The sequence below is a fragment of the Hibiscus syriacus genome, unplaced genomic scaffold (genome assembly GCF_006381635.1).
Source record: "Hibiscus syriacus cultivar Baekdansim isolate YM2019G1 unplaced genomic scaffold, ASM638163v2 tig00110013_pilon, whole genome shotgun sequence".
Taxonomy (NCBI): Eukaryota; Viridiplantae; Streptophyta; class Magnoliopsida; order Malvales; family Malvaceae; genus Hibiscus; species Hibiscus syriacus.
Genome location: NW_024062563.1, coordinates 2,099,698 through 2,171,786, shown reverse-complemented (window position 1 = coordinate 2,171,786; position 72,089 = coordinate 2,099,698). Strand labels below are relative to the sequence as shown.

At 34.5% G+C, this 72,089-nt stretch overlaps 3 protein-coding genes and 1 pseudogene across 4 annotated transcripts; 1 reads left to right on the top strand and 3 right to left on the bottom strand.

The window, feature by feature from the left end:
• Nucleotides 1-812: 812 nt before the first annotated feature.
• LOC120212401 lies at nucleotides 813-1,087 on the bottom strand (annotated as a pseudogene).
• A 25,043-nt stretch (nucleotides 1,088-26,130) lies between these two features.
• On the top strand, nucleotides 26,131-35,378 carry LOC120212510 (probable metal-nicotianamine transporter YSL6). Its single transcript, XM_039210789.1, is given in 8 exon segments — nucleotides 26,131-26,552; nucleotides 26,898-27,070; nucleotides 32,497-32,594; nucleotides 32,922-33,024; nucleotides 33,026-33,060; nucleotides 33,518-33,707; nucleotides 33,860-33,992; nucleotides 34,301-35,378. Coding segments are annotated over 8 exon segments (2,013 nt in total). The 5' UTR covers nucleotides 26,131-26,206; the 3' UTR covers nucleotides 35,236-35,378.
• Nucleotides 35,379-43,025: 7,647 nt separating this feature from the next.
• LOC120212509 (translocon-associated protein subunit beta-like) lies at nucleotides 43,026-44,972 on the bottom strand. Its single transcript, XM_039210788.1, has 6 exons — nucleotides 44,716-44,972; nucleotides 44,095-44,193; nucleotides 43,897-44,005; nucleotides 43,719-43,790; nucleotides 43,583-43,588; nucleotides 43,026-43,383 (listed from the first exon to the last, which is right to left on the bottom strand). Exons 1-6 carry the CDS (start codon nucleotides 44,895-44,897, stop codon nucleotides 43,264-43,266), a joined length of 588 nt encoding a protein of 195 aa, XP_039066719.1. The 5' UTR covers nucleotides 44,898-44,972; the 3' UTR covers nucleotides 43,026-43,263.
• A 19,984-nt stretch (nucleotides 44,973-64,956) lies between these two features.
• LOC120212507 (uncharacterized protein At2g33490-like) lies at nucleotides 64,957-70,611 on the bottom strand. Of its 2 annotated transcripts, XM_039210786.1 has the most exons (11): nucleotides 70,330-70,611; nucleotides 69,335-69,407; nucleotides 68,841-68,915; nucleotides 68,626-68,687; nucleotides 67,957-68,025; nucleotides 67,784-67,812; nucleotides 67,497-67,704; nucleotides 67,162-67,386; nucleotides 66,530-66,583; nucleotides 65,378-66,395; nucleotides 64,957-65,276 (listed from the first exon to the last, which is right to left on the bottom strand). In XM_039210786.1, the coding sequence occupies exons 1-11, from the start codon at nucleotides 70,441-70,443 to the stop codon at nucleotides 65,266-65,268; spliced, it is 1,938 nt and encodes a 645-aa protein (XP_039066717.1). In that variant the 5' UTR covers nucleotides 70,444-70,611; the 3' UTR covers nucleotides 64,957-65,265. The 2 variants fall into 2 exon arrangements, with proteins under 2 accessions (XP_039066717.1, XP_039066718.1); XM_039210787.1 differs by lacking the exon at nucleotides 68,841-68,915.
• Nucleotides 70,612-72,089: the final 1,478 nt, after the last annotated feature.

Sequence of the window (72,089 nt, the reverse complement as noted above, 5' to 3'; positions counted from 1 at the left end):
ATTTCAAATTCATCATTTTCACTAAAAATTGACGATATTCTGAGTCGGATGTTAATAAAATAATTATGAAGATTCAAAAATTCAAATGATTGATCGAAATAGAATCAATTTTATAAAACTTTTAATTTATAATCGATCTTTTTTGCTGTATTCATATTCGATTTATGCTATCAGTTGCCACTTGAATCGGAACATATGATAGGGTGTGTGAACTAATTAACAATTTGAAGCATTAAAAAACATATAAAAATGAACACCATAAAATTTGATTATGCAATTTGATAATATCACATTTGTAGTGTCTTACGTAAAGAGTAAATCTATTGTATAATTTTTTAATTATCTCAAATAATAATTATTTATTTTATTTTATTAACAATCTGGACAATTCATAATCTTATTCATATAACAATTATATATTTATATAAACTCGCCCTCTATACTAAAATTATCTCAGGACGATAAAATACTCAAAATTACAAGAGAATAACAAATATAGCCCAAATCATGGCTTAATATAACAAAAAAATGAATAAAACACTAAAGAAAGATAAGAGTTAAAAGAAACAAAAATGCAAAACCCTTTTAGTGACGAGAAAGTCTGTTCAAAATATTCTAGGGGCTAATAATAATTATTTCTAACAAAACTATTACGTTCGTCGGTAAAAAATTTTATCGACTACATTTTCCATCAGAAAATACTTTTGTTAGAGATGAGAAAATCCGTCGGGAAAAGTTATTAGACACAAGGTAGGATTCTAAAAAAACAAATCGGAGATAAATAAGAAGAGGATGAACAACAATTGCAATGATCACTCGAGATGTACGTGAATACCAATTGCAATGATCAAGACTGTGATTATGCATAAGTATATTATGGAATGAATTAGGATGGCTATCCCACTCGTGCACATGTTTCCGAACTCTATCACTCGAGTCCTCGACAGCAGCTAGAACAACAACCCCGGCGACAAGAGGATGAACAAACCTACTGCCACGAACACCGGTCCCCAATCTGCACTCATGATTTCTCTCCTTTTTCTTCCTCGAATTCGCCTCGAAGCAAAGGGTTCAAAGATATATTTTTCGAGAGCTTCGATGATCGTCCTATACAAATTGGAAACATAAGAGGTGTTTGGAATACATTATATTAAGTAGGGATGAATTTTTCTTGGGGGATATGATGCTAAACTTAGTGACAAAGAAAAGAATTGAGTTTAAAGGGGGAAGTAAGGTATTGTGAATGTTGCTCTTATGGAGAATGAACCAAAATACTTCTTTTCTTATTAACATGTTAGCATTGCAATCTCATTTCTCATAACAAGTCTAAGTTGATCAAGTCGTTACAATGTAAATTAAAAATATTAACTTATGATAAAATTTATCAAACAGGTAAAATTTAAGGATTAAATATTAAATTAAGATCAAACCGATATAATGTAAATTTTCTTAAGACTAAACTGATAAATGTGTAAAGTTTGAGAATAAAATACTAAATAAGATCAAATCGATATAATATATAAATTGTAAGAATTAAATATGTTATTCTACTAATTTAAGAGACTATCACTTGACAGAATTAACATTTTATGTATTAATTTTTAAGATGATATTTGGATGAAATCCCAACAAAATTAACATTTACGTATTTTATTTTTAATGAAACACAAGAAAAAATATGAAAAAATATATTAAAAAAAGGGAAACTAATGAAGACACTGTTTGGTTCAAAGAAAATATCATAACAAAGTGTAATAATATTTTTAAAAAAATTATATTCACATGTTTGGTTTGAAGTAATTCTCATAAAAATCATTCCCATTATTTTCTTAGGTATTTATCAATTTTGTTCAAATTGGATAATATTACACATAAACTAATAATTTTTTTTCATTGGATCATTTGTTTAAAAGAAAATATTTTCCCAAAAATACTTGTTAAAAATTATAAAATTTGTTTCAAAACAATCTTTTATTCTCCCAACCAAACATTATAACTATAAATTCCTACCAAATAAGTCAAATACACTAATATAAGATTTCTAATATATATTAGATAATATTACATTACAAAATTTTATTTCATAAATAATCTTATAATTCCCATACATAAAAGGATAATTCAAATCACAATTTTCAACAGTAAACACATCACCTGATATATTTTTTCATCAATCATTTTAATATATAAGTGTTATTTAACAAAAAAAAGAAAAAAATTAACAAAAAAAATATTCATGACTAGTGCATTAAATGAGTCCAGCAACTCAATAAAAATATAAATTTTTTAAAATCATATTTAATATTTAATATTAGTTTCATTATAGTCATCTTTATAAAATAATTAATGATAATTGTAACAACCCGAATATTTACAAAATAATATTTAATTGAAATTGGAGGTTAATTGTGAAAATTGGTAAATTGTTGGTGACTAAATCAAAATTTATGAGAGTTTATAGGCCATTTTAGAAGTGAAGGAAATCCAAGGACCAAGCCTTGAATTTACCCTAAAACTGTCGACAACTTTGATTATAAGCGTGCATTTGGTTCTGATTTTCAGAACCAAAATGCTCCCAATTTTCCTTTCCCATACGCAGTTTCCAACTCCGATTCCGACGCCGTCCAAATTCCGATCATCGTTTTAAAATCACCGTTGTGTTCATCATCGAGCGTGGAACAAATCCTTCAATTTAATTGAAGCGAAACGCTGCCAAACGTCGGGAATTTACAGTCAAAGTCTCGACGTTTTTGTTAGCTCTATCGCCGGAAAAATCTTAAATTCACCGCCGATCGTTGCTCCGTTTACGACACCTCCTGCACCATCGTGTTCCTTGTGTCGTTTCGAGTCCGCCGGTGCCAACCTTGTTCGTCGTCGACGGCGGCGCGTGAGGAGGTGGAGCAGTCAGAGATTCGGCCGAGTTGAAATCGAGCTCTCCGCCATTCAAAAATTTGAACCCATCTTTGTAAGTATCTCGAAATCGCTTAAAATAATTTTTAGAAATTTTTCCAGAATTTTTAGACCCCCGCAGGAGGCCTCACGCGCCGCACGCGCCGCCGCAGGGAGAGTGGAGGGCTGGAAACCGGTTTGACCGATTTTCAACCAGTTCTGATCGGTTTGACCGGTTTCAACAGGTTCAAACCGGTCTGAACCGGTTTGACCGGTCTGAACCGACCCGACTGACCCGACCGTTGACCGTTGACCGTTGACTTCCTTTGACCAAAACTTAAAATGGCTTTGACCGACCCTTAAACGACCGTAAATCTTTTCCGAGTATACCTATTCTGATAGTTTTCGATGTCCCGAATCCGTTTCTGAAGTCCGTTTCGTCAAATTCGAACCCGAAGGCCTCCAAATTGACGGTCAAAGTGGTTGGCTTTGACTTTGACCAAGAATCTGAATTTTTGAAAATTCATACTTTATGTTTTTCGACGTCCTGATTCCGATTCCGTAATCCGTTTGGCCAAATTCAGACTCGAAATACCCCAAAATGATAGTCAAACCCGAAAAATGCTTATATACTTAAGAATTTTAGCTTTGAACAATTAAGTAAGATTTGGGGTTGATTAATTATTATTGTTTGAAGGTACAAGAGACTCTCTGGATTGTTCGACAGCTCGACCCAGCTCTTCTAGATCAGTTAAACCACGTATACCAGTATTCACCCGTTCGAAAACTGTAACAGAGCGTGGTGAAACCAACAATCAGTAGATCTACTATCTGAACCCATTATCGAGGTGTGTTCATGTTTACTACATAATGGTTTTATATGTTTTGAAATATGGTATATTGAAATCTATGAATTATTATTGTTGGTACACCGATTTATTGTTGATGATTTATGGACTTTGATGACTGGTATATGGATATTGATTTTGGGATTGATTAAACTACAATTGTATAGCCCTGATCAAGCTAATAAACGGGCCTAATGTGACTCTTGAGGGCCCCAAGATGTTTCATTAGGTCGGCTTTCCTTTGCTGTGTGCTTAGGGTAAGCTATATGGACTTATTGACTTGGGCTTAAGGATACAAGCTTCATAGCCTATCCTTAAGTCGTCTTTCTTTTTGCTATGTGCATAAAGTAAGCTATATGGAAAATAATTTTGGGAACTACTGATGGTGTACCAGAAAAGGGTTTAAACTATGATTTTCAAAGTTAAACTTTTACGAATTTGTGAGATTTACTGGACTATGATTTGTTTAAAGTACCTATTGTGATTTTATGGTAATGTTGGGACACACTGAGCCTAGCTCACCTTTCGAAAATGTTTTTCCCCTTTCAGATACTGTTGGTTAGATACTTCGGTTCGAGCACTTGGATGATCAACATATCTCTTGAAGTATATCTGATTGTAATATTTTAAACTTGCAAGTTGACTTTATTCTGGTGACATGAACTTATTTTAAAGTATTGGATTTTATAATGATGATACTTTTTCTATTACTATTCAGTTTATCGTGGTTTTAATTTTTAAGATATGTTTTAAATTAATTTATTACTGATTGGTTTTATATTTAAGAGTTGAGTTTTAAATAGTATAATTTATTATAATTTCATGTCATGAATAATGTGGTTTTACATTGATTGGATAACGGTTTTGGAAAATGTCTTTGTGATCCACTAGACTTAGTCGAAACGCATAGGCAGGGTCTAGGGGGTTACATTATTGGTATCAGAGCTTTTGGTTTTTAACCCTCGGACCGTGTATGAGTCCATATTGAAAATACGGTTTTGAAATATTTTACAAAATAAGTTACAAAGGCCATGTCACAAAATTATTAAGATTTTTAAATTTTGTTCGAGACTCCAAGTGCTTATCTAACCCTAAGTTTTATCTTCTGTAGTAAACTTGAGATCCATCAAAATGAGTGCTAGACGTGGTCGTCGAACTAGCCGTGGACGAGGTCGAGTGGCTAGATTTGCAGATCCGATTGATGAGATACGGGTAGATCCCCCACCTCCGATAGGTGATCCTGCTCCTACGACCCCAACGAATCTGCCTCATGCCGCTGGTATTGGCATGACTACACCGATCATAGGAGCGACCGATATTGAGTCAGAGTCTACCAGAGTTGCTTTGGATGAGAATTTTGGTAGACAATTTCTGCAGTTGCTACAGGGAGCAGTCAGAGCTACTGGTGTTGTATCAGAGGTTCCTATTTCGCAGACTTTGATTGCCAATAGAGTTAGAACTTTTGGGGGACAGATTGGTGGAGCTCTTACTGAAGCTAAGGATTGGCTCCAGGATACAGAGAGACGCATGGATCAGTTGGGTTTAGACTCAACTAAGAGATATCAGGGTGATGTGGCGATGTTAGATGGCAATGCCTACACTTGGTGGGAGTCAGTGACCAGTAGTGTTCTTACCGATCGTTTAACCAGGAATTTCTTTAAGGATCGCTTTCGGAGTCGTTTTCTGGGAGAGCGCTACTTAGCTCAGAGACGTCAGCAGTTTCAAGACCTGGTTCAGGGAGACATGACTGTTTCTGAGTACGAGATCGAGTTCTTGAAGTTGCTGAAGTATGGATTCAGTATGGTACCTACTGAGAGAGATCGATGTCGTAAATTTGCCCTTGGACTCAGATACGAGCTGCGTAGGCAAGTTGTAACCCATCAGGATGAGATATTTGATGTACTGGTGGGCAGAGCCAAAGATGCTGAAGAGGTGGAGGTTTTAGCTTCTGGTAGAGAGCGTGTTGAACATGAACGATCTAAGAAATTTTCAGGCCCGATGGAGTCATCAGCACAGTCCGGGAAAAAAACTCGTACTTCAGTCCCTCAGAGAAGCAATACACGTTTCAGGCCTACAGCATCCTCACCGTTAGTTGGCAGTCGAGGTGGTTCCTCGTTGTATTATCATGGGTTCCTTTGTGAGTTTTGTGGTAAACAACACATAGGAGAGTGTCGTAAGAAGATGGGTGTTTGCTATCAGTGTAGATCTAGTGGTCATTTTCGGAGGGATTGTCCTCAGCTAGCTTCGTTTGAGCAGACCGCTACTCAGACTCCTGTACGTTCTCAGACTACAGTACAGACTCCAATTAGAGATCGTAGCCAAGTAAAGGCTCGTGGTTCAGCGTCCAGGACTGACAGTAGAGCTCGACCTCAGCAAAATAGAGGGCCAACAGTTTCTGAGGCTAGATAACCAGCTTTCGTTTATGCCACTAGACGTCGGGATGACAGAGATGAGCCTGAGGTTATAGCAGGTACATTTAATATTTATTCTATCCCATACTTTGCATTACTGGACAATGGCTCCACTCACTCCTATGTATCGAGCTCGGTATCTCGAAACCTTCATATTCCGATCGAGAACACTGAAAATACTGTTATAGTTACGAGTCCAGTAGGACAAGTGGTATTAGTGAATAAAGTATTTCGGCGTTATCATCTCGAGGTTCAGGGAGAAATTTTTCTCGCTGATCTTATGGAACTTCTTTTAGAGGAGTTCGATCTAATTCTTAGGATGGATTGGTTGAATAAACACAAGGTAAATCTGGATTACGAATACAAGCGGGCTACTCTAAAGACTTTAGATGGTCGGACCGTGGTGTTAATTGGTGAACGGCGTGGCTATCTCTCCAATATAGTTTCAGCTATGGAAATTGATCGTATGATCCAGAAGGGGTATGAGACTTTCATTGCTTGTATTTTGAACACTAAAGGTTCATTGTCCACGATCGAAGAGATCCGTATAGTTAGCGAGTTTCCTGATGTCTTTCCAGAGGAGTTGCCTGGTTTACCTCCTGATAGAGAGGTAGAGTTCGAGATAGAGACTTATCCGGGATCTACACCTATTTCTATGGCACCTTATTGCATGGCTCCAAAAGAACTTAAGGATTTGAAGGTCCAATTGCAAGAATTATTCGATCGAGGATTTATTCGGCATAATACTTTACCATGGGGAGCTCCAGTTCTGTTCGTGAAAAAGAAGGATGGGTCGCTAAGATTATGTATTGACTATCGGAAGTTGAATCAGATGACGGTCAAGAATAAATATCCACTACCCAGGATTGATGACTTATTTGATTAGTTGCGAGGAGCTACTGTATTCTCTAAGATTGATCTTCGTTCGGGTTATTATCAATTGAAAGTTAAAGGATCTGATGTTGCCAAGACGGCCATTCGCACTAGATATGGTCATTATGAATTCTTAGTGATGCCTTTTGGTTTGATGAATGCTCTTGCAACTTTCATGGATTTGATGAATCGGGTGTTCCGACCATATTTGGATCAATTTGTGGTGGTCTTTATTGATGATATTCTAATCTATTCTCGTACTGAGGTAGAGCATGACGAGCATTTAAAAATCGTTCTGCGGACTTTGAGAGAGCATCGTCTATATGCCAAACTAAGCAAGTGTGAATTTTGGCTTCAAGAAGTGTCGTTTCTGGGGCATATTATTTCTGCGCGAGGTATTCAGGTCGATCCAAGCAAGATCGAGGCTATTGTGAATTGGAAACGACCCAAGAATATCTCTGAAATCTGCAGTTTCTTGGGCTTGGCTGGTTATTATCGACGTTTTGTTGAGGGCTTCTCGATCATTGCTTCTCCTTTGACAAAGTTGTTAAGGAAGAATGTGCCGTTTGACTGGGGTGAGGCACAATAGGAGAGCTTTGAGAAATTATAGGCAGTATTGACTCAAGCACCAGTGTTGATTCAACCACAGTCCGAGAAGGATTTTACAGTGTATAATGATTCGTCACACTCAGGACTCGGCTGTGTTCTAATGCAGGAAGGTAAGTTGGTGGCTTATGCATCCCGTCAGCTGCGACCGCATGAGTGTAATTATCCTACTCATGATTTGGAGTTAACAGCAGTGATTTTTGCCTTGAAGATTTGGAGACACTATCTTTATGGAGAAAAGTGTTACATTTTCACGGATCATAAGAGTTTAAAGTATCTTCTAACCCAGAAGGAGCTTAATTTGAGACAGCGACGCTGGCTAGAGCTTCTAAAGGATTATGATTGCGTGATTGATTATCACCCTGGTAAAGCTAATATTGTAGCGGATGCTTTGAGTCGAAAGACGGTAACAGAGTTGAGATCTTTAATGGCCAGGATGAATTTATATGACGATGACACTATTTTAGCAGAATTACAAGTAAAGCCAACCTTGGTTGATGAGATCAAAGCTAAGCAGCCCCTTGATAGCTCATTGCTTTCCATCTTTGAGCTAGTAGAGCAAGGGACAAGCTCAGATTACGCCCTTGATCAGGTTGAAGTTTTATGCTTTAAAGGTCGGTATTGTGTGCCGGATGATGCTGAGTTGAGGCAGACTATCCTCACGGAGGCTCATAGTAGTCCATATGCTATGCACCCCGGTGGAGATAAGATGTATCGAAATTTGAGAGAGAGGTATCATTGGGTCGGCATGAAGAAGGACATCTCGAATTTTGTGGCGAGGTGTTTGACTTGTCAGCAAGTTAAGGCGGAACATCAACATCCATCAGGTTTGTTACAACCTATCAAGATTCCTGAATGGAAATAGGAGCGTATTACTATGGATTTTGTTACTGGTTTACCTATGACTCCTTCGAAAAAGGACTCAATTTGGGTGATTGTTGACAGACTTACAAAGTCAGCTCACTTCATTCATGTACGGATAAATTACACGTTGGACAAGTTGGCGAGGTTGTATATTTCAGAGATTGTTAGATTGCATGGTGTTTCGTTATCTATTATTTCAGATCGAGATCCGAGATTTACTTCGAGATTTTGGAAGGCGCTACATACGGCTTTGGGTACGAGATTGGATTATAGTACTTCCTTCCACCCACAAACTGATGGTCAATCTGATAGAGTAATTCAGATTCTGGAGGAAATGTTACGGGGTTGTGTAATCGATTTTCATGGTACCTGGGAGAACTTTTTGCCTTTGGCTGAATTCGCTTATAATAACAGTTACCAGACCGGCATTCATATGGCACCCCGATTTATTGGACTGAGCTGCGTGATAGGAAGACTTTGGGACCTGAGTTAGTGCGGGAGACAGAGGACACAGTCAGATTGATCCGTGACCGTCTGAAAGAGGCATTTGATAGGCAGAAATCTTTTACAGATCAGAGAAGGAAAAATATACAGTTTGAGGTTGGAGATCAGGTTTTTTTAAAAGTTTCACCCTGGAAGAAAGTATTGAGATTTGGACGTAAGGGTAAACTGAGTCCGCGATTATTGGGCCGTATCGTATTTTGAAGAAAGTTAGACCTGTTGCTTATCAGCTCGAGTTGCCTTCCCATCTTAGTCGTATTCATGATGTTTTTCATGTGTTTATGTTAAGGCGATACCGTCCAGATCCAAGTCACATCATTCAGGTTGAGGAAGTAGAGCTGAGACCTGATTTATCATATGAGGAGGAGCCCATTCAAATCTTAGAAAGAGATGAGCGAGTTCTTCGGAATAGGCGTATTCCAATGGTCAAAGTTCAATGGAGTAACCGAGGCCTCTCAGAAGCTACTTGGGAGACATTGGAGTCAATGGAGGCTCAGTTTCCTCAACTGTTCTCATAAGGTAAATTTCGAGGACGAAATTTCTTGTAGAGGGGAGAATTGTAACAACCCGAATATTTACAAAATAATATTTAATTGAAATTGGAGGTTAATTGTGAAAATTGGTAAATTATTGGTGACTAAATCAAAATTTATGAGAGTTTATAGGCCATTTTAGAAGTGAAGGAAATCCAAGGACCAAGCCTTGAATTTACCCTAAAACTGTCGGCAGCTTTGATTATAAGCGTGCATTTGGTTCTGATTTTCAGAACCAAAATGCTCCCAATTTTCCTTTCCCATACGCAGTTTCCAACTCCGATTCTGACGCCGTCCAAATTTCGATCATTGTTTTAAAACCACCGTTGTGTTCATCATCGAGCGTGGAACAAATCCTTCAATTTAATTGAAGCGAAACACTGCCAAACGTCGGGAATTTACAGTCAAAGTCTCAACGTTTTTGTTAGCTCTATCGCCGGGAAAATCTTAAATTCACCGCCGATCGTTGCTCCGTTTACGACACCTCCTGCACCATCGTGTTCCTTGTGTCGTTTCGAGTCCGCCGGTGTCAACCTTGTTCGTCGTCGACGGCGGCACGTGAGGAGGTGGAGCAATCAAATATTCGGCCGAGTTGAAATCGAGCTCTCCGCCATTCAAAAATTTGAACCGATCTTTGTAAGTATCTCGAAATCGCTTAAAATAATTTTAAGAAATTTTTCTGGAATTTTTAGACCCCCGGAGGAGGCATCACGCGCCGCCGCAGGGAGAGTGGAGGGCTGGAAACCGGTTTGACCAGTTTTCAACCGGTTCTGACCGGTTTCGACCGGTTTGACCGGTCTGACCCGACCCGACTGACCCGACCCGACCGTTGGCCGTGACCGTTGACCGTTGACTTCCTTTGACCAAAACTTAAAATGGCTTTGACCGACCCTTAAACGACCGTAAATCTTTTTCGAGTATACCTATTTTGATAGTTTTCGACGTCCCGAATCCGTTTCCGAAGTCCGTTTCGTCAAATTCGAACCCGAAGGCCTCCAAATTGACGGTCAAAGTGGTTGACTTTGACCAAGAATCTGAATTTTTGAAAATTCATACTTTATGTTTTTCGACGTCCTGATTCCGATTCTGTAATCCGTTTGGCCAAATTCAGACTCGAAATACCCCAAAATGATAGTCAAACCCAAAAAATGCTTATATACTTAAGAATTTTAGCTTTGAACAATTAAGTAAGATTTGGGGTTGATTAATTATTATTGTTTGAAGGTACAAGAGACTCTCCGGATCGTTCGACAGCTCGACCCAGCTCTTCTAGATCAGTTAAACCACGTATACCAGTATTCACCCGTTCGAAAACTGTAACAGAGCGTGGTGAAACCAGCAATCAGTAGATCTACTATCTGAACCTATTATCGAGGTGTGTTCATGTTTACTACATAATGGTTTTATATGTTTTGAAATATGGTACATTGAAATCTATGAATTATTATTGTTGGTACACCAATTTATTGTTGATGATTTATGGACTTTGATGACTGGTATATGGATATTGATTTTGGGATTGATTAAACTACAATTGTATAGCCCTGATCAAGCTAATAAACGGGTCTAATGTGACTCTTGAGGGCCCCAAGATGTTTCATTAGGTCGGCTTTCCTTTGCTGTGTGCTTAGGGTAAGCTATATGGACTTATTGACTTGGGCTTAAGGATACAAGCTTCATAGCCTATCCTTAAGTCGGCTTTCTTTTTGCTATGTGCATAAATTAAGCTATATGGAAAATAATTTTGGGAACTACTAATGGTGTACCAGAAAAGGGTTTAAACTATGATTTTCAAAAGTTAAACTCTTTTACGAATTTGTGAGATTTACTGGACTATGATTTGTTTAATGTACCTATTGTGATTTTATGGTAATGATGGGACACACTGAGCCTAGCTCACCTTTCGAAAATATTTTTCCCCTTTCAGATACTGTTGGTTAGATACTTCGGTTCGAGCACTTGGATGATCAACATATCTCTTGAAGTATATCTGATTGTAATATTTTAAACTTGCAAGTTGACTTTATTCTGGTGACATTGACTTATTTTAAAGTATTGGATTTTATAATGATGATACTTTTGCTATTACTATTCAGTTTATCGTGGTTTTGATTTTTAAGATATATTTTAAATTAATTTATTACTGATTGGTTTTATATTTAAGAGTTGAGTTTTAAATAGTATAATTTATTATAATTTCATGTCATGAATAATGTGGTTTTACATTGATTGGATAACGGTTTTGGAAAATGTCTTTGTGATCTACTAGACTTAGTCGAAACGCATAGGCAGGGTCTAGGGGGGTTACAATAATGTTGTGTCATCATTAGAAAAGTAAAAAAAAATATCACGTTAATAGTTTTGTTAATTTTTTTAAGTGTAGATATGGAATCAAAATTTATTGATAATAAAATAAAATAAAAGTAATAATTGAAGTATTAAATATGTAGTTTGCTATGATATTTATTTGATTGATCAAATTTATCCAATACAGTTAATATCAATATTTAAACCGACTGATTAAATTCTTCAAACATAATTGACATGTATTTTTTGAACAGTCTGAATCCATCCAAATAATTCATCCAACACGATATCTTTGATATTTATGTTTTGAACCTACTGATTGAACCCATTCATTAGACAATCTTATTGCGTGTTCGCTCTTCTCCTTCCGATCAAGATAATTGTGTGCAGGTTTGGACGAGGACATCAATTATTTTGAAGAAGAAAATATTCACGTGCTGCTTTTGTTTACCACATAAACATTTTAGAAGAATTTGACCGATCCATTCGTTAATACGAGAAAATTATAAGGTATGATATGTTTAAACATCGTATTTATATTTAAAATTTTGAAAGATAATAATTATCTATTTAATTATTAAATTCATTTAGTTTGTATTATTTTAAATAATGTTTTTTTATAGAAGTTGTTAGTTTTATTAAAAATAAAAATATTCAAATTACAATAAAGATTTACAATAACAACTGTAAACTAAATATATAATAAATATATTTTTCTAAATACGAGAAAACTAACCACTTAAGATCACGATAATCATAAAAAAATGTTAAAAAACTTAACCAAATACACTTGGATAAAAGGTAGATACGAACAGATCTAATCGCATCATCAAACGAACCACAAAAGGGGATAAAATTATTTAAAGGTCAACGACAAGCAAAAGAATTCAACGACGTGAAAATAATATCCATAAACACAATCGCGTCCAATTCAATCTGAGAGTCCAAAGCAGAGAAGATCAACATGATAAAAAATAAAACACCATCTTGATATCAGTCGCGATTATGTTAAATCCAACTCTAATAAAAAGATAAACGAAAATAATGATCAAACGACCGAAAACATACCATTAAGGAAGAGAAAATGTTCTATAAAGGCAGAAGAATACGTGTCATAAAGGTAGAATAGGTGACGAGTAGGTGCCTACATTATTTTTTAGTCCATCTAGGTATCTAACGTTACAAATGTTATCTTTTTAGGTGACTGGGTCATCAACGACATTAGTTTTTCCCGTTAAATGACTGTCGTAACCATTTTTTTAAAAGTCATATTTCTTTTAAAATAATTATGACTTTATTTTGGAAGTTTGGAATTTTTTATAAAATTTGGTTTTTGGAGTCGCAATCGACTTTAGGTTATGTAGGTCAAATACATAAAAATATATTTTAAAACAATTTTAAGAAAAATCAATTTTAGACAAAAATTGGTTTGCGTTTACCAAATATTCATTTAAGAGTTTGGGAGTCGCTTACGTGCGAGGAAAGATAAGCACTCCCACAACGCCCGAAATCGATACCTAGTCGGTTATACGTTGTCGTAGTGGTGGACATCAAGGGCTTTTATTTTAGCATTTATATTATTATATAGTATATAATATATATAAATAATTTCAAAAAAAAATGTATATAATATATGGTTTTGAAAATATATATAGTTTTGAAAACATATAATATGTATGGCTTTTGAAAATAGCTTTTTTTAAAAGAAAACACCTAATATATATAATTTTTAAAAATATATTATATTTTTAAAAACATAATTTTTGAAAACATATTATAGTTTTTGAAAATATAATGTAGGTTACTAGTTTTAAAATAAATATAATGTAGGTGTTATTTATTATATTATATATATATATTATATTATTATTAAGTTATATTTATTAATATGTTTTTTTTTTATTTTCAGGGTCCAATTAAGTGGTCCAAATCAGAGTCCAATCCAGCAAGGGTATGAGAAAGCCCAACAAAGCAAGCAGGCCTAACCCAGCAAGCAAGTCTGGTTAGGGGAGGGCTTGACCCAACCCAATAAGCTCGTCTGCATGTGTAACACCCCCAACCCGTACCCGACCCAGATACGAGTCCGAGGTGTCACATTGACTTTTCAAACTTTGACTCTTGACAAAATTCAAAGAAAATTTAAAACTTTCCTTAGAGTAAAAACAGTTTAGTTACATAATTTGACCACAATAACCAAAATCGATCAGAGCATATTTAACTCAATCAATTAGTACATGCCAACTACGTTCAAAATAACAAAAAAACATGTAACTCATCTATTTTCTGATCTGAAATCTTGTAAGGGAGATGGACCTGTATTATCTCTTCTCTTCTTCTTGCTTCTGTACCCTACGTGTGAAACAATCACACAAGAAGACTTAGTGAGGCATTAAAACTTATAATGCACTTATAACATATATCATACATGCATGTTTTGTTCTATCATGTTATACCAAATTACATGATTTCCTCGTATCATATAGAATCATACAGTAAATACTACATACACATAACTCATCATTAACAGTTTATCATGTAATCACATACTTTTATGCTTATCCTTTCAATCAAACACTATACACACACAACATCATATCATTTCTATAACATTTATCATATCACTAACATATATTTGTTTATATCTCTTGTTTAGCCCATGTACATATGTGAGAACTATAGATATGTGAGTTTATGGAGGTTGTGCACTAATGCTGTCACCACAGCTCATATAAATGCACCGAAGTGCCACATAGAATTGCACCGTGCGCGTAGAATTGACCGTAGCCACATAATAATGTCCATAAGGACCACATCATTCCTTAAGAAATATACGTACTAGGATCAAGTATGTGTCTCACCAGACTTCACACATGTTCCAAAGAATACATATATGTCCCGAAGGACCACATATCATTCCTTAAGATCATATACATATGCCAAGGATCAAGTATGTCTCACCAGACTTCACACATGTTCCAAAGAATACATATATGTCCCGAAGGACCACATATCATTCCTTAAGAATCTATACATATGCCAAGGATCAAGTATGTGTCTCACCAGACTTCACACATGTTCCAAAGATAATATATGTCCCGAAAGACCACATAGACCCTCGACTCTTGGCATGCCAACTATACCCCTAGCTCTCATGACACATAACATGGGCATTGTCATTTAACAGTTCACATTACTTGTCATTTCTCTTCTGTCACATACCACATGTATTGTAACCATGTATTCCATATCATATCACATGTCTGATCTCTTATAATCATGTAATCACATAGCTCATGTCATTTCTTGTAAAATCACATATATCATGTAATCCATATAACTTATACACTTCCTCACATGTTCACATGGTTCACATCACATGAATCATATCTTTTCATATAGTTTATATTTTATTCTCTTATATTCCCATACATGTATACATCAGGCATGGTTACACAACTCCTTTCGATATAACTTGCATGTACCTATATTCTTTTCATATACTCATATAGTCATGTATATATCATTTTATTAATCCATGGTCATATAGCTTCTATCACCATTCACTTATCTAATCTCTTATTCATATATATAACACATAAGTTTTATTGCATATTTATATCTCATCCCTACATCACTAATTCATAATATAATTTAATCATATCATCTACCTTATTCTGTATTTCTTAGTATGCACTTACATTACCTAACCTACATTATACTTATAAACCTGAATATATTACTCTATTTTCTTTTATACAATTTAATCTATTTACTTAATTCCATACAACTCCTATATCATTTCATATCACTCCATAGCTTCTACTATGCACTAATGTATCATAATTTTATTTCAGCATATAATCTTTCTCTTCTATATCTTATATCTCATAGTATCACTGAGTTCAAGTCTCCTAGTTTATATTATTTATGTAACTTTTGCTTACTAATTCACATCCTTTCTCATAAACTTACTTTACCATATTCTCATATTATTACTTAAATTATCTCATAACAGTATTCACGTAGTAATATTTCATTTATATATCAATATCTTATCACATAACTTAGCTTTTATATTCATATAATTTATTATCATATCATATGGTTTTATCATCATATCACACATTCACATCAACCTATAATACATATACATACTGTCAACACTATAAATCATACACATATACTTCTATTTATGAATTCATGCTTTACTATGGAAAATAGACTTGTCGCAGTCTTATTCCATTTAACATCATATAATACTAATATGCACTCACTTGGCCTCACTAGTCCATTTCAATCTCTTATCTTCCCTTTTTATTGATCTTACTTGTCAATGATCCGGAACTTGTTTAGGCTCTGAATCTACATAATTATACATTTAAGACAATATTAGATACATACACCTTGTAATTGGATACTAGCAACTTAAACGAACTTATTAACCAATATTCACATTTTTCCTTTAGGGGGAATCGTTCCCTACTATGGGGGTATCGATTCCCTCATGACATTCTGGAAATTTTTGTTCGTTGAAGGGGTATCGGTTCCCCTTGAATGGGTACATTCCCTTGCCCAGAAATCATATTTTTGAGCTCGAATTCACTTCATTTCAGCTTAAACATTCATATTTTACTTCCTTTAATATTCTTAACTTCCATACATATTTAACTCATTTCTATTCCAGAATCACTTCTTTAAACCCAAAATTCCATCATTTACATGGCATTCAAGAATCACACTAAATTTTCATGTTTCTAATTCCAATTCTAACACTTCATACTTCTTAATTAGATTGATGACAAGTCAAATTCATCCATAAAACTTCAACAACCATACCATATCAAAATTCCATCTTAAAACTCATATTACAAATTCCTTCTTAATTCCTTTATCTTATTGTTTAAATCCCATATAACTTTCCTTAAGCTTATTTAATACCCAAAGAATCAAAACTAAGCTTAAAACTCAAGAATTAACCACTGAAATTAAACTTACCTTTGCCATGGAGCTTACGGGAAGAGAGAGGAAGGAGATGACCCAGCTCCAGAACTTTCTTTTCTTCTCACCATTTCCACATTTATCACCTTAAAAGAAAGATAACAAAAAATCTTTCTAGTCAAATGACCATTTTACCCTTAATTTCCTTTAATAATTACTAAATACCCTTCAACATATATTTCCAATAATCATTAAATTATTTCATTCTTCTACGTTAGTCACCAAATTCTGAAACTTTTCAATTAGTCACTAACCCGGTATGCGGATGTTAACTCTCCCCTTCTTATAAGAAAATTCGTCCTCGAATTTTCACTGCACATCTTAATAAGAACATATCTTCTAATTCTTATGTTACCCTGACTTATTCTTTCTTGTCATCATCAGAAACTTACTTTTCAATCCTTTAGTTTTCCAACTATCTTTTTCGTTTATCCATTCATCTTCTGTTGCTTATCATATAAATAATAACCAGTAATACCAATCCATTGTTGTCTTTTCTCTCATTCGATTATGCATTTTCCTTTGACCTTTCTAAAATTCCATATAATGTCACTCATCACGTTGACAGTAACATCCATCTCATCACTCTATATCATAAATCCATCTATTTCTTCATAACTCTCTAATTACCTTATAATCATACCAAACTTGTATTTCGTCATCATTTGACCAAAACACAACTTTAAATCTTCTTCACTTGTGATTAACATATACTTTAAGGAGTCAAACAATATTTTCACATCACCTTGCACACTTTTCGTGTTTCTATATTGAACTTATCATTTACATTTCCATATGAATCCTCACTTCATTCACTATATCACATTTACGTAATCAAATATACAACTATATCCAATACAATTTCATCACAAAATCTTGTTAGTCAACGCTAACTCTTTCATTCTAAGTACAAATCCTTATCATCTCCACACTCTTTCTTTACACAATACTATCCCTTTGTTTCAAATTCATAACTCTGATTTCATTCATATAATGTTACTTATCCTGTAGACAGTAACATCATTCTTATCACTCTAATCAAAATCATCAATTGATTTCTTTCCTCATTTTCTAATTACTTCACCACAATCCAAACTTTTACTCATTCTTTCATCCTTGTCTGTATTACGATATACTAATCTCTTCATAAACCTTATATACTTTTCTTACTTCTAATCAACTTATAATCTGCACCTCCTTATAATCCTTTATCATTTTTAATCCTTTCATTATCAAAATCTTCTTATAACATAACTAAACTATATCTTTTCATAACTTTGATAATCAACTTTACTTGTACAGAACCTCATTCTTATCATCTATTGTACTTGCATTTCCTTCAAACATACAAATCTTTATCTCTTCACCATAACACCTTACTATATCAAACTATACAACTGTATCCAAATCCTGTTCATATTTGGTTATCATAACCTGTCATATATAATTCCATTACAATTTCATCATATTCTTGTTAGCCAATGCTAACTCTTTCCCACTAGAATACAAACTCTTTTACAAACAATACCACGTCACTTGATCTTTTAAACATCCTTATGGTGACACTCGTTCACCATATTCCATCTTATCCACTTAATAACAAAACTACTCTATATCGTGTTTCCGATTCAAAACAATGAAATCTTTCTATCATTATCCAGATGTGATTTCAGCTTTCTGAAATCAACTTTTGATCTTACTAGGCATTTCCTGAGGTGTCCGCTCTTCATCCTGCCTGCCAGGGCAGGTGAATAGCTCTCACAGTCAGGAATATCACCTTTCATTACTTCAAATTATCACGATCAGATTTCTACTGTATTAAACTATTCTTATTCTATTAGCAAGGCAACATACTCCTTACACTATCAGATCAGAAATTTTTCACTCTATGTTGGCATGTACACATTTTATGACACTTTGGACTTCGGTTTATGCCGAGAATCGGCTAAACCATAGCTCTGATACCATTAAATGTAACACCCCCAACCCGTACCTAACCCGGATACGAGTCCGAGGTGTCACATTGACTTTTCAAACTTTGACTCTTGACAAAATTCAAAGAAAATTTAAAACTTTCCTTAGAGTAAAAACAGTTTAGTTACATAATTTGACCACATAACCAAAATCGATCAGAGCATATTTAACCAATCAATTAGTACATGCCAACTACATTCAAAATAACAAAAAACATGTAACTCATCTATTTTCTGATCTGAAATCTTGTAAGGGAGATGCTGACCTGTATTACTCTTCTTCTCTTCTCTTCTTGCTTCTGTACCCTACGTGTGAAACAATCACACGCTAAGTCGAAGACTTAGTGAGGCATAAAAACTATAATGCACTTTATAACATATATCAATACATCATGTTCTGTTCTATCATGTTATACCAAATTACATGATTTCCTCGTATCATATAGAATCATACAGTAATACATACATACACATAACTCATCATTAACAGTTTATCATGTAATCACATACTTTTATGCTTATCTTTTCAATCAACACTATACACACACAACATCATATCATTTCTATAACATTTATCATATCACTAACATATTTGTTTATATCTCTTGTTTAGCCCATGTACATATGTGAGAACTATAGATATGTGAGTTTATGGAGGTTGTGCACTAATGTTGTCACCACATCTCATATAAATGCACCAAAGTGCTACATAGAATTGCACCGTAGTGCCGCGTAGAATGCACCGTAGTGCCAATAATGTCCATAAGGACCACATCATTCCTTAAGAATCATATACATATACTAGGGAAGTATGTGTCTCACCAGACTTCACACATGTTCCAAGAATACATATATGTCCCGAAGGACACATATCATTCCTTAAGAATCATATACATATGCCAAGGATCAAGTATATCTCACCAGACTTCACACATGTTCCAAAGAATACATATATGTCCCGAAGGACCACATATCATTCCTTAAGAATCATATACATATGCCAAGGATCAAGTATGTGTCTCACCAGACTTCACACATGTTCCAAAGAATATATATATGTCCCGAAGGTAACCATGTATTCCATATCATATCACATGTGATCTCTTATAATTATGTAATCACATAGCTCATGTCATTTCTTGTAAAATCACATATATCATGTAATCCATATAACTTATACACTTCCTCACATGTTCACATGGTTCACATCACGTGAATCATATCTTTTCATATAGTTTATATTTTATTCTCTTATATTCCCATACATGTAATACATATCAGGCAGGGTTACACACTCCTTTTGATATAACCATGTACCTATTCTTTTCATATATCACATAGTCATGTAGATATCATGTCATAACTTATACACTTCCTCACATGTTCACATGGTTCACATCACGGAATCATATCTTTTCTATAGTTTATATTTTTTCTTATTTCCATACATGTAATACATATCAGGCATGGTTACACACTCCTTTTGATATAACTTGCATGTACCTATATTCTTTTCATATACTCACATAGTCATGTAGTATAATATTTCATATTTACCTAATCCATGGTCATATAGCTTCTATCACCAATTCACTTATCTAATCTCTTATTCTCATATGTTCATATTTATCATATAACAAATAAGTTTTATTGCATATTTATATCTCATCCCTACATCACTAATTCATAATATTTACATCATATCATCTACCTTATTCTATTTCTTAGTATGCACTTACATTACCTAACCTACATTATACTTATAAACCTGAATATATTACTTCTATTATTTCTTTTATATACAATTTAATCTATTTACTTAATTCAATTCCATACAACTCCTATAATCATTTCATATCACTCCATAGCTTCTACTATGCAACTAATGTATCATAATTTTATTTAAGCATATGAATCTTTCTCTTCTATCTTATCTTATACGCTCATAGTATCACTGAAGTTCAAGTCTCCTAGTTAATATATTATTTATGTAACCTTTGCTTACTTAATTCACATCCTTTCTCATAAACTCACTTTTACCATATTCTCATATTACTTAAATTATCTCATAACATGTATCACGTAGAAATATTCATTTATATTAAAGATCTTATCACATAACTTAGCTTTTATATTCATATAATTTATTATCATATCATATGGTTTATATCATCATACATCACACATTCACATCAACCATATAATACATATAATAATACATGTCAACACGTAAAATCATACAATACTTCTATTATGAATTCATGCATTTTACTATGGAAATAGACTTGTCGCAAGTCTTATTTCCATTTAACATCATATAATACTAATATCCACTCACCTGGCCTCACTAGTCCATTCCAATCTCTTATCTTCCCTTTTTATCGATCTACTTGTCAATGATTCCAGAACTTGTTTAGGCTCTGATCTACATAATTATACATTTTAAGACAATTATTAGATACCTACACCTTGTAATTGGATACTAGCAACTTAAACGAACTTATTAAACCAATATTCACATTTTCCTTTAGGGGGAATCGGTTTCCCTACTATGGGGGTATCGATTCCTCATGACATTCTGGAAATTTTGTTCGTTGAAGGGTATCGGTTCCCCTTAAATGGGTATCGATTCCCCTTGCCCAGAAATCATATTTTTGAGCTCGAAATTCACTTCATTTCAGCTTAAACATTCATATTGTACTTCCTTTAATATTACTAACTTCCATACACATATTTAAACTCATTTCTATTCCATAATCACTTCTTTAAACCCAAAATTCCATCATTTACATGGCATTCAAGAATCACACTAAATTTTCAATGTGTTCTAATTACAATTCTAACACTTCATACTTCTTAATTAGATTGATGACAAGTCAAATTCATTCATAAAACTTCAACAACCATTCCATATCAAAATTCTATCTTAAAACTCATATTACAAATTCCTTCTTAATTCCTTTATCTTATTGTTTAAATCCCATATAAGCTTTCCTTAAGCTTATTTAATACCCAAAGAATCAAAACTAAGCTTAAAACTCAAGAATTAACCAACTGAAATTAAACTTACCTTTGCCATGGAGCTTACGGGAAGAGAGGAGGAAGGAGATGACCCAGCTCCAGAACTTTCTTTTCTTCTCACCCTTTCCACGTTTATCACCTTAAAAGAATGATAACAAAAAATCTTTCTGGTCAAATGACCATTTTACCCTTAATTTCCTTTAATAATTACTAAATACCCTTCAACATATATTTCCAATAATCATTAAATTATTTCATTCTTCTACGTTAGTCACCAAATTCTGAAACTTTTCAATTTAGTCATTAACCCGGTATTGCGGATGTTACAGTATGACCCAGCAAATTAGGGTTTTGAACTTAGTAAGGGTGCTGCACAAATAGATCGTGAGGGTCACGCGCCGACGTCAATCACAGAAAAATCGAAACAAAGTTTTGCATAAACTCAAAGCATGATGAAAGTAGTCGAATTTCCAGTGTAAGACTCGGACGAGGAAAAACCTGTCCCTTTCGGGGATGCAACAACCCAAAGTAGCCCTTTTTGAAGGCTATAAAAAGGCCTCTGGTGAAGCGTCATCTAGTAACAAGCATACAAGAAACCAAGCAAAAACAACGAAATCAACAAGAAGCATACAACGAAAATCCACCCCAAAAAATCGCAAAAGCACAGAGAAAAGGTTTCATCGTTCTCATTGCCAGAGATAAGCCAAAGGACATTGAGAAAGTAAAGAGACGCTACCGAACTAAGGTAAAACCGAAACTGCAAGTGTAGATCTACGCTTTTAGGGTCATTTTTAGGACGAATATGCTTCGGTTTTGTGTTTATCGGGTCGGGGAGAACGTTTTAGGTTAGTTTGGATTTTTCGATCACCGAAGGGGGTGGCCGAAGCGGCGGTTGACAGTGTTCGGGCGGAGGGTGGTTGGTTTTCGGTCGGCTATATGAGAGATGGGAGAGAGAGAGTTTGAAAAGGATTGGGAGAGTTTTTTTTGGAGAAATGAGTGAAAGTGATTGAATTTTGTGATTTTAGGGCTATTTATTGGGGGGACCTCTGTGTAATTATGAAATTCTTAAATTATTTTTGCAGTCACTGTAGTTTTGATGCGTAATTCATTTTGGTCACTTGTTGTAAATTTTTCCTTGTATTTTGAATTAATTCAATTTAATCCATGTTTATATTTCTTATATTTTGTAAATTAGCCCCCCTAACTTTTTATTTTTTCCCTGTAACTTTCAATTAACATCAATTTGATCCTAACTTTTAATTCTTCTTAATTTAATCATTTTTAATTGAAATTTTCTTTTAATTCTTCCATTTATTTAACATTATTTTATTTTATTGTTTAACATTAATTTGATTTATTTTTAATACAATTTTAAAATTCTTCAAAGGTAAGTAATTCAGATCGAACTTTTAAATTTTAATTTAACTTTTTCAATTAAGACAGTCGATAAATCAAATTGGTACCGAAAGAGCAGTACAGGGGTGTTAATCATTCCCTGACTGTAATTGACTTTCGAATCCGAAATTTTTTTGGTAAAACATAGATCAGATAAAAGATAAGTTAAAGTGTTCAATCAACCTAATTTAAAATGATCAGTGACGGCTCCAACACACATCAATTCAATAAAAATAATTGAAAACAATAAATATAAGATAATAAATAATTGACTAGGATAAATTCATCGTAAATAAACCTAAAGACAAGTGGATATCTGGGAAACTATAGGGTAAGTATATTTTACACCAACCTACCATTTACACTAAATTATAATTGCTATTAGAATCAATTAAGTGATCACATTAATAAAAATGATTATTTTTTCTTAAAAGTTTCAAGTTAGAATAATTATCTATACAAGGTATGTGTCTCAATAGATTAAGAAAGTTATGAACATATACAATCTTATAATCACTCGAGATTATTAAAAATTTGTATACACTATTATTTAATAAAAAAAATAATGGGTCCACAAATTAGAGTTTAAAGCCTCCTCTTTGATTATAAATAGCTTTCTAACATAGGAAAATTTTCAGCCGAAAACATAAAGAGAAAGCTAAGAAAATAGAGGAAATGGTCCTTCGATTCACTAAGTCTGTTCTACCATGTCTTTTTTAATGGTAATGATTGATTTCCGAAAGATGTAGCATATTGTGGTAGATGTAGACCAAAACTAATAGGCAAAAAAGGATTTATTACTTTAACTAAATTCATTGGCTCTTGAATTTTTTTTCTTTTATAGTGTTGTGGATGCAATGAAGCAAGGGGTTTGGATGGCAATGCTGCTGGCGATAAAATGAAGGACTTAGAAGGTAAATATTTTCTTTCGTCCTTATGATAATATGAAGGATTTAAAAGGTAATAAATATACTCTTCCTTTTTTTCCCTAAGGTGCAGTTGACAAAATCAATAGTTTAGAAGAAAAATATGCTCTTCTTTTCTCTAAGAAAAGTACAAATGACCAAATGAAGGATTTGAAAGACAAATATATTTGGTCGTACTTGTACAAAACTGTTGGCGACAACATGAAAGATTGCCCATCTTTTTCCCTATCAACGACCACTCTCTTTACCCTCCTTTCATACCTAAAGAAGTGGTGGACGACATTCCTTTTTCATCTTCCCAAGCCTCCAACATTCTACACTTCTTCTCAGTTTCTCCACACTCCCCAAAAGGCAAAGTCATCCAAGAAACACTAAAAAAATGCGAGCTTGAAGTAGGTGAAGATGAGACCAAACTCTGTGCTACTTTGGAATCTTTACATGTTGTTTTAAGAAATGCGTTTGGGCCGAGGTTGATTTCAAGTTCATAAGCACAAGGCACCCCACAATAACAACCACAATCTTCCAGAATTACAAAGTTTTGGAATCTCCAAGAGAGACTGAATCTCCAAAGAAAGTGGCATGTCATTCAATGCCATATCTTTATGCAGTTTATTTCTGACACTTTGATGTCACGGAGACCAAGACTTTCCAACTCCAACTGGTTGGTGATGTTACTGGAGATAAAGTGGAGGCTCTTGTTGTTTGCCATATGGATACTTCAGGCTGGAGCCTTGAACATGTCGTTTTTCGTGTGTTTAGTTTTAAGCTTGGAGACGCTCTTTGTCATGTGTTTCCTAAAGGTAGTCTTTTTTGAATTAATCAGTCATCGGGCGTCGGTGTCGTGTAAGTTTCAAACTGCAGTTCGATGGAACTCTCGTTTGCTGCTGCATGCTCATCTATCGGGACACTTATCAAAATCCTAGTAATATAAAATGCTTCTAGTTCGAAGCTAGTCTTGTGTTCTCTTAGTTTAATGTTGTTTCGTTAATGGTGTGGCTTTGTATTTGTATAAACTTCATTTAATAAGGTTAGCTCTCTTGTGCGAGAAATTCTCTCTGTTAATTTTTTTGCAAACCCTTGTGGAGTAATTATGTTTTTTTTTTAAAATTAGACCTCATTAAAAATTCTTCTAAACTAATAAATTGGATCTAAAAGAGAAAAAGAAATTCATACGTCATAAATGAGCCGAAGATATATCATTTGAAAAATAAATCCGAGTTAAGAAAAAAGTGCCACTAGTCCTAAGTGCACAAATAATTAACACGTAAGTTATCTGATTGGCATTTCTGCGTACATAGGAGACATGAAACCCTGTATTAATCCTATACCTAATTGGAGGATTTAATATTTAAAACTATGGTATAAAATAAAAATATAATATATTTTTTATATATTAATAAATAGCTATTACTGAAGATTATTAGTTCATTAAATTGTGCGTGCAATACTTTTATATAATTATTTTTAATAAAATTAATTAATTTAAAATTAATAAATTGATTTAAACAGGATAAATTATAAAAAGTCAAACGCTTCATAAAATAATTAAATTTACACGAATACATGCATCTTAAAACTAATATTTCTTTAAAAAAGATTATCTCATACTTTGGAGGTGAAAAAATATTCTATAAACGATATTTTAACATTGTTAAGTGTATTATTTAGGGTGTATGATTGATTATATGTTTAAAGATTCAAAATTTAGTATTTAGATTTAATATTTATAATTTAAAGTTTAAATAATTAAAATTTAGAACATTGTTTTCATCTAATCAAAAAGTTTTTTTTCAGGGCGGGGAAATCCCAACGAAATTCTGACACGGCACGCATGGGTTTCGGTTGGAATGAAAGGAAAAAATTGTTTTTTATGTTAGCCACGTGTCAATTCAGCATTCGATCAAACAACCGCCAACGGTTATCATTGGTTGGAGTTCCCGATAAACTTTCAACTCATTTCCGTGCCCATAATCCAATCCCCAAGCAGACCATTTTCTTCCTAATTTAATCCCCAAATCCAACAAGAAAAAGATCCCAGAAACTCAAGCAGATCCGAGAATCATGGGGACCGAGATATCGGAGCCGTTGATTATTGACAAGGAAAGCATAGACGCCGGCGGCATCGAGTCGGAGCACGTCCCGGAATGGAAAGACCAAATCACGATCAGAGGGCTGGTCGTGAGCGCCTTGTTAGGGACGCTCTTTTGTATCATCACGCACAAGCTGAATTTGACCGTCGGAATTATCCCGTCGTTGAATGTCGGAGCCGGATTGCTTGGGTTCTTCTTTGTGAAATCGTGGACCGGTTTTTTGACAAAGTTAGGGTTTCAGGTCACGCCTTTTACTAAACAAGAAAACACCGTCATTCAAACTTGCGTCGTCGCTTGTTACGGCCTTGCTTTTAGTGGTAAGTTTTAAGTAATAACTAAAAAGCCTTCAAATCTGTATATTATTTTATCCGTTATGGCTAATTTTGTTTAGTGACTATAATTCGTTATATGATGAAGAAATGCTTAGCTTGTTTATGTTTTGTATAAAGCATACCAAGATTAATCATTTTTAGTTGTATATGATTAAGAAACTATTATTAGCATTATTACTAAGTTCAAATTTTGAGTATGTAAGAAGTTGATATTGTTGATTTAACTTAGAAGTATTGAGGGTGCTTAATTTCAAGTGTTAATTAAGAAATTAAATTGAATCTTAAGCTCACTAGCTCAGCTGTTTTGTCGTAATAACTTATCTTTGACAGGGGGATTCGGATCATATATGATTGCAATGGATGAGAAAACTTATCAACTTATTGGTGCTGATTACCCTGGAAACCGAGCTGAAGATATTAAGAACCCAGGGTTAGGGTGGATGACTGGTTTTCTCTTTGTTGTTAGTTTTCTTGGGCTGTTTAGTCTTACTCCTCTTCGTAAGGTATAACTCTTATAGTTATTGCAATCTTTATTATATACTCCTTCTATGAGGTAGTTTAGACTTCAGTTAAAGTTTCAATTTTTGGTTTTGAAGGTGATGTTCTCTATATACTTAGTTTCACCCCAGTAAAATGTTTTTTTTCGGATAATTTCAATTTTATTACCCAAATAGCAAATTGCTACAGTAACATTAAACAAAATCAGTAACTGGAATACAGTGAGCAACCTACTTACAAAGAAAATCAAAATCAAAGAAAATCAAAGATCACATATATCCCAATTCCTTGCAAGAGTAATATTAACATTGTCATTTCTATTAAAGTTCCTATTCTTTAAGTGCAGCCCGACTATATCCCTTATGGTTTGGAACAGTTCTTGAGCATTCTTAGACCGGCTTTGAAACAGTCTCTTATTTCTTTCATCCCACAGAAAATAGATAGTAGCGTTGAGAGCTATCTTCAAAATTGAAGTGAGCAGAGATTTTCCTTTCCAAGAAGAAGTTGCCCACGCAAAAAAAGAATTCCATGTACATGGAAAAGACTGAATGCCAGAAATAGAGAAAACTGATTTCCAAATGAAATCTGCCATAGAACATTGAAGGAATAGATGATCCCTTGTTTCAGTATGGTTGTCACAAAAAACACAATTGCAATCATTAATCAGTCCCATACGGTGGAGTCTTTCCTTTGTAGGAAGTCTATCAAGCATATCCATCCAAGAGATTAAACTATGCTTAGGAATATGTAGAGGGAACCAAATAATCTTCTGCCAGGGAACAAGAGGTCTTTTTTCTCGAATAGAATCCCAAATAGCTCTCATTGTCACAGCTCCAGTAGTTAAAATAGGGTAAGCCTCCGATCGCAATTTAAGGAGTTTCCTTATCCTCCAGCTTAGAGATGAACGGATGTTAACAGTCCATAGGTCCTTATCTTTGAGGACATAGCATTTAATCCATGCCACCCAAAGTGAACCTTCACCTGCTAGGATATTTTTAATGAGTAGGAGCATGCAAGCTTTGTTCCAAGTTTTTATGTCTTTGATTCCAAGGCCTCCCCCAGATTTCAGGAAACAGATGTTATGCCAACTTACTCTAGCTCCAGAGCTTTTTGATCAGCTCCAGAGCTTTTTGATCAGCTCCTTTCCAGAAAAACCTTGAACATAATTGTTTAACTTTTTTAAGAACGGATTGAGGCAAGAAAATTTGCCTACACCAGAAGTTGGTAAGGCTAGATAAAACAGTTTTAATAAGTTCCAGCCTGCCAGCGTAAGTAAGAGATTTAGAAGACCAATGATACAATCTTGCTTTAATTTTTTCAATGAGATGCGAGCAATCTTTTTCAGAAATTTTTCTGGTTACGAGGGGAATGCCCAAGTATTGAACAGGTAGGCTGTTGATTTTAAAACCCGTTAGCAGATTTATTTCTTCCAGTTTAGAGGCAGACATACCAGCAGCAAATAACTCACATTTAGAAGCGTTGAGTTTAAGGCCGGACATTTTGTAGAATAGGTCTAAAACTCTATTAACCCCAATAACAAATTCGGTAGATCCTTTGCAGAAAATCAGAATGTCATCAACAAATGAAAGATGAGTAAGACCTAATTTTTTGCATTTAGGATGGTACCCAAAGATTAGCCGCTATGTTTAGGAGCTTGGAGAGTACATTCATTGAAAGAACAAATAATAAAGGAGAAAGTGGATCTCCTTGCCTAATTCCTTTCGCCTCTTTAAAGTATCCAATTAAACTCCCATTAAACGAAACCAAGTATCTAGCAGTAGAGAAACAGATTTCAATCCAAGTGATAAAGGTTGAAGGCATTCCAATGGCTTTAAGAACAGAAGAAATGAAGTCCCAATTAAGTGTATCAAAAGCTTTATGAAGATCAACTTTCAGAGAGCATCTAGGAGAAATGTTCTTCCTACTATAGCCCCTAACAAGTTCTTGAGCAAGTAGAGTATTATCAATAATACTTCTACCTTTAATGAATGCAGTTTGGTTGAGGGTAACCAGATCAGGAATGATGTTTGTTAGTCTGCTCACCAGAATTTTAGAAATTGCTTTATAGACGACTGAGCAGCACGAGATAGGTCTGAAGTCCTTTACTTTGCAAGGATTAGGGATCTTAGGCACAAGCGCTATAGAGGTGGCATTAAAAGCTGGAAGCAAGAACATATCTTGAAAGAAATGTTTAATGGCAGCGATAACATCATTATTAATGATGGACCAACATTTTTTTAAGAAGAAAGGAGTGTAGCCATTAAGGCCAGGAGTTTTATCATTACCTTGGCTGAAGAAAGCTATCTTGATTTCATCCTCAGAGATATCTTTCACAAGCTCATTTGAGTTATCCTCAGTCAAGGAAAAATTCAGTAGGTCTTGCAATAGATTAGGATCTGTAATAACCACATCAGGGTCAGCAGAACCAATTAAATTGCAAAAGTAGTTAGAAACCTCTGAAGACATTAAATCAAAAGTTTCCAGTCTGTTGCCTTGATCATCAATCAGGATACGAATGGTTTCTCTTTTGTGCTTAAGAGCTACTGCTGAGTGAGAATTTGGTACATTTGTCACCCTCTTTTAACCATTGGACCTTAGCCTTTTGTCTTAAAAGCAGATTTTCAGCATCTTCAAGATGTTTGAGCTCAGTTTGCAGTTGTAATTCCTTATCAATTAAGTCCACACCGTTTAAAGTTTTAATTTGCTGATATTCAAGTTCAGATTTCTTTTTGGTGATCCTGGCTCTGAGTTCACTGTAATTAGAACGATTAAATTCTCTAAGTCTGATTTTCAAGCGCTTCAACTTAGAAAAAAGAATTTTCATTGGATTACCAGTAATAGAACTGTTCCAAGACTGCTGAATAACTGTCATGAAGTCAGGATGATGAGACCAAAAATTGAAGAACTTGAAAGGCTTTGGTCTGTTTGCATGGACTTCCTTTGTAGGCCAGACCAAAGCTAAGCAGTGGTCAGAAATGCCAGGAGCTAGGAATTCAACATGTGAAGTCTGGAATTTACTCACCCAATGTGGGTTGACTAGAACTCTATCAAGTTTCCTAGCAAGGTAGGAATTTTGTTGTTTGTTGCTCCAAGTAAAAGATGGGCCAAAGAACGGATGATCAATTAAGTCAAGGTCAAAATACACATCCTGAAAGTCCCTCATGTCTGAAGAAACAATAGGACCTAAGAGTTCAGTGTCAGAACTCTCATTAGGATGTAGGGTAATGTTGAAGTCACCACCAATGATCCAAGGGGTTTGGCCTAGCATGACATCCAAGTCTCTAAATTGCTGCCAAAGAAGTCTTCTCACTAAACCAACATTACTGCCATACACTGCAGTAATAACAAAAGGGATACCAAGATACATTCCCTTAACAGACATGTATTAATCAGAAGATTGAATAACAGAGAAGTCAAGACCTGATTTACAAAGGATCCAAATTCTGCCATTAACAGCATACTCATAGTTAGAACTGACTTGCCAACCATTGAATTTTCTGTCAATAATACATCTGGATTTTTCGACTTTAACCCTTGTTTCAAGCAAACAAAGGATATCAATTTTGTTTTGGATTGCTTTTTTGAGAACTCTATTTTGCTTGTGAGGACAGTTAAGTCCTCGAACATTCCAGAAACCAATTATCATTGGGAAGGAATTTCTGTAGAAACTCCTTTACTACCAGCTACATTAGTCTTTGTTTTCAGTAATGTATCTTTCTTTTTTGACTTTAGTTCATTTAGAATGGCAGTCACTCCTAAAGAAGTTCGAGGCTTCCTATGTTGGCTTTCTTGAGCAGGTATTGTTTCATCAGCCCCACTAAGAATTTCAAATCTATTGGTTGAACCAGATAAAACTACTTTAGAACTATCCTTGGTTGGTCTACCCCGACCCCTTTTAGTTATCTCTTGAGAGTTATTACTATTATCTGTGGAAGTAGGGATAGCAGAATCTGAGTTGGTTATCATCTCTATAGCAAGTTCTTTAGGATCCATTTCTGGTTCCTTACAGTCAGAATCAGTGACACCACTTTTACTAAGATCCTCATTTTCTTGTAACATCTCTATACCCCCAACTGTTTTCTCAATCTGTTCCACCTTAGAAGAGTCTTCTTTTTTCCTCCATATTTGTGTTTTTACAGGAAGAGGGTGTTTTAAAACCTTACAGCCCTTATCAGAATGGCCGAAGGTATTACAAGTTCTACAGCGAGGAGGCTGCCAAGGTACCTCAACTACAACCGAAACAGTATGCCCATCATTTAGAGCCACTTCAACAGTTTTAGGGATATCATCAGAATTAGACAGTAACTTCTAATTCAATGCAAATTTTGGCGTATTCAAGATGAGTTTTTGCAGCAGTGACAGAGTCCATACCGAGGGGATTTCCTATTGCACTTGCGATATAACTAAGACCGGTACGTGAGTAGAGCTCGAGTGGAACATTGAATAAGTGGACCCAAACAGGTAAACGAGAAAGATCAAAGTTCAACCTTTTCAAGTTCGGTTCCCATTTTCTCAGTATCAAGGGTTTATTCACAATATGCCATGGCCCGTTGTCTAAAACCCAGTTTCTATCAGATTCAGAAGCAAATGAAAATACATAGAGATTGTTTCCAGCGTTGCTAACCTGGATGTTGTTACCCGCTATAGCTTTCCTCCAAAGATTTTCCACAATACGCTGCAGCGTTGCAAAGCTGGGAGGAGCTCCTAAGAATTGTCCCACAAGAGAAAATTTCCACTCTGAAATTCCTGAATCAAGCACTTCAGAGGGGGGTTGGACAAATTTCTCCCCATCGCGAACCCTAGGTGGGAAGTATTCAAGTTCCTGGTTCGCTGTACAGCCGAATAGATTTCTCCAATTCATTGGGTTTTCACTCATGGATGAATAGAAAACGAAACCCAGGGAGGGAATAGGCAAAAGCACCGAAGAAAGAGGTAGGAACCACCGGAGACGCGACGGAGATCCTCAGATTCCGTTAGACCAGCTAACGTACGCCGAGGGAACTCTAATCGTGCTCAGTCTTTACTTTTGGACAAGTCTTAGTGAAAGGATCGGAGAGCAGCGGAGGACTCCATTGGAAGAGGAAAAAAAGAGCGAAGTGGAATGAATAACGAGGGGAAATATGGAGGAAAAGGATAGAGGCAAAATGAAGAGGGGAGTAAAATGTTTGTGACTGTAATTTTGTTTAAATATTGGCATTGCTTATATTTAGCATTCTTGTTGAATTAATTCTAGAATTTACAGGATTTTTACTATCAGTAAATTTTTTGATTTGATAAAAAAACAGCCTTGGTTATTGAGATATAATGGATTCTGTTTTATTGTTCTGACTATCCCTTTTACCAATGAGAATGCACTGCTAGAACGTTTTTTCTCAGTATATAATTTTAATTTTCTAATTTAACCTTCTAATCTATCTTTGTATTTTATCAGGTAATGATACTAGATTATAAGCTTACATATCCAAGTGGGACGGCCACAGCCATGTTGATAAATAGTTTTCATACTCACTCTGGTGCTGAGCTTGCAGGGTACTTATTAGATACATTATACTTATTGTCTTTTCATAGATCTACATACAGTTTCCATTGGTGTAGCATTTAATAAGAAACCTAGGGGGAAGGAAATCATATTCTAATTACTTTATCGAAGTAGATAATGAATAACAGAAGGTCTTTCCAATTCTAAAGATCTTGCATTTATGATATCAATGAAACAGCTGCTTAAATCATAAACTTCTCTATATAAATAACTAGAGAGAATGGAGTTGATCTTGAACAACTAGATTGCTTTCTTTCTGATTATGTATATAAACACATGGAAACATACATATATCTAATATTTATGGTTTGTTACAGGAAGCAAGTCAAGTGTCTTGGAAAATATTTAAGCATAAGTTTCATTTGGAGCTGCTTCAAGTGGTTTTTCAGTGGTATTGGAGATTCTTGTGGGTTTGATAATTTTTCCGAGTTTTGGTTTAACGTTGTTCAAAAACACGTAAGTTCTCTCTCATTTCCCATGTGAACTCCGTCTCCTTTTCCCCCCTGTTGAAAGAATGCTCATATATGTTAGGAGAATGATAAAACCTTTATTACCATTATCCAGAGGGTAAAGTTGATGGTATTCAAATATTTGTGATGTATTATTATGTGTAGTGAGTTTGTCCTGCCTAGTGACAATATGTTACCCGTTGAGGTAGAAGAACTAACAGTAAAAAAGGGACCCAGAAGGACTTCAAACTTGATTAGCATGTATTCTGAAACCATATACATATGTCTATAATTCTGGTGCACGCAAGATGTCATTTCTTGATTTATGAATGCTAGTAGCTTGGCATGTAATCTGACAGTAATTTGGATTCAAGTAAAATCACATTAACATAATTGCTATTTGCTGATATATGTATTAAATGTTTCAATGATATTGTTAACGTTTAACATTACTTTATTTACAGATTCTTTTTTGACTTTAGCCCAACCTATGTTGGTTGTGGTCTTATTTGCCCACACATAGTAAACTGCTCAGTTCTTCTGGGGGCTATCATATCTTGGGGTTTCCTCTGGCCCTTCATTTCTGCACATGCTGGGGATTGGTACCCTACTGGCCTGGAAAGCAATAATTTTAAAGGTCTTTATGGGTATAAGGTACGGTGAAAATTTTGGTGTCCTGCAGTAATTTTTATGGAAGTTTTTTATGGTTCCGTCGTTCCACCTTCTGGCTCTCTTACTCTCAGTCTTTTGTCCTAATTAAAATATTCTCTTCTAAAGAAGTTTTCTGTGTTATCACTTGTTCACAGGTCTTCATAGCTATTGCTCTTATCCTTGGTGATGGTCTTTACAACTTGATCAAGATAATATATATAACTGCAAAAGAAATGTGCAACAAGAGCGCCCAACAGAGCAAACTTCCTATTGTTAATGAGGTTATAGGTGAGCATGCCCTATATTTTCCTTTGTTGTGTATCAGTCTGTTTTATTGTAATGGTTTTCATTGCGTTAGGATTACACCACTGAGTGGCTTCTTACTGACATGGCATTCCTTGTGCAAAATTGTAGTTCTTGGTAAAACTCATTGATAGCATATATAGTGCCTTAATTTAAATCTGTAATTTCACCTTGTCGAAATTTCTGAAAATATTATGAACTTTAGGCACAATGCGCATGCAATTATCTTTTTCATTGTTAGGCCATTCTGTTCTCCACTAAGGGTTTACTGCATTATTTTCCACTTTCCACAGATAATGAGAGCTCTAAAGGGCTAGCAGAGCAGAGAAAAAGAGATAACATATTTCTTAAAGACCGGATACCTTCATGGTTTGCTGCTTCTGGATATGTGGCATTGGCTGCTATTTCAACAGCTACTATTCCAATTATCTTTCCGCCCCTCAAGTGGTATATGGTTCTTGTTTCATACATTATTGCCCCCGCTCTTGCGTTCTGCAACTCTTATGGAACTGGACTTACAGACTGGAACCTGTCTTCCACTTATGGGAAGATTGGTCTTTTCATTATAGCTTCCTTGGTTGGAAGTGATGGTGGAGTCATGGCTGGTTTGGCTGCCTGTGGAGTTATGATGTCTATCGTCTCCACCGCAGCTGATCTAATGCAAGATTTCAAGACGGGTTACTTCACCCTATCATCAGCCAAATCTATGTTTGTGAGCCAGTTATTGGGAACGGCCATGGGATGTGTCATTGCTCCACTCACATTCTGGATGTTTTGGACTGCTTTTGATGTTGGATCACCTGATGGTCCATACAAAGCACCTTATGCAGTGATATTCAGGGAAATGGCCATTCTTGGTATCGAGGGCTTCTCGGAGCTGCCCAAGCATTGTTTGGGTTTATGTGCTGGATTTTTTGTAGCTGCTTTGATCGTAAACCTACTGAGGGATGTGACCCCCAAGAAAATTTCACAGTTCATTCCTATTCCAATGGCGATGGCTGTTCCATTCTATATTGGAGCTTACTTTGCTGTTGACATGTTTGTCGGAACAGTAATCTTGTACATATGGGAACGAATCAACCAGAAGGATGCAGAGGATTACGCAGGTGCGGTTGCTTCAGGTTTAATTTGCGGCGATGGTATTTGGACCATACCATCAGCCATACTTTCAATCATGAGGATCAATCCACCCATCTGCATGTACTTCGGTCCTTCCCTGAGTAGTTGATTAGGGAAACCACTGGTTCTGATATAGGATGCAAGGTGCAACAATGTCTATGGAAGTTTATTGTAAGAAGTGGAAGGTGCATCGGATTCTGTATATACGTCTGTTCTTTCATAAATTTCCAGTTATGGATTTTAAGGCAACAATCTGAGACTCGATATTAATTGGATTCGGTAAATGCGTTGTATGAATCTTGAAATTGGTTTTACGATAAATATATCTGTTCATATGTTTCCCATCACTGTACTAGCTTTCTGTAACATGAAAATTGACCTTACTGTTGAATTCGGAACACTCTCTTTGAAGGGATAGATTTCTGTTTCCAATTAATAATTGGCTTGTGAAAAAGTCAAATTGATAATTGGGTTATCAAACATGAATCGTCGGCCTATTATATTTAATTTTTTTAATAGCCCGGGTGACACACAATGTAACTCTTCAAACCCAAAATCCTTAGAAAATTGATACTCTTTTACCACTAAAATCATTTAATAGGATTCGATATCCACCTTTCTTAATCACTGAAAATTGAAGGAAAAAAAATTCAATAGTTGTTCATAGCAATAGAAAGCTTAGCATGAATAGTGGAGACCCAACTCAATGGATTGTGCCACTAGCCTTCTAATTTGAGTTGGTTCCACCAATTCTGGAAGTTTTGTTGATAAAAGCGAAATTTGATGTGGATTATTAGAGGAAGTACCTTTTTTAAAAGAAAATTTATGTTTAAACTTCGAAGGTAACGAATATTAAAAATGGATAAACTATATGTTTAGTACACTATTACTTTTATTCTGTTTTAGTCACACAATTATATTTTTCTAAAATCATACTGAGATTTAATTTTGGTTTATTTTAATCATCAATCGTTTAAAAAATTAATGATGATTGTAACATTTCACCATAAAATAATATCATATCATTAATGAAAAAAATAAAAAAATATCATATCAACAGTTTTATTAACTTTTTAGTAGTGGATAACCAAAATAAAATTACTTTTTCTGAAAGGAGACCAAAATAAAATTAAAACTTATCGTATGGTTTAGAAAAAAATAATATAACTAAAATGAAATAAAAATAATAATTTATATATAGGTGTGAAATTTTCACCCAAAATTTATGGACTGACAATGACAGGCTTTAGAAAAGGTATGAGTAAATTCTTGAACTTTGGTGAAGGAAGACTGAAAAATTTTAGGTGGTGGACGTTTGGTGGTCTTACCGGATGAAAATTTTGCACCCTTTTAATGATAAACAACAAAGAAGGCTTAGTTATCGTAGGTGTTTTCCAAGATATAAGGCTCATAAAAATGGAATTCATTGAACTTTAATTTGATTGACTTATATATTCATTTTTTAATTTTTAAAACTATAATATACGATAAATGTACGTTTCAAAAAAATCAATATATTTGACTATTTATTTATAAATTTTAATTTTCTTTTACAGTAAATAATATGAATTTAATGAAGACTATAAATATTTCAGAACTTTGAGTTTCTATCATTACAAAACAAATGACGTAGTTGATATGACTATTATTGGTTAACGGTGAGTCAAAGGTCTATGTCGATTACATTATTTATTTGTAACTGCAGGTGGTTATATTAAAATCACGTAAATAAATATGTTGTTAGATTTCTAAAATTAAAAATATGATTATCATGTTGACATCAAGCTCATAATAAAAATAGTTATATTAATAATTTATCCTATAATTTATCTAGCTACATCAAAATTTGGGCATGCTAAAATATCCTGTCAAATTTAATCACATATTTTTTCAATCATTCCCTTTAGGTCTAATATTATTATCAAATTCTTTACTTATCAAGTTTCTAGAGTTGAGCAAACACATTTGATTGGTTAATCAATTTATTCATCTTATTTTCTCATATTTTTTAGGTCATGAGTTCTAAATCCACTAAGATTATTTTTTTCATTCTTTTAGAGTCTTTTTCTTCTCTCGTTTAGATAAAATTATGACTGATTTTAAAATTTATAGAAAAACATCTAAAATTTAATTTATATATTTTATAATTTAAAAATTAAAGTATACTCAAATTTCATTATGTTAACTTTAAATATATATTATCAAATAACTTTTCATATTTAGAATGTTGTGTATTTAAATTTAGGGTAATGTATACAAATGGTCCATTGATTATAGAGTAATGTTATATTAAATCCTTTGATTGTTAAAAGTTATAAAATGATCCTTTGACTATTCATTATGTTTCAAACTAGTCTTTTTTTCTTTACAAAATCAATGGTCATTTGAGCTGGACGTTAACATGCTGATTGATTGATATATGATAGTCCTTTGAGATTTCGGGATCAGATTGATCATATCACAGTCAATAGGTTAACATTCAACTCACACTATCATCAATTTTTTAACATAATGAATAGGGTTGTAAACGAGTCTTTGAGTCAAGTCGACATTTTTTTCCAGGGTTTTTGACCCAAGTCGAGCTCGGGTATTGTTGAGCTCGACTCGAAGACTCTGAAATGGAGGTCAACTTGACTCGAAAACTTAAAATTTCCAAGCTCGACTCAAACTCAAAGTCAAAATCATGAACTGAAACTCGTAATAGCTTGAAAAGGCTCAAAAAGAAAACATTCTTAAACTTTACTCGATTAAAGCCTCAAACATGAACCTTAAATACATGAAAACCTTATAATGCATTTTTTGTTAAAAATTCAACACATAAAAGTTAATATTATTATTAATTTATTTTTAAAAAATAAAATCTTAATTTATTATATTTTTGAGCTGCTAGCGAGCTTTTCGAGTCGAGTATCAAGTAACTCATTTCGGCTCATTAAGAATTCGAGTCAAGCTCGAGCTCAAGTTGAGTCGATTCAAGTGGAATATTTATCAAGCTTTGATCGAGTCGATCTCGAGTAACTCACAATCTATCTCGTCTCATTTATAGTCCTAATAATGAATAGTTAAGTGATCATTTTGTAACTTTTAATAGTCGATGGAGTCAAAAAACAACAATCTATAGTCAAATGATCATTTTGCAACTTTTAATAGTTGGGGGACTCAATAAAGTATCACCTTGTAGTCAGGGGACCATTTATATACTTTACCCTCAAATTTAATGAAAGTGCATTAATAATATTACCAATCAAATTTAGTTTTTCTAAAAAAACTAATTTCTGAAATTTAAAATAAAGAACTAAATTTCGAAAGTAAGAGGAGAATAGGGCTTTAGGGAACAGTTATACCTTCTACTAGAGTGATAAGATGAGTGAGAAACAAGGAAGTTTGGGTCATCAAAGGAACAATTTTTGTTTGACGTGTTGTAAAGTGAAGCCAAGTTTAAAATTTTTGACAATTGAGGATTGTGTTGGGATAAATATATACTTTTGTCTTCACATTCCTTTGCCAAAAACAGTGAAAAACAAAGTCATGAAAGTCAAGGAATTTTTTTCAGTCACTTTCTTCTTCAATCAAGAGGGCTTCCTTTCTTTTTACCCACCAATGGATCCCAAGGACTCCAAGCAGCCTCCCCCACATCAATTACCCAACTTCTTGAGCCTACCATCACAACTCCAACAACAACAGCTTCAAAACACAGGCGAGAACAAATCAGCTGAAACAAAGGATGCCCTATTGCCCTTACAGTTAATGCAGATAAAGAAGTAGGAAAGAAGCAACTTTTGGCCCCAAAGAGAAGTTCCAACAAAGATGGGCATAAAAAAGTTACAGGAAGAGGTAGAAGGATAAGGATGCCTGCTCTATGTGCAGCTAGGATCTTTCAGTTGACTCGAGAATTGGGTTGCTCCTGCGGCTGCGGAGCTTGCCAAGGCATAGAGTGTTGGAAAACATAGGATAGATGAAAATAGCTTGGATGAATGGTTGTCAGGATGGTGGAAGGTATTCTTTTTTGCATTGAGAACATCTTTATCATTTCCTCTGTTTTGAAAAAAAAACTTGTTGGTTCGGTCAAGAGGATGGTTTGGATCTCATCCTCCAAACTACGGAGACAATTTTTTGTTGCTGTAAATGAAATTTCATCTGAAGATAACAGCGTAAAAAATAACGAGCAGATGCAGATGGGGTTATGCAGCTGTTTTACCTTCTTAAAGCAAAGTTTTTTTAATGTGTGATGGCATGGAAGTATTGGGATTAACAACTGCAACTTTCATCCACAATTGGATTACAGAACTTTACATCTTTACATTTCTTCTGTATGTATATGGGGGGTGGTAGCATACAAATTATGGTTTCAGCTCTAGTTGGTAATGCTAGTTTGGTTTTTGATTTCGAAATGACACCGGAAGGAACGCTTACCTGTCATATTTGAAGCAAACAGTCATTCTCAAAGCAATGAACTAGCAGCGTTGTTTCTGATTGTTAGGATGTAACTGAATCGTATTGAATGAGTAAATATTAATATTTAAATATGTACCTGTTTATTAAGAATTTTAAAATTTTATTTATTTAAAACTATATGTTTGTATTTGTTCATTTAATGTTTGTTAATATGTTTGTTTAATTTTTGTAATGTGCATGTTTAATGTTCATAAATATATTCACTTAGCATCTTCACAAATAGTGATGACAAATGGGCGGGTCGGGTGCGGATATCCTCTCCCATATCCCCATACCCACATAATATTTTTAAATCTACCACCCGCCCACCACTTATGATGGGTAAAATTTTTCAAATCCACACCCGTCCACGCGGGTTCATTCTCAAATTCATCCCTACACCCACTATCCAACTGGAGACGTACCCGGCTAAACCTGTCTGACAGCTACCTTAAGTTATATATAAGCAACAGACATGTCCATTAAAAAACATAATAAAATAAACCAAGGATTATAAGTTATATCTTATGCAATATTAATATTTATAAATTAGTCTATAAAATTATACCTAAATTTATAATGGTCCAAAATTTAATTAGTATGTAGTGGGCGGGCGGATGCGGGGCGGATAGATGCGGGGCGGGTAAGGTCTCAAACCCATCACAAGCCCACTACCCGCGATGGGTACCACTTTCTAAATCCACACCCTCCCACTACCCACTAAAGTTATACCCATTCTCACCCCAATTGGAGCGGGTACGGTGCGGAATTCACGAAATTGTATCCGTTTACCATCCCTACTCACAAACACTAAATGAACATGTTTGTACACATTTAAAAATCTAATTGTAAATAATAAACAGACTACAAATGAAAATATTTATTAATTATTTATATATATAATAATAATAATAATAATTAAATGTAAATATTAATAATTATATCAGAAAGACGTAAAATAAGCATGTTTGATTATTTTTTTAATAATTTTATAATTTGAAACTAATTAATGAAAGCTCATGTAGAGGAGGAGCCCTTGGATCAGAAAACGCAATACTTGGGATCATATTTGAAACTTTAATTCGTATTGGAGACTCAAGTTTCAAGCTGATTGCCAAACAGAAAACAAAGTAAGAAACACAAGTGGATGTAAACAAACGAAAACCACGAGCTATAATAGAAGCAAGCAATGTATTCAATTGATAGACTAAAGGTAGAATAATATCTTCTTTCGATCGTGGACTTAGGCTAGCGCTGCCTGATTCTAGTTGGATTCTACTTGGTATGGATACTTACACCATGGATGATGGATCAGTTTCATAAGATTGCTGCAGCGAACCAAAGACTTCTTCTCTATTTCCACGTCCATTGTAATTCATGGAATTTACATTCGTTTGGCTTTTTTTTAATCTATTTGTTTCGGTATAAATAGTCGAGAAACGTCTTCGTTTGAGTTCAAGCTGTTGAGAAGCATTTTCGTTTTAGTTCAAGTTGTAGATCAAAAGACTCCCTGCTTAATCGCATTGTAGAAATGGAAACCCGGTGAAGTACGTGCGCGTTCTCACTTTTCTTGTGAGTATGACCATTGCAGGGCTCAACGGAGTCGAGGGAACCGGTTATTATTTCGGTCCGTGGGGGAAACATGACATCGAGGAGGCTCAAAAGTTGGAATCATGTGCATACGCAGTACGGCATTGGAGAGCCCCGGTTTCCGAGCGTTGCTGCACCGTAATGGAGAAAAAGGTCAAGAATCCAGCCTGTTCTCTGTTTTCTCAAACAGCATACGATGCCGGAGTGAGTTGCAGTGATTATTCCAAAACGCTGAGACATTGCCGATCGCCCTGTTGGATACAAGTGTGGAGGTACAAATCGCATATTGCATTACCTTTATTCCTTTTCTTTTCAGTGCATAGTTAATTTAAATAATTATAATGAAACTATTGTTTATTTCTGGCAGTTTTCACTCTGAAGACTCCCCATTAAGTGGTATCAGCAGTATTAGTTTATGTTAAATAAAATCTGCACTTGTATGTTTGGATAACAAGTAAAAGGTGCACTTGTTTCTTTGGATAATAATAAATTAAAGGTCACTTTACTTTGGATAATCAAAGTAAAATCTGCATTTGTATGTTTCGGTAACAAGTAAAATGTTTATGTTAGGCCATTGAATAATTGGAGACTGCAACTTCTTTTTTTTGCCAATTGGGTTTGGAAAAACAGAATATTTTCTTTCCATGATGCAATACTAAAACTAAAGCTACTTTCCAATTTAAATTCAACAAATCAAGCCAATGGAACAATAGCAGTCAGATTGGTCCTCCTGGTAATGGTAATGACATTGTTTACTAGTTCCTTTGAGGTGACAAATCATCAACAGTGACAAGTCATCAACAGACCGTCTCGTCATATGGTTACCAATCATCTCCTTCTCCACCACATTACTATCATTTTTTTCTTATTATTATTTTAACGTGGCTGGTTCAAAAATGGCTACAAGGATGAAATTAGAAAAAGCAATGATGAAAAAGAATACATAAACATATTTGGAATTGAATTTAAATTCTTAGATTAGGATCGAAACGAAGTCGATTATAATATTAAAATCAATCTTATTTACCAAATTTAGGGCCAAACTAATATAGAACATTTGATATTGAAGACTTTTTAAAACAAATGACGTATTTCGGCCTAATGATTCGTATCAAACAAATATTAAAAGACGATCTACCCCTATTTATGCAATGACTCCTTCAGGAGCCGAAAATTAAATATTTTTTTAAAATTTAAAATAAATAAATAAAAAATGAGATATTTTCATTGTTTTAATTTCATTCTAATTCTAATTTATAAAAATTTCTCATAATAACCCTTGTAAAAAGCTTTTTTATTATTAAATTATGTCACGCTGAACATGTTGGTAAACAAATCCATACATACAAAATATTTATAAAAAAAACACATACTACAATCATATTATTTAACATCTTAATGATAATTTATTTTGGGTTTTAAATGGAACAACATAAATATTCTTATCATATTATTTAACATCTTATTTTGGGTTTTAAATCAAATTCTGAATTGAATTAGTATTCACTTGATTCGATTCGTGTATCCTTAAACCACAATCCCAACTTTAGGCACCGTTAAGGAAGGCTAACCAATTTATGAATGCACGTTGTTTGGTTCCCCAGAAGACAGAACTGACTGACTCTGCTACCAAACAAACTAACTTGGTCCAGGTCCACCCCACCAACTCTAACATAAAACTAATGTGACAGATTCATAGCTCTCCTCCTCTTTAGGTTCATGGGCTCATGGCACAAGACCATCCGCATATATTCGATACAGTTGAGCCCTTTTCTGATGGCAGGACCAGTCGGAGTCCATGATCTCCAAACAGACATTACATTTCTAAAATCACTCACCATCTCTTATTCACTTCATCACGTCAAAACAAACGAACACTGAAAAGGTTAAATGTAAAAAGTTCTAAATTTTAAAACCGACACCGGATTACAGATCTAGCATTACCTGTTTCAATCAAGTCTAAGCTTCAGAAGTAAGAATTAGTTGATTCATCTTGCACTAAACTCATTTAATATCCATCTAATTATAAAATTCCGCAAACAAACATGTTCTAAAACAACAAAAGCAATTAAAAAAACCTTTTGAACTGCAAACAGAGCTCAGCTACAAATCCTTAGCGCTTCTTCTTGCTTGCTTTTACACCACTGGATTTTGATGGGGTAACCAACAGGTAGACGAAAAGAGCTACAATCGATATCACAGAGATTTGAGATCCATACTTAGCCAGCAATCTCTGCACAAGATAATGCTCACATTAATTTTTGTTTTACTCCGTAAATCAGGCTAAAAAGGTTAAGAACTAGAAGGGTGGCTCATCAAGGATCCATCTATATTCATTTGTTATGTAAGAAGAAACACTAAACCACTAAAAGTTAATCACAACAGATTTAGAAGCATGATTATTTGACAAATATAAGAATAATCACTCATACCTTGGCCTTCAGTATTTAGTCCCAGCCGACGAAATATCAACAAAAGAAAAAAAAAGCCTTAGTGACATGGAAAGAAGGATAAAGACATTCAATAAATTTGAATTATTTGCTTATTGTTATTCGAAACAGAACTTACCCAGTCAAACTTCTTCTCGGGAGGTATTTCGGCGAGGATATCTAATGGCAAGAGTGAAGTTGAATATGCCTCCTAAAACAACGAGCAAGTTAGAGCATCAAAGCTTGTTCACACTTTTTTCCCCTTTGCTTTGGCTTACATTTTAAGAATAGAAAATAGACTGTTATGGATCTCAAACCTGTGGAGCAGCCTTTGTGGGAATACGGAAAGTGATAACTGCAGGGGCACCATAGAACATTCCTTGTCTTTTGGCCTCTAATTCAAATGAAAGTGACAGAACACCACCACTGCAGATCGTAGAATTTTGGAAATTTAATTAAAAGATATAATCCAGAACAAACAAATTAAATGGAATTAACTGAAACGAAATACTCACGCATCAAGTTTCTCCCATGACTGTGAAATATTACCACTGATGACATCAAATGCATCTTGGGGCCAGCTATGATCCACGAGACTCACATCATATGCTGTCCTGAATTTTTTTTTCCAGAAAGATTTTCCTCAAGTAAGAGTATATCCCAACAAGACATGAATGAGAAACTTAAAAAAAGAAAAAAAGAATCTTCACGTAGGAGCATAGTAAAAGGGGAAAATATATGAAACATACAAGATTTTAGGGAAGAAAAACATGCAAGAAAATAAAATAAAATTTCAAAGTAATAGTTCCAAATTTACCAGATTTGCAGTCCTCTCAGATCCAAGTACCAAAAAACAAAATAAAAAGGTCGATTTAAATCGACTTATTTTCTCTTTATGTTCTCTAAATTGAATCAACAGCAAAAATAAAGTAAAATTTGATCTTCTCTCAGACATGCAAATCAGATGCTGACATGAAAAGACTAAAACGAAACTGTAAGCCACATGAGATAGTAAGGATAGGTCGAATTCAGACTTAATCAATTCAGAGCTTCAACATTTCCATCTCGATGGAGTAATTAGAGCTAGATCATAACTAAAATGATTAAAAATGAAGAAAAGGAAAAGAAAGACGCACGAGAAGCCTTGATTGTAGATGTCGATGGAGACGGACACGCGTTCGGCGCCGGATTTGAGTCTGGTGAGCGATGCCTTCTTGTGAGCGATGATGAAGGGGGATTCGCCAGCGGCGGTGGCTGTTGATATCAAGAAAAGAGCAATGAATGCATTGAGCAGTAGATTTGCCTTAAGCTTCGCCATGAATCTGCAGGAGCTGATGTTTATTTTTCTTTTCCCCTTGTTGACTTCGATAAGAAATGGAAGTGGTTAAATAAAGGGTTGCGAGAGCAGGATTCATCTATTTTGTTCGAAACGGTACCGTTTCGGTTTTTACCCATATGGGCGGAATTCACCTTACGGATCTATGAATTTATATAATAACGCTCAAGGTTTGTTTGTTTAGCTGTAATTGAAATTTTAGAAAATTAATTATATTTTTAAAAAATTAATTTCAAAAATTTAATTATGTTGTTTGGATGTTACATTGTAAAATATTTTACGTTGTTTGATTAGTTTTCCTGAAAACAATTTACGAAATTGGTTTTTTTTAAATGTATATATTTGTATATTTTTCTTGTTATTTACATTTTATTTTTTTAAGTTATTTTATAAAATTGTATTTTATAAAATTTTGAAATGAAATGTTTTATTTGTATAAATACATGAAATTAAATTTGTAGAAAATATACTAATTATATTGATTGTGTTATAAATAAAAATTTTATTAGGTTATTTGGTCACTGCCCTCATCCTTTATGGTTATTTAATTCCTATTTCACTTTATGTTTCAATTGAGGTGGTGAAGGTTTTGCAAGCATCCTTTATTAATTAAGATTTTACTAATGTATGATGAAGATACTATTAAGCATTTGAATAATTACGGAGAAGTTGGATTACGTACATTGGCACTGGCTTATATAAAGCTTGTGGAGTCTGAGTATTCTGCTTGGAACAATGAATTTCAAAAGGCAAAAACTTCTATTGGATTCGATAGAGACATAATGCTCGAAAAGGTGGCAGAGATGATGGAGAAAGATTTGATTACAAACATTAAGATAACAATATTATCCAACCATAATAATACAAAGATATTGCCTAATTAATAATTAGTGCTACAACACATCAAACCGACATATGATTAAAGTCTATAAATAGTACTACATCACATTAAAGTTTAAATATTGTCTAAGTCATAAATAGTAGTACTCCACATTAAAAGTTCACATCCCAACTTTGAGGAAACTTTTGAAGCCAAAGTTTCCTATGTTTTGGTTTTTTTTGCTAAGAAATCTTTGGCCTTCAACTCATTTTTTGCCAAAAAATCGAACAACTGACAAAGAAATTCGTCATCAAAGCCTTCTTTCTCCATCGACATAACTTCTTCATACAGATGTGGTGTCTGATCCTCTGTAAAATTTTTAGTGCTTCTGCAATCTCACCAAATTTCCCACTTACCAATTTAATATGATCATCATCGACATTGTCTTGGACTTTCTTCCTTTTACGTTTTGATGTACCAGATGAAGATAATTTTGTTTTTTCCTCATCGATATCTTGTGTGTCGATATTTAACGGCATTGAACCTTCATTAACATCATCCAATTCTATATCAGCAAAGGTTCTAGCAAAACTCCCTGTTGCCATATCTTGACCAACAACAAGAGCCATCTCATCATAAAAATCAATTTTTTTGTTCAAATATGATCCATATTTTGGGTGTGCCTGTTAAATATTTGGTTAGTCAGTTGGTGAGTTTTAATGCCAAATACAGGACATCACAAGATCTTATATTCCTTCTTTCTTTTTTTAAACAGTTTCACATCTCCATTGTCTCATCCTAAATGTTCCAAATGATAGTTTTATTAGAATTTAGTTAACCTAAAGCTAAAGTTCATATTATGTTTTAGCTTTTACCTAAAGCTAAAGTTCATATTACGTTTAAGCTTTTACCTAAGCTAAAGTGGATGTAATTTATGTCGATATACTATTAAGAATTTATGTCATATATCATATATTGAAAAGCGTATCTCGTTTCCCTTTTATTATCAATGATATGCCAGGTTCAATGGTCGATCCTAGTAATGGAGAAAATTTTAACCAAATGTGCAGGTGGACTCCAGTAAGAAGAACCTGTCAGTAATATTACAACTAATAAGATAAGAACATCATATAACAGAAATATTAATCGATGAGAACAAATTGACAATACGAAATATTAATCGATGAGAATTGACAATAAGAAATATTAATTTTTGCGGAAAATCCTGATAACATCAACTTATAGCAGAAAATCCAGTGATTCAAAATGTCAAGAACATCGTTCTCGTTTAGTTCTAAAAAAAGGTTACCCTCCACGAGAGAAATGAGTGTCACAAACCTTCCTGAAGTTCCGGAAGAAACACCAAAGTGGTATACTATACTCATCCTATTTTGTGAAACTACTTCAATAACACAGAGTGCAAATAAAAATCTAAAATTTTCCGGTTATGGAATTGAGTAGCTGCCCCTTTTTCATTTTTCAACTATGGTCTAGTACAAGGGATTGTTTTTAGCTCACCCATCAATAGAAAATCTATTATGCAATCTGAAAATATAATTCCCCACAGATAACTTGTATAATGAATCTAATCTATATCGGCCAAAATCTTGAAATTTTGGTTTCATCTTCTACTTTATTGAATTAGAATGATTGCAGTTAACATATTTCGGTAAATTTTTATTGCGAAATTGTAAAGCTAGGATCAATAATTCAAACTTTTTAACTATAAACACTGGTGAAATAGAATACAAGGTAAGATACAAACCACACTGGTACTTTAATATTCATATAGCAACGGATGCTATCAGTGTTAGAGTCAACATAGAGCATAAGTACAAAAAAAATCCACAAAGTCTAGCTTTATGTAATGATATGCTGAAACATGGTTGATCAAAAAAAGATTATGTTTCCACATCATTATATGTTCTGTAGATTCTTTTTACCTTCTGATAATCATCTAAATATATTTATTTTTCCCTTAACATGCTTGGTTGGGGCATGAAGTTTAGATCATTTCACAATCAGCAGAATTCACAGGAAGTTTAGATCAAAGCAGCGATCATCAATTTTTACATACATAAAGTTCGATTACGTATTGATTATGGCAACAGAAACAAGACCTCCAATGGTGGATTTAATACTCGTTACATTGTTGAGAGAGGTTACAAACTACAGTTCAGAGCACAAGATGAAACCGGAAAAACTAGGGCTTGGTAAAAAAGGAAAAAAAAACAACTCCAAGAGTTGTCATGGCAGACTATATAAACAGGTTGCCATGGCCAAAGCCCATGAAAGCTAGACATCGAACTTACTTTGAACTGCCAAAAGCAAAACCACAACTACATTGACTGGAGATTTTCAATCTGCCATTGAAGAATAGGAAAAAAGACCCAACCATCATTAAACGTACCCATAAACATAATAGAATTAACAGAAACACAAATCTTACAAGTCGGCTATAACAATCGGACTCCGCTTTGCGAACGAGAAGAATCCGGCAAATGATAATATGGAAATGGTAATCTGGAAAAGCTGAGTTCCCCTAAAAGCTGAGTTCGACCTCCTAAATGGTAATCTGGAAAGCATATAGATACCAGTAAACAACGAAAAAGACAGAAAATTCATAAACATGAAACTATAAATGGTAATAAAAATGGGTTTTAAAAACCAAAAAGATCCCATATGAAATGTCGACCTCGGTGGTTACCGAATCTATCACCACATATAGAGGGAAAATGGCATTGCGATTGGTACCTTTTAAAGAGATTTACCCTTGGAAATCAAAGAGAAAAGCAAAAGGGGAGGAACAACATTAGGGATTCGAAATATTACATTGGAATCCTCGAGCTCCTCCCTTGATTTTGCTGGAAAAATCTGTTGATTTTGTTGTTGGTGAGAAGAAGATGGTGATAGTTGATCGGAGAATGAAGGAGATCAAAGGCAAAAAAAAAGGGAGGCAGGTTCGTAAAATAAATTCCCGATTTTTCCATGGTAAGTTATTTATGGGAAAAAAGAGTTTGTTTTACGTTGACTGTAATTGGTTTTACATTGACCAGAGGCTTTTACGGGAACCAAACACGGGAATTGAGGGAAAACCAATTCCCGTAATTGGTTTTCCTGAAAACAAACAACCCTAAATCAGTGAATCCCATATAAAAATCTAGTTAGAAATATAAAATTATTTTTAATGGATAAAAATAAGTCTTTAAACTATACACTTTACTTTATTTAGGTGTCTAAATTACTTTTTTATCAATCTAGGTATCTAACATTTTACAATGTTACATATTTAGGTGTTTGGATCATTACTACCGTTAAATTTTGTCATTAAAAAACACGTGTCACCTTTATAAAATTTTAAAAATCTATATTTTTTAAAAAATAAAATTTTTAAAATTACATGAGTCTAACATGTGTCACTTAAATGTAAAATTTAATGTCCATTACGGTCGAGACACTTAAAAATGTAACGTTGGAAACATTAGACACTTGGATTGACAGAAAAAAGTTTAGACACCTAAACGAGAAAAAAAAAATATAGTTTGGACACTTAATTTTATATTAAGCATTTTTAATTATAATTTTTACATAAAATATTAGGAATGAGGATAGGATTTAGAGCCGACAGATTTTGATTTGACTCAATTTTATATAAAAAATATTTAAATTCAATTATGGATGATTGGATTATTTTTTAAGTATAAAATCAAGTCTAATTATGATTGAATTTAGAGTGAAAATTTCTCAATCGGACTCAATAATAGTGTAATTATCCCTTATATATTTTGAAAAAATTATAATAATACTTGTTTCTAGTTTTTAATTAAGACCTTTTTTTATCAAATAAAAATAAGATATATATATATATATATATATATTTGTGTCAAGTTGAGTTGAGTTGAATACAATTTTTTATCGTAAAATTTAAATTGAGTTTCAAGTTAGATAAAACCTCTCTGTTGGGATCGATGAAGCTCGTTCGATCAACCGAAATATGTCAAGAGGGGGTGAATTGACTTTTTGATGTTAATGGAGTAAGGATTAAAAAGATAGGAAAATTTTCACAATGATTTATAGTGGTTCAACTCTCTCAATGAAGTCTAAATCCACTACCTAAGCTCATCACTTAAGATTTTCTAACAAATACACTAATTTGTTCTTTCTTTTTCAATGATAAAGATATAACATTTACAAACTCTATAGCTTTTCAAAGGCTTGGCTAGAACCAAAACCCCTTTATAAAAGAAAAGAATTGTAAACAAATTAAAGCTTACAAAAAAACACAAGTATTTACAAGAGAAAGAGAAATAAAGAATGAAAAGTTTTCTCGTGTTTGATTTCGTTGATAGGTGTTGGTCACCTCCTTCAAGTGTCTTGAACTTGTTTTTATATGTTGGAATGAGTTACTAGCCGTTTCTAGCCGTTTGGGAAGGTTTGGAGTCGTTGGAAGACTTTTGCACACAAAGTTTCGAAACTCTAGGGAAAGTTTCAAAACTCTTCGAAAGAGATGTTGGAAAAATATGATTGTTAGCACCCAAATATCGAAACTTTAATGAAAGTTTCGAAACTCTTGAGATCGTTTCGAAACTATTGGAAAGTATTGAAACTTTTCAGGAAATTGTCTTCCAAAGTTTCGAAACTCTTGTAGAAGTTTCAAAACTTCTGGTAAAAATACTCATTTTAAAGTTTTGATTGGACTTTGAATTATTTTGATGAAAACTTTGAATAAATTCAATTTAGTCCAAAACATTTTGCCCTTATTTGTTATATCAAAATATTAGTTCTACAATCTCCCCTTTTTTGATATAACAAAACTTTTGAAAAAAAAGTTTTTTTGGCAAAACCCCTTATTAAAACATTTTATAAAAAAGTGAAATATTTTAGAAAATATTAAAGATCCCTCTTTTTCATTCTTGAAATTGAATTTTTCAAATTTATACTTGTCTCCCTTTTTGTTATATAAAAAACAATTCAAACTTTAGGTTCTAAAATAACAATGAAAAGTAGGTAAAAAATCTTAGCATTAAAATTATTTGAAAAATCAAAAGCTCTCCCTCAACAAATGCATTTCAAACAAAAATTTGACTTTAAAAGCTTGACACTTAAAAGACATTGAATTTTAACAAAGATGAACAAACAAGTTAGTAGTACAAGAAATTCAATATATCCAAATCTAATATACTTTATACAATACCAATTGTTGTATTTAAGTGCATGTGCATAAAACTATCCAAAAAATGTTATGCATTTAAAAATTTGATATCAACTGTTAGAGAGATATCATTTGCAATGAAAATCATATGCATAAGTGATAACTCCTTAAAAAGTTCATATTTGGACCTTTTCACATAAGTTATTGACTGTCTAAAAGCTCATATAGGATCATATAGATGCATTTTGGAGCATATAGTTGCATGTGGTGGAATTTGTTTGCCGAGGCATTTTTATTTTGTAATCAATGTTGTTTTATGGGGAAGGTGTTTTGTTTGATGATGTGCAAGATTTGGGAGCAATGATAAGCAAAAGGGAATTGCCATGACATGATGAGACTACTGAGCAAAATGTGATTGTCGCGACAACTCGGACGACATTTATGGGCAGAAAAAGTCAAAGAAAATATTTTTAGTAAGAACCAGCTGTCATGGCATAAAACGTGATTTCTGCAATCAACCATAAAGGAAGGGCCAATTACCATCTTTGCATCGACTCTCACATAAAAGGAATGAACTTTAGGGTACTAATGTAATTTTAACACAAAACCCTAGGTTCATTCTCCCCTATAAATAGAAGATGAAGCCTGACTTTTTAAGGAGACTTTGGAGATTTTTAGACAGCCGCCAAGAGCCTAAAAATTAGGAGAAAACAATCTCTCTTTTTTCGTCAATCATTTTTGATGTGGCATTCCTCCGCTGACAAGCTAGAGGGAGTGGCGTTCTAGACATCCGAGAGGAGCTAGATCGCTGGGACAGATCGTGGTGGCCGAGGGAAGCTTCGACAGTGCACGTCGAAGGCATTTCCTCATGCTCTTTGCTTTCGTTATTTATTATTTGGGTTGTAAGGAACAGATTAACTTGCTTTGTGATTGCTTATTTCGAACCCCACCATGAACTAATCTTATTTGGTGGGAGTTTATTTTGGATATTTAAGTTTTGCTTTAATGAATGGTTATTTTTCTATGTTATATTTTGTTTTGTTTATGAAGCTTAGTGCCTTAAAATTGTAAGAGCTACGAGAGTAGTCATTCCTTAGGAGATTACTTAGTGTTCGAGATAATGTCTAAGTAATACATCCTTAGTATTCGAGAGAAATTAGGGATGAACCTCATAAGCAAGGGGTCTAGATAGTGACTAGGCCTAATCTACCTTAGAGATAAGGATAGGATTTCATTCGACTAAAAGGAGTAGTGCATGATCGATAGGTTAGATGTTAATGCTGCCGCAAAAAGGTATTGCCGAGACATATCCTGTTATCTGGACCAATAGGATCCCTATAGTAGCTAATGCCAATCTATTTTGCCAAGGCATCTTCAATCTGTCGAGTCCCTTAACTGATGATAGCATAGGACAGCCTTAGTAAACTCTGTCGGGTAGATAAAACATAAAAGTAAGATCATTCTGAGAAGTAGACCTAGATTTTCCTAAGTAACTCCTATCACTCATTCCTATAGTAGCTTGTCGTGTGAGGAGTCTAAAGTCTTTATAAGCAAATCCAGTATTTACAGTTTATTTTGCCTTTACATTTTCATTTGTTTGCACTCAGCATAATTTAATTTGCCATATCATATCCATTTGCTACCATATTACCATCAGACAATTTTCACAGCATCCATTCATTTTGCCACAACATTTTAATTTGCAAATACCATCACTAACTTTACTTAGGTGACAAAGTAAAGTGTCGTGACAAACTTATTTTATTTTCCTCAATCCCTGTGGAGAAGGATACTCATTCATCACTGTATTACTTGTTCGATTGTGTATACTTGCACATAATTCTGCATCCATAATTAGTACTCACAAATAGCAGACAAGTTTTTGGCGCGTTGCCGGGGATTGGCAACTGGAATTAATTTGTTTTGTCAAAGCATTTTTATTTTACTTTTTATTTTTTAATTTTTTTAGATATCTTTACTTTTTAGTTTCTCTATCTATTTCAGTTTTTCATGGTGTATGACCAGAAGACATTCGAACGAGCCATTAAATCGGTTGAACCCGAGATCGAAAGGCTTTTTAGGCGAAGAAGACGTGCTCAACGTGCAAATATGTATCAAATCGGAAATCAAGGCATTATTCATGAGGAAGATCAGAATGTCAAGGCAAATCTAAATGTTGGGAATGCAGCCCAACCTCGTGCCATTCGTGATCACTTAAACCCGATCTTAGATGACTTAAATCCTGGAATAGTGGCACCAGAAATTTAGACAGCCCACTTCGAGCTAAAACATGTCATGTTCAATATGCTGAATTCCATAGGGCAATTCGGGGGCATGCCAAATGAAGATGCCAGGCAGCATATTCGTAACTTCTTGGAGGTGTGCGATTCTTTTCGGCAACAAGGAGTGCATGAAGATGTTTTGAAATTAAAGCTATTTCCTTATTCTCTGCGTGACCGAGCAAGGGCTTAGTTGAGTGGCGTTCCAGCAGGTTCAATGGAGTCGTGGACTGATCTGTGCAAAAATATTTTGCTACGATATAATCCTCCGAACATGAACACCCAACTGAGGAACGACATTGCTTCTTTTCGTCAAGCTGATGACAAGTTGATGTATGTGTGTTGGGATCGATACAAAGGATTGCTTCGCAAATGTTTGAATCATGGTTTTCAAGATTGGACACAAGTAGTGATGTTCTATAATGGAGTTAATGCGCCCACGAGGATGATGTTATATGCCTCGGCAAATGGGACCTTACTTGACAAATCACCAGCAGAGGCATTTGACATTCTGGATAGGATTGCCACCAATGATTATCAATTTTCATCCACAGGGCTTGGACTTGGGCGCAAATCACATGGATCTCTCAAGCTAGACTCTAAGGATAACGTGTCCACCCAACTTGCTGCTATCACCAACATGTTGAAGAATCTGCAAAGGCCAAGTGAGGTGAGAGAAGTAAAGGCAACCCATTCAACATGTTTATTATGCCACGGCAATCACAATGAGAGTAACTGCCTGACCAATCAAGACTCTATCAATTATGTAGGCAACTTCAAACGAGGCAAAAATAACCCCTATTTAACACATATAATCCTGATTGGCGTCAACATCCAAACTTTTCGTGGGAAAACCAAGGAACCAGCAATGCTCATCAACCAGTTCGGTAGTAGAATTTCAATGACTCCCAAGGTTTTCAATCGAATATGCCATGGAATAATTCCAACAAGGGAGGGCCATTTTCATCTAACACCAGTTCTTTGGAGGTCACAATGCAAGAGTTCATACCAACAACGAAGACAATGCTGCAAGACCATGCAACCTCCATCAAAAACCAAGGGGCTCTACTTCAGAGCCACAGTTCGTCGCTGAGGATATTGGAGAATCAGGTTGGTCAAATTGTCATGGCATTACAAGAACGACGACCAGGAAATTTGCCGAGTGACACTGAAGTCAAAACCTCATAGCAAAGAGCACTGTAGTGTGCTAACTCTACGAAGTGGTACATGAATTAATGTCGAAGACAAGTTTGGGGGAAGATCGAAGGATAATTCACCCCCTAAGACTGTACAAGCTAATCAAGAAGTGCTAGAAGAAGCACCAGAGGAAGAGGATAAGGATAGAGTTCATCAAGTAAAGTGACTGAGGGAGCAAACAAAAGTGCCAAGGTAAATTCTATTCCCACCCCGTCGTACAGGAAGCCAGACCCCCACTTTCTTTTCCGCAAAGACTGAAAAAACATAACGAGGATATTCAATTCAGAAAGTTTGTTGACATTCTGAGTCAACTTCAAATCAATGTTCCTTTTCTAGAGGCTATGGAACAAATGCCTACATATGCTAAGTTCCTCAATGAGATTGTGACCAAGAAAATAAAGGTTAAGCAGTACGAGACAATTGCCACGGCAAAAGAATTTTGCTCATCCTTAAGCAAGCTGCCACCGAAGAGACATGATACGGGCAGTTTTATCATCTCATGTTTGATAGGAGACATATTTGTTGGGAAGACACTATGTGACCTTGGCTCAAGCGTGAACTTGATGCCTAAGTCAATTTTCGTGAAGCTTGGGATAGGAAATGCGAGACCCAGATCTGTTATCTTGCAATTAGCTGATCGATCACATGTGTATCCTGAAGGGTGAATTGAAGATGTCATCGTGCAGGTTGACAAGTTCGTTTTTCCTGTTGATTTTCTGATTCTGGACTGTGATGTCGATTTCACAGCACCCATCATCTTGGGGAGACCCTTCCTAGCTACCGGGCGTATTCTCATCGACTGCGAAAGGGGAGAGCTGACCATGAGAGTGGCCGATCAACATGTCACTGTGAATGTCTTCCGATCCCTCAATATACATGGATGATTCTGAAGAATGCCAAAGCATTTTAGAAGTAGATACAGTAATGACGAAAGAAGTAGATCAATTTTGCCAAGACAATTTCATTCAGATGGGACCTGATGAGGGGTTATTCGAAGACTTAAAGACTGGAGAGCCTAATGATTTTTCTATCGAGGAACAATAGGCTATCTTCCTCAAAGCTAGCCTAGGTACGCATTTTGAACCTTTGAATTTTGAAGAGTTTATTCCTCCTAAGCCCTCATTACAACATGCTCCTAACCTAGAACTTAAGAATTTTCCACAACATCTTAAATATGATTATCTGGGTAGTAATGAAACTTTGCATGTGATTATTTACTCTGCCCTTACTCCTAACCAAGAATCTAATTTGTTAAGTGTTTTGTCACAGCTTAAGAGAGCGTTAGGATGGACGATGGTAGATCTGAAGGGAATAAGTCTAATTATACATGCACAAAATCCTACTGGAAGAATGCCATGGAAATCTATAGAGCCGCAGCGAAGATTAAATCTAATCATGAAGTAAGTCGTGATGAAAGAGATTCTTAAATGGCTTGATACTGGAGTGATTTACCCCATTTCGGATAGCTCTTGGGTGAGTCTCATCCAATGTGTGCCAAGGAATGGAGGCACGACTGTGGTGACAAGCGAAAACAACGAGTTGCTACCTACACACACAGTCACCGGGTGGCGAATCTGCATGGACTACCGCAAGCTCAACAAGGCCACCAAGAATGATCATTTTCCTTTACCGTTCATCGATCAAATGCTGGATCGACTTGCTGGCAAGGCATTTTATTTTTTCTTGGCGGATACTCGGGGTATAATCAAATTGCCATCGCACCGGAGGACTAAGAGAATTCAATATTTATGTGTCCTTATGGCACGTATGTTTTAAGAAGAATGCCTTTTGGACTCTATAATACCCCGTCAACTTTTCAGCGCTGCATGCAAGCCATATTTTCTGACATGGTTGTGGATTTCCTGGAAATTTTCATGGATGATTTTTCTGTTTCTGGAGATGATTTTCAAAAATGCATCGGCAATTTGGAAAAGGTACTGAAGCAATGTGAGGAAGCCGATCTCGTGCTGAACTGGAAAAATGCCATTTCATGGTAACTGAAGGCATTGTTCTAGGCCATAAAATTTCTGCGAAGGGCATGAGGTAGACAAAGCCAAGATTGAGGTGATCGAGAAGCTACCCCCACCAACTTCTGTCAAGGGCATTCGGAGTTTCCTTGGACATGCCCTTGTGCACCCTGCTTCAACAGAACCAACCATTCGTGTTTGATCAGAAATGCCATGGCACATTTAAAGAGCTGAAGCAAAGACTTATCTCTGTACCGATCGTAGTTTCTCCAGATTAGACGACACGTTCGAACTAATGTGTGATGCAAGTGATTTTGCCATGGGACCTGTGCTTGGGCAACGTAGAGGTAAAATTTTTCATGTTATATATTATGCTAGCCATACCTTGAATGAGGCACAATTGAACTATACTACCACTGAGAAAGAATTACTTGTTGTGGTATTTGCATTTGACAAGTTTAGGCCATACTTAATAGGCACCAAGGTCATAGTTCACACTGATCACTCAGCTATAAAATACTTAGTGAACAAAAAAGATGCCAAGCCTAGATTGATTAGATGGATATTACTCCTGCAAGAGTTTGACTTAGAGGTAATTGATAGGAAAGGTACTGAAAATCAGGTTGCAGACCATCTATCTAGGCTAGAAAACATTTCAGAATGCCATGACATTTTTTATATTAAAGAATAATTCCCTGACAAGAAAATTTTATATGCCACGACAATTCTGTGGTACGCTGACCTCGTTAATTTTCTTGTTAGTTGTGTTTTTTCATATGAATTGAACAGCCAGGGCAAAAAGAGGTTAATGCATTAAGCCAAGTTTATTTTTGGGATGAACCATACTTGTTCAAGCAATGTGTCAATCAAATGATTCGATGGTGTGTCCCCGAAGAGGAGCAACATGATATCTTACACCATTACCACACACACCCTATGGAGGGCATTTTGGAGGTACGAGGACTGCTGCCAATGTCCTCCAATCAGGCTTCTACTGGCCATCGCTATTTAAGGATGCCCACGAATTTTGCAAGGCCTGCGACAGATGTCAGCGTACTGGAACATTTCCAGACTACACGAAATGTCATTGTAAAATATTTTGGAGATAGAGCTATTCGATGTTTGGGGCATCAATTTTATGGGACAAATCCCATCTTCTTTTGGAAACTTATATATTTTACTCGCGGTGGACTACGTATCCAAGTGGGTTGAAGCGATTGCGACACTAAGGAATGACTCAAAGATGGTTCTCAAGTTCCTTCATATGAATATTTTCACTCGATTTGGAGCACCAAGAGCCATTATCAGTGTCGAGGGCACCCACTTTGACAACAAGCTAATTGCCAAGGCATTGCAGAAATACGGAGTGTGACATAAAATTGCCACGGCATATCACCCACAAACAAATGGGCAAGCTGAAGTTTCCAACCGTGAAGTCAAGCATATTCTCAAGAAGATGGTGAACCCCCAAAGGAAAGACTGGTCCCCAAAACTCGATGAAGCGCTATGGGCATACCGGACGACATGTAAAACACCTTTGGGAATATCACCCTTCAAGATGGTATTTGGAAAAGCCTGACATCTGCCAGTTGAGCTAGAACATAAGGCATACTGGGCAATCAAGAAGCTAAACTTCGACACACGACTAGTTGGGGAGAAACGACTGCTCAATCTGAATGAGATAAAGAGTTTCGAGCACAAGCATATGAAAATGCCAAGCTCTACAAGGAAAAAATGAAGAAGTGGCATGACAAAATTATTTTGCCACGGCATTTTCATGTTGGACAGAAAGTGCTCTTGTTTAACTCTAGGCTCAAACTCTTCCCTGGCAAACTGAAGTCACGATGGTCGAGACCATTCGAATTCCACCATGTTTACCCGTATGGCGCTGTGGATATCAAGAACATGGATGATGGGTCCGTCTTTAAAGTCAATGGCCAGAGCCTGAAGGCATACCGAGGAGTCCCACCATTGCGTGACAAGACTACACTTTTCTTGCATGAAGTTGATACTGGCCCAATATCTTAAGGATGCCGTGACATTTTAGATTTACTCTTGTGCATAAATAAATGTTTATTTTGTTATTGTTTTTATTCAGTTTCCTTTTATTTTACTATTTTATTTTTCTTTGCAAGGTTAGGGTCAATCCAGATTTCAACCGTACCAACCTCATATTCTGAACATTTTAGCCCCACATAATTACAAAAGTGCACACGTCGCACGACTGCCGCACCACTACAAGCATAAAGTCAAGGTACCTTGCATTGCATTGAATTTCATAGCATGTAGTTTAGATTTTCCTTAGTTTTTATTTAGCATTGAGGACAATGCTTCTATCAAGTTTGGGGAGGTAGGGTTCTTAAATCATTGCATGATAATAGTAGTAGAATGAATATGCCATGACATTATTAAGTGGTTGAATTGGTTTTCTGGAATAAATTAAGGATGCCCGATGATGATGAATTCTTGATGGCTAGGATTGAATGTACATGACTGTTGAGGATGATAGAACCAACTCTAGGACTTGCTTCTTTGAAACCTTTGAATACACGATTGTATGTTTTTCATGCTTAAGGAACTTATAAATTTTTTATAAGAGAACTCTTACATGTCTTGGCATAAACGATGAAAACCCCACTTTGTAAAAAAATGAAGTTGTGAATAAATGCTTCGGCATATCTGAAGATGGAAACTCCGCTATGCCATGGCCTTTCCTGAAAATTACAAATAAAAAAATAAATGGCAGCTATGGTATATGAGTGAATCAAAGTAGTCACGGGATGACTCTACCTGACTAGCTCGGGGGTGGAAGGTATGCTCCATTTCACCTAGAGTGTGGGATAGTAGGTGTGATGGGCTGACTCCCCTTGTAGCAGTGTTAAAAAAAAGCAAAAAGTAAAAGAAAACAATGTGGGAGTAAAAATTGTAAATGTTGTGGCAAAACAAGAAAACTTGCGTAGATAATTTTTAGGTTTATTAAGCATGGATGGATACAAACACACACACCCACACAAAGAATTTTGCCCTAGGGTACAGTACTTCATTTCTCAAACTAGTCTAGCATGTTGAAGCCAAATGTTTTGAGGGTTGAAATTATATCCCATATAACTATTCTTCTTCTAAACTTGCCATGGTATTTTTTATTTTGCTTAATATTATCCATTACTTGAGGACAAGTAATAGCTTAAGTTTGGGGGTTGATAACTCCATAAAAAGGTCATATTTGTGACCTTTTCACTTAAGTTATTGACTGTCTAAAAGCTCATATAGGATCATATAGATGCATTTAAGAGCATATAGTTGCATGTGGTAGAATTATGTTTGCCGAGGCATTTTTATTTTGTAATCAGTGCTATTTTATGGGGAAGGTGTTTTGTTTGATGATGTGCAGAATTTGGGAGAAATGATAAGCAAAAGGGAATTGCCATGACATGATGAGACTATGAGCAAAATTTGATTGCCGTGATAAATCGGACGACATTTTGGGCAGAAAAAGTCAAAGAAAATATTTTTAGTAAGAGTCGGCTGTCATGGCATAAAACGTGATTTCTGTAATCAGCCATAAAGGAGGGGCCAATTACCATCTTTGCACCGACTCTCACATAAAATGAATGAACTTTAGGGTAGTAATGTGATTTTAACACAAAACCCTAGGTTTATTCTCCCCTATAAATAAAAGATGAAGCATGACTTTTTAAGGAGACTTTGGAGATTTTTAAACAGTCGCCAAGAGCCTAAAAATTCAGAGAAAAAGTTCTCTCTTTTTTTTCATCAATCATTTTTACCATGGAATTCCTCCGCTGATAAGCTAAAGGCAGTGGCATTCTAGACATCTGAGAGGAGCTAGATAGCTGGGACAGTTCGTGGTGGCCGAGAGAAGCTCCGACAGTGCACGTCGAAGGCTTTTCTCATTCCCTTTGCTCTTTGCTTTTGTTATTTATTATTTGGGTTGTAAGGAACATATTAACTTGCTTTGTGCTTGCTTATTTCGAACCCCACCATGAACTAATCCTATTTGGTGGGAGTTTATTTTGGATATTTAAGTTTTGCTTTAATGAATGGTTATTTTTCTATGTTATATTTTGTTTTGTTTATGAAGCTTAGTGGTTCCTTAAGGTTGTAAGAGCTACGAGAGTAGTCATTCCTTAGGAGATTACTTATTGTTCGAGAGAATGTCTAAGTAGCACATCTTTAGTATTCGAGAGAAATTAGGGAGAAACCACATAAGCAAGGGGTTCTAGATAGTAACTAGGCCTAATCCACCTTAGAGATAAGGCTAGATTTCATTCGACTAAAAGGAGTAGTGCACGATTGACAGGTTAGATGTTAATGCTGCAGCAAAAAGGTATTGCCGAGACATATCCTGTTATCTGGACCAATAGGATCCCTGCAGTAGCTAACGCCAATCGGTTTTGCCAAGGCATCTTCAATCTGTCGAGTCCCTTAACTAAGATAGTATAGGGCAGCCTTAGTAAACTCTGTCGGGCATATAAAGCATAAAAGTAAGACCATTATGAGAAGTAGACCTAGATTTTCCTAAGTAACTCCTATCACTCATTCTCATAGTAGCTTGTCGTGTGAGGAGTCTAAAGTCTTTATAAGCAAATCCAGTATTTACAGTTTATTTTGCCTTTATATTTTTATTTGTTTGCACTCAGCATAATTTAATTTGCCATATCATATCCATTTGCTACCATATTACCATCAGACAATTTCCACAACATCCATTCATTTTGCCACATCATTTTAATTTGCAAATACCATCACTAACTTTACTTAGGTGACAAAGTAAAGTGTCGTGACAAACTTATTTGATTTCCCCCAATCCTTGTGGAGAACGATACTCACTCATCACTGTATTACTTGTTCGATTGTGTATACTTGCACATAATTCTTCATCCATAATTAGTACTCACAAATAGCGGACAATAAGCATTTAAGTTAAAAGTCAAAAATCAAAATTTGTAAAACAAACATTAAAACCAAATTTTGACAAAAAATCATTATGATGAACTAAAAATTATGAAAAATCATTAAAACTTTAAAATGTCCATTATAATACACTTTTCAACATACATGAGATGAGAAACAATACATAATCATTTAAGATCAAAACTCATGCATGCTTAAAACAAATAGGCAACCAATTATATAAAAATTAATAACATTAAGCTTAGAGATTACTCATTCCTTTTCAAGTGTGGCCAAGCATATCAATTTCTTCACTTTGTCACTATTGCTCCCACACACCTACAAGAGACACTTATTTGGATTTTGGTATCCAAATTGTTTTGGATCCTTGAACATTAGTTTCAATGCCCCTTTATCCTTTTGGAACCCATAATTTTTTAATTTTAAAACATTTTCCTTTCTTTAAAGGACAAGTATGTTCCAAATGACAATGTGATCATTTTTAAACATAATGAGTTATTTTTAGAAATTAATTCTTTTTCTTTTGTTAAGCTTTGAAGCTTAACTTTTAAATCAAAATTTTCTTTTTGTAAATCATTGATTTTAATTTTTGAAAGCTCTAAATCATTTTTCAAAGCTTCATTTTGTTTTTCAAAATTAACTTTTGCTTTCAAAATCAAATCATTTTCAACTTTAAATTTTGAAATTAATTTCTTATATTTGAAATTCATGGTCTCAAATTCCAAATACAACTCATCATAGGCATCTTGTAACTTTTTAAATGAATAAAAATATGAATCAAAAGAGTTAAAAGTTACCATTGAATCTTCTTGAATGGCCATGAGACATAGGTTGGCTACTTCATCATCGAAGTCTTATTCATCACTCCAAGCCGCTACAAATGCTTTCTTTTTGTTTGATCCCTTCTTGTTTAGGAGAGGACATCCATACTTGACATGTCTCATCCTTTGGCATCAAAGCATACATGGGGACACTTCTTCTTGCTCGATTCATGCTTATTGTCTTCTTTGGATGTCATGAATCGTTGGAATTTCTTGAAGAACTTGATTATTTCTTCTTATTCATCATCTTCTTCACTTGATGAGCTTTCATCTTGTGTGGAGGATTTCAAGGCAACACCTTTTTCTTTCTTTTCTTGTTTATTATCTTCTTATTGTTCTTCCTTCTTTTCCATCATCTCATGAGTGAGAAAGGAGTCAATAAGTTCATCAAGCGATAGATTTTTTAAGTTCTTCGCTTCAATGATCGTCTTCTTCTTCGATTGCCAAGATTTTGGAAAAAAATATATCATCTTTCTAACAAGCTTCTCGTTAGGGATGATTTTCCATATCCCTTGAGACCGTTGACAATAATGGGAAATCTATCCATTATAACTTTGATGTCTTTATCCAATTTCATCTTGAAATTCTCGTAGCTATGATTGAGAAGACCAATTTTTGTTTCACTTACTTCATTGGTTCCTTCATTAGGGACTTGGAGCTTGTCTCAAATCTCCTTGGCATTTGAACAAAATGAGACTCTTCCATATTCATCCGGGTCTGATGCACAAAACAAAATGTGCATGGCTTTAGCATTGAGTTAGAACTTTTTTCTCTCTCTTTCACTCCATTCTTCCATATCTCTAGTTGGAGTAGAATGACCTGCCAAGATAGAGCTCTAAGCATCTAGATCGGTAGCTTGAATGAAGGGCATCATCATATTTTTTTCAATAAGCATAATTTGCTCTATTGAAATAGGGTGGCTTGTTAACTGGTTGAGAATCTTCGATGTAGTAAGCGCCAAAGGAAAAAGTCATCTTCTTGGTTGCTTTAGGATATTGATAGGAGCCTTCAAGGATATTCACAAGGTTGTTAGACCTTCGATTTGTGACCTGCTCTTATACCAATTGTTGGGATCGATGAAGCTCGTTCGATCAACCGAAATATTCCAAGAGGTGTGAATTGACTTTTTTGAAGTTTAGGGAGTAAGGAGTAAAAAGATAGGAAAATTTGCACAATTATTTATAGTGGTTCAACTCCCTCAATAAAGTCTACATCCACTATCTAAGCTCCTCACTTAGGTTTTTCCAACAAATCCACTAATTTGTTCTTTCGTTTTCAAGGATAAAGAGATAACCTTTACAATCTCCCTAGCTTTTCAAAGGCTTAGCTAGAATCAAAATCCTTTTACAAAGGAAAAGAATTGTAAACAAGAAAACCTCTAAAAAAGTAAGATGTTTGCAAATTAAAGCTCACAAAAAACAAAGTATTTACAAGAGAAAGAGAAATAAAGAATGAAAATCTTTTCTCTTGTGTTTGATTGTTTGGATATGTGTTGGTCACCTTCTTCAGGTGTCTTGAACTTATTTTTATATGTTGGAATGAGTTATTAGTCGTTTCTAGCCGTTTGGGAAGGTTTTTGAGTCGTTGGAAGACTTTATGCACACAAAGTTTTGAAACTATGAGGAAAGTTTCAAAACTCTTCGAAAGAGCTGTTGGAAAAATATGACTGTTGGACCCAAAGTATCGAAACTTTAATGAAAGTTTCGAAACTCTTGAGATCATTTCGAAACTATTGGAAAGTATCAAAACTTTTCGGGAAACTGTCTTGCAAAGTTTCAAAACTCTTGTAGAAGTTTCAAAACTTCTAGTCAAAATACTCATTTTAAGATTTTGATTGGACTTTGAATTATTTTAATGAAAACTTTGAATAAATTCAATTTAATCCAAAAACATTTTGCCCTTATTTGTTATATCAAAATATTAGTTCTACACTCTCTAAACTCAAATCAAATCAAATGGAAAATGAAAAAAATGTGATATTTAAATCGAATTCTAATCGATTAAAATTTCAACCTAACTTGACTCATACCTATCCCTAGATAGATATAATGTAGCGGAGTACCTAAATTTATATTTAACAATGTATCAAATTTAAAGTTGGATTTATATATTCATATGTTGTGTTATTATGAGTGTTGGTTGTGTCTTGGATTTTTTTTTCTATAAAGAGGAGAGAAGTTACCATAAGTGAATTTGAAAGTTACTATTAATTATGATTGAAGTGGTGTTTTTTTATCAGTATAGATATTTTTGAATTTTTAAGTATAAATTTAATTTTCCTTAAGTCGATTTCATATCAGATGAAAATTAATAAATTCAAACAATGCAAGTCTTTAGTAAATGTCTTCAAGCTATATATACTGTGTTGATTCCAGAAACAGTTATACTAATGAAAAGTTTCATCCAGTTAATGAACTTAATTAAAATTAAATGAATTGTGTAATTCATGATTTTAAGAGATCTTTAATTGAGAAAATTAGGTGATTTGATATTAAATGCTTAATAAAAGATGAAATATTGTTTATGCATTTTCATATTAAAAAATGCTCTCTGAAGTGGATGAAATAAATTTGAATGTTTTCGAATCCCGCAAGATAAATGTAAGTTTGAAAGGAATCTATTGAGTGATTTTAGTTAAAAAAAAATATTCTTCTTTTTAAAAAATTCGGATTCAAACAGTTACATGATATACCTAAATTATCATTAAACCAAAAAAAATATACATAAATACTATCTTGTAATAATATCAGACATTGCATTTAAGTTCTTCGATCTGTTTTTCCAAATCAGGGCTTTACTCAATTGCTTTGTTTTCATTCATTCATGTGTGAAACAAAGAAAAAAGTAACTATGAAAAAGATTGAAGTTCAACATATTTCTGGGTCGTTTAACTGGCAAATCCCAAATCCTTTTTTCCCATAGGGTGCTTCCACAGCACAGCTTACATCAAAGATCAAACAACAAAAACAATTTCCTTATGTGAACAACGGACAATATACGTGTTAAACAACAACGATCACTGCAATCGTGGGAACTTCTTATCATTAATACTCGATAAATATGGCAGCCTAATCAAGATTTGGGATCACACACTTACTAACACATCGCTAAACCTCATATTTACACACAGCACCTCACCTACTCCGACTTTCTGGATAAAGGTTCGACGAGTCACAAATGAATCAGCTCCCACCTGCATACACTCCAACATTATCTCACAAACGAATAAAACATGGCAAATAGTAATGTACCGACTTGCAGAAAAAAGAAGTAATGGAATGAAGCTCCAATTACCTCTGATTTGGTCAGAATGAGATGCCATTTCGGAAACACTGGGTATTGGTTTAATGGGCATCAACAAAGGCAATGCAACCTCTCCATCCTTGTCTGGAACTTGTGGAGTCTCCAAAAGCCTGGAAAAATGATTCGCCGAAGCTCTTTGATTGCGAGAAGGCATAGAGAAACTTCGAGGTACTATCAAAGGTGGAGTTGGAAGACGAGATGATCCACTTGCTGCCAGTGGAAGAATATGATTCACAGAAAGTTCTTGATTTCTTGAGATTAGTGAAGCATAGTGACCAACCAAGGCAGGAGGTTTAGCTGACTTGGCTGCTAAACTATCAGGAGGCCTCGGAAGCTCGTGAAGCTCATTTGGTTTGGGTGAAGAAATAAGAGGGGGTGATGCAGTTGGGGATACTTTGAGTGGTGACAATGATCGAGGAATCGTTACATGAGAAAATACTGCAGAAGCTAAATTGGGAAGTTCGGCTGATGGAATAGAACTGCTTCCCGATAAAACAGGCTTTGTTAACAATTGTTTACTAGTTAACGGGCCAGAAACAGATTTTCTCTTTATATTTTTGGCTTCAGAGGAGATGTCCAGCTGGGTAGATTCTTGTCCTTCAGTCAAAGGTGGGGGTAGTTGCGTAGAGGTATTATTACTATTGCTGTTCTTGGGAACTGACTCAGAATTCAAGATGGTAAAATCTGATGGTTGACCATTACCAGAATCTTTCTCATGGTTCTTTTGCTCTAGCGGGGAAGAATGCCATAAATTGTGTGGGTGTCCAACAACATTTGTTGGTCTCGAGCGGGAAACGGAGCTAATTGTTCTTGAAGAAGCTGCAAATGATGAATCATTTGGTGTTGGAAGGACATATGCGTTAGACCTCCTTGTAGATGACTGCAGCATCTGTTTTACTCTTTCAGCGGGATCAATCTTCCTTTCTGGAAATATGGGGGCTGAATGGCTACCCACTCTATGCTCCCTACTTGGGACCTGAATATCCCCATGGCTTTTCTCTGGGTTTACCTACAGGCAGACAGCAGAAAATAATATTATATATACTTTAAGAACCACATATTGCAAGCGTCAAAACTAACAAGTCAAAAATTCATGATTAAGAAAAAAATAGGGCCAAAATTGACAATTGAGTGGAGATTCACCTCTGCATTTTCCATCTTCGAAGTTTGGGGAAATGAAGAACTTACTTCATCTACCTGAAGAATAAACAACCATATTTTAGGAATAAAAAGTGCCAGAACAGACACACAGAAATGGATCACAATAAAAGATCAATGTACAAATAATAATGGCATCATTCCCCTCCTCTAGAACTAGAATGAATTGAGCACTAACAAAAATAAACTGACTTGTAAGGAATTCTGGCTGAAGAAACCAATCTACTAATTGTTAAAAATGGGGGGAAATAGGGGATAAGAGAAAAGTGGAATATGACAAGTTTTGGACCTCATTTTTGCAAGGTGCAACTATTGCTTTCAACTATAACAGCTTCAAAAATGACATCATCCCCTTCCTCCAGAACTAGAGTGAATTGAACCATTTAACTAGTCAAAATAAGCTACAATTTCTATGGAATTCTAAAAAAAAAAAAACCATCCTGCTAGTAGTTAAAAATGGGGAAAAATAGGGGATAAGAAGGTCAAAGTGAAATATGACAAGTTTTGGGCATCATAATAATTTCGCCAAGCCTTTATGTTTAAGGGTGCAACTCTTGCTTACAACCAAACAACTCCAAAAATGAATTAATAAATTTACAATAGCGTAAGAAACAGACCTCCATTGAATTCCTTGATGCAGATGTAACACAAACCCCCTTCTCATTTTCTCTATAGTCAAAACTTAATTCCCCCTCTTTGTTTGGGTCATAGGCAATCACACCTTCTTCCTCATCATCTTCAAGGCCGCAGAACTGGTAATCAATGTGTTGTTGTTCTGTAACTTGCCTAAGATGAGGCTCAATTGCCTCAAGTGTTTTAAGTCCTTTCCTAAAGAAATTCAACTGCACTCACAAGAGAAACAGAAATGAAAGGAGAGGAGGTTATCGGCATTGAACTTATGATAAGGCAGAAATCATTGGCATGAGAAACTTTTAGAAATAAATTCAGAAACCTGAGCTGCATGGTGACGAGCAGCTTGTGTTACAAGACTTCTGGATTGACCTTGCTTCAAAGATTTCAATCGGAAAACACAAAGGGTAGCCACTTCATCGTATTCATCACGAGCTGTTTGTAACTGCTGCAAAGTGAAAGTTTCACCTTTTCCACCTTTAGACCTTCCTTTTTCTTTTTGTTGCGCCACCAAATATTCATAGACATTTCTGAAGATAATGAACCAAATTCAGAAAAAATACTTGCATAGCCCAACCAAAATAAGCATGTAGAGAAAATGTGATCCACCTTTTTTCGTCACACTGCCTCTTCATATCCTGCACCAGCAAACAAGACAAAGGCCACTAAGCATGCTAGTTTCAACATAATATTTACAAACATAAAAGAATTATCAAATGGCATGTAAGAATTAGTGTTCAAAATTTCTTAATTAAACAATAGAGAGATTTAAGCAAACGAACCTCAACTGTCCTAAGCTCATTGAGAAGTGACTCAGATGGATTTGTAATTGTCAGCAATATATGTGAGCGCTGAAGCACAATGAGCATCAGGAAGGCTAAGCAATAGGATTATTGGAATACACAACACATAACAAATTTCTTGGAAAAATCTATTTTATTCAATTGTGAATAGACTGAATGACATATTCGGCCTTCGAACTTCTAAAAAAAGTCTTTTGGGCCCTTAAAATTTTTTGCACTTCTTTTGACCTTCACATTTCTGATTTGTTTTGTCAAATTGAACCAACTAATGGGAAAAGTAATGAACCTGTTTAATTGTCTGTCAACTATTTTCTCTGTTTCCCAATACTGACTTCAATTACGTCTTTTTGCAACAAAAAAAAACATTTAAAAAAATAAAAAAATTAATTTTAAAAAATTGTAAAAATAATATAATATGTATTTATGTTATTAGAAATTATAAAATCAGAAAAAAATATGAAAAATTATTAAAAAAAGTACAAAAGCTATTAAAAATCTTTTACTTTTTCCGTCAATTGGTTCAATTTCACAAAAAATAGAAGTTGAGGGCCAAAATAAGCCAAAAAAATTTAAGGGCCAAAGTGATTTTTCTAAGAAGTTCAAGAGCAAAAATGTCCTTAGGCCTTTGCGAATATGATTAACACTCACATAGTTATCCACAAGTTTTCGGAGTTCAAACTGCAAGTTGCCCAACATTAACAGAATCCTCCCTGCAAATAAGTGCAATGTAATTACAGCAGAACCATTATATCACAATAACATGGAGCAGGGATACCATCTTCTGACATTCCCTATTCCACAGCATGTGCCTATTAATGATCTAACAGCCCAACCAACTTAAGAAAGCAAAGGAATCTACTTACGGCCTTCTTCATCATCGGGTAGAAGCCTTTTTCCTTGCAGACAGGAGCCCATTTCTTGTAGTGACTCTGAGAATTCTGAATAAAATTCTTGTCAAAGGTATAATCATTCAACACTATGTTTCATAACGTTTAAGTTTCTCTGATTTTAGGTAATCAAACAGCTTGAGCAAGGTGGTCTTAGAATGTGCTGCAGGGTAACAATAAAAAAGATTTTTTTGTGTGTGTGCTGTTTATAGATTCATATGGATTCCACATCAGGGAACATGTATGACTACACATCAGCTGATATTGAAACATTCTTTAAGAAAATAAAAACATAATCATGTTATTTCTGAAACCAATTGTTTCTTCAAAACCCACCAGTTTCTTTTGGCTGGAAAAGTACCATATAACATTAACGTGTAATTGGCATAGCCAACCTTTAGAAATACAAGGGTGGCAAAACACAGTGATACCTACAATTAATCTGACAATATAACACATATTATGTTTACCATATGCACTGTTAGCTGTTGCTGCAGCTGCCAAAAGTAAGCTATCATAGCAATTTCTCATCTCTTGCATATCCTGTAAATGCAGCCAAATGAAAAAAAGAAAAGAAAAATCTATTTATAATCTTTCAAATTGACCAAAGATAACCTCCACGAAGCATTAGTCATTAAAGGAGAATGTTGTAAGTTTTCATATAGAAATACAAAAGCATAAGGCTATCACTAAATATTAAATCTAACAACTCATTTGCTACAAATAATAAGAAATAATAATTAACTACTGAACTAACTAAATAAACTAAAACATAAACAAAACAAAGGATAATTACAATGGATATTTAGAGCGGCAGTGATCAGTAAAGTCTTCAATTAATGAAAATTAATACCTATTTCAAATCATAATCAATTTAGGGTTCCTAACAAGGATGATCAAGACGGCATAGGTATCTAATTGGTGTATAGCATTTTTCATAGCTAAAGCTTAAGAGTTTCTTTCACATCGGTTTCTAGTACTCCACCTTTTTTCTACTTCGTTATCGAGATTATGGTATTAAACCCATCTACTAAGAGCTCATACACTATTATTAAACACAGAAGCCTGCAACTTCTCTGTAGATATTCTAATCCAGATTTGGATTCTCCCAATCCTAAAGCAATTCATATTTTCTTAACGTTTAAACCTAATGGATTAAAATTTCTACCATTCCCCCAAAGCAATAATATTCCATTTATATATATATATATATGTGTGTGTGTGTGTGTGTGTGTGTGTGTGAAATTACGCATTAGAAGCTCGCTTCACTCAACTGAACTCGATCCATTCAATTACAGTTCAAATAACATGACATCATTTCTACACTTTCAGAAATAGAAACAATAGGAGTCGATTCGGTTCCCAATTAACAAAGTAACCTTAATCTGCATTTAAATCCAACCAAAGCTCAAACATAACTTAAAAAGAGAGAAGAAAAATGAAATAAATAAATAAATAAAAGTACCTGAGCCGCCTGGGCGAGTTCGTCCAAATGAGCTGAGGATAAAAAATCTAATTTATCCTTGTCATCGTTCTTGTGATGCGCAAATCTTCTTAGTTTACCCCACGAAGACTTCATTTCAAAAGGAAAAAGAAAAACCTAACGCAATTAGCCAAACAAAGAGATGAAAAAAATCCGTGAGCTCCTTTCGTTTCCTCAGAGAATCAAAATTTCCTGAGAATATTAAATGAAAATCCAAGCAAATTTCAACTCTCGAAAACCCGGGCCATGGAAAAACCCGATTCACGCTCCAATTTTACATCCATTCCCTTGGAGCGAAGAGATTTTTTAAACAGGTTGATTAATTCATAAAATTATTATTTTTCCGCTGAAAATATTACTTAGATTTAATTATTATTATTATTATTATTAATATTTTACACCCTTTGTCCCCGTGTTTCAGCTAAAGATTATAAATTAGATGAGATAGATTTCGAGTAATTTAAATTAAATTTTGATAAAAGTTTATTAATACTTGAATTAAATAGATTATATTTGAGTTTTAAAGAGTTGAAGCGAAGTATTTTATATCCGACTGAAAAAGTTTGCGTGTAACTTAAAATTAATATATTTTAAAATTAAATTATTAATAATATTAATATTTAACTGTTAATTTTTAATATAAAATATAAGGTTAATGTACTTAGGTTAATGTTTGAACTCCAGTAAACCTAAGAATATTGCGAGTTCAATCTTTTTTAAACTCAAGTTAAACTTTAATTTTTTATTTTCAACTTAAGTTGAACTTAATAATTTTAAATTCGAGAGCTTTTAATTCTAGCTCGACTTTACTCATTTACCATCCTATTTCTGTCCTTCCTTCTTTATTGCTTTATATTTTTATGTTTTGTTGTTTAATTTTTAATATTATTGTTATTCAAATTATTATTATTATTATCACCGTTATTAAAAATATTGTTAAACCTATTACTATTATTATTAAAATTATTCATATTTTTATCAAAATTATTATTTTTATTTTTAAAATTATATTAGATATAGACATCCCTAATAATCAAAACTAGTAACGCTGACTTTTTGTACTAATCTAAATAACTGAACTATCGACCGTAGAAAAAAATACTTATCAGTAAACTTCGTGTCGTGTAATTCTAAGTATGTCTCTCTATTGTGCAACGTATATATTTATTTGAACATATTATTGTGCGTGTCTATTTAGATTATTGTAATGTTATATTATTGATAAAATAATTTGATTGCTAGGTTGAATATGTATGCATATGATGTGATATATTAATTTGCTTATGATGTGATATATTATGTGATAGATAGTGATGAACCTAGAAATTAAAAAATGGGTTCAAAATAAATAATATAATATTTATTAATAAAAAATTACATAATTCAAAATGACAATTCATTTGAAAAGCAAAACAAATTACTATAACTAAAGTAATGATAATTATTCTCGACAGACTTTCATTCTTTGAAAGTTTCATGATTACTTCATCATCAATTGGAGAAAAACATCACTTTTTATATAAGTGGTCAAACAATCATTTAGAAATTGGTCACATGTGCTATTTCGCAATCTATTCTTCACGATATTCATTTTAGAAAATGTTCTTTCCACAGTTGTGGTTGCTACGGGAATAATCAACATCAATTTTATGATATTTCGAAATTTATTCTTCACGATATTCATTATCGACTTTTGAGCATCATTACCAATCAAATCAAGCACCTCACGTATTGAAGAATAC

Excerpts from the sequence above, each read along its gene's own strand:
- LOC120212509 (XM_039210788.1), bottom strand. The coding sequence starts at position 44,897 with ATGGCGAAGCTTAAGGCAAATCTACTGCTCAATGCATTCATTGCTCTT. Across the intron at positions 44,194-44,715 it reads ATCTACAATCAAGGCTTCTC|GACAGCATATGATGTGAGTC; the intron begins GTGCGTCTTTCT and ends AAAAAAATTCAG. Across the intron at positions 43,791-43,896 it reads CCACAAAGGCTGCTCCACAG|GAGGCATATTCAACTTCACT; the intron begins GTTTGAGATCCA and ends TCGTTGTTTTAG.
- LOC120212507 (XM_039210786.1), bottom strand. The coding sequence starts at position 70,443 with ATGAAGTCTTCGTGGGGTAAACTAAGAAGATTTGCGCATCACAAGAAC. Across the intron at positions 69,408-70,329 it reads AACTCGCCCAGGCGGCTCAG|GATATGCAAGAGATGAGAAA; the intron begins GTACTTTTATTT and ends CTGCATTTACAG. Across the intron at positions 68,916-69,334 it reads AACAGCTAACAGTGCATATG|AATTCTCAGAGTCACTACAA; the intron begins GTAAACATAATA and ends AATTTTATTCAG.